Raw genomic sequence first — 70,473 nt, forward strand, 5'->3', positions numbered from 1 at the left:
ACACTCAGCAGCGAGCTTCAAGGAGCTTCAGTTGAGTAATAATTTTAAAAGAAAGATTATGTCAGTCGATCTTTTAGAAATGCATCTTCTCTTCTGCTACCGTTGTCCGGTCATTTTCATTGTCCTGGTTGCAGTCTCTGCTGTGTGGTCCGTCCCTGTCCGTGGGCTCCGTCCTGCCTCTGTTGGAGCGTCTGTCCGAGGAGACCTTGTGGGGCTTCAGCCTGCACCTCCTCTGCGCCACCAGAAGGGGGCAGTACGACAGCAGCATTGCGAAGCTGTTGGACCGATGTCCTCAGGCCATCATCGCCTACGCCAATCACCAGTTACAGGACAGAAACATGGTGTGTACCGAAGCCTACTGCCCTCACTCTGTATCATGGCTGTACGTTTAATTTATTTTAATTTGATAACCCCGTCTGACGGACATGTCTGATATTGACAGGCATTATGGTGGCAGAAGCTGCTCCCTGAGCTTTGTAACCGGATGCGAGCTGCTGCAGACAACAGCATCCTGCTGGCTGCTCTTAAAGGTGAATTCTTCTTCCAGGGAACTTTCTTTTTTGTTTACGTCCTCACTTTCGTTTGCTGTAATTTAGCCCAAAGGCATTGTTACGCAAGTCATTGTCGACTTGACACGACAGTTTGGCTCCTGTTAAACTGTTGACGATGTTACCGAGCAGGTTTGACAACAATCAGACCTTTATTATCTCTAAAGTCACGACATCTGTGTTTTACCAACACAGGGATTTTACAGGTTGTGAGATACTAATATTTTTTTTGTATTCTGTACTTTTAATTTGGCTACTTTTTAAGATAGATAAATATTAGCTAGATAGATGGATTATTTTCCCTCCTGAAGGTTAATCTTGACATTTCAGAAAAAAGTTTGAAGCAACATTTAGACAGCTGAATACATTCAACATGGAAAACCAAGAGTGTCCAGTAATCAAATAGTTACGATGAATATCATACAGCAGTAATGTTTCCTGGTTTGACTTCAAACAGAGACTTCTGTCATCTTTCTTTGTGCATCTCCACTATTTTAATCAAATTAAAGGCAAAATGCCCCCAAAAATATCCTCTATCTAAGCAAAAAGATGCATTATTCAGTAAACTGTATGCGAGTCAAAGCAAAATATAACAAATAGACAATACTATTCATATCCTCATTTTGCACACATTAGCCACCATCTGCTTTAAGTGGATTTATTACTTTTAATGACGTAGAACGATTAGACGAGTAGAAACTCTGGAAGTGTCAGGAAGTCATGTCATTGTGTTTAATGATCCGGATTTTCATGCAAACAGAGACGCTGGTCGTGGTTGCCATGGAGATGAGCCCCGCAGAGTTCCTGGAACTCATACCTGACGACGGCACGGCTTCTTACTTCCTGCCTCACCTGTTGACGTGTAGCCGTAGACACCTGCGGGCCTGACACACACACAAACAAACACACGCACGCACACACACGCACGCACGCACGCACACACACACACACACACACACACACACACACACACACACACACACACACACACACACACACACACACACACACACACACACACACACGTACACACACGTACGTCTTTGTCTGCTGTTGGCTGTTAATTTGCTGCACCGGAGCAGTTGAAGCTTCAGTGTTTCGGTCAGAGGACCCTCAAAAGGCTTCAGGATGATTTATCCATCCTGCAGTCTCTGTAATCTTTGCTTGACCTCAGACAATCATGTATTTTACCTACAGTATTAATTTCATTTTGTGACGTTTTAAAATGTGTTTATTTTGCTGTGACAGCTGCGGAGAATGATTTCTAAATATGGTTCATAGCTGCTGAATGGCTTCTTCAGTGTCCAGCTGTTGTGACAATAAGCTTTTATTTATTACTCTTAAAGTGCAGAACTTTACAGTTACAGAACATCGAGTGAGCTTTGAGCACTTTTGAGCTGAGTTTCATCGTCTTTATTACTACACTGAGTTTTTGAATAATCCTGTGCAAAGGTTTGTGGTGAATTTCACAGCTGTTAAATCAGAAAATAGCCTATTAGATCAAAAGAAAACAGAAACAAGTCGACCTGTTCTTCATGTTTCATTTATATTGTATTATAAAGTTTGCAACATTTTTTCAGCGAGATAAAGGCATTTTCTTCAAACTACAATCAGTCCAATAAGAACTGTTATTGTTTTACAGCTATTTTCCTCCTTGCATTATACAGTCTGAAAACCCTTTATCCCTTTGATCATGTGAAACTCTTGTACGTTTGAGTATTCGACTTCTTGTGAGTTTGAAGTTGCTGCAGTCAGAAGTTGCTGCTTGGCTTGATTGCCGTGCTGATTACAGATTGTTCAGTTTGTGGTTTTGATAAGTCGCCACAGTTTAACCACTGAAATGAAGCACGACATTAAACAAACAGTTTTGACTTTGTCCCAAAGAAAAACAAAACGCATGATTAGATGACGGATCACTGTGGTGTAGTAGCTGCTGTCTGGGCTCCTGTGCAAGTCTGCAGACTAAAGTTATTCGTCAATTGTTACATTTTAACCGTTATTTCACAGTTACTTTGAACACGATGGTCATGAAACATCTTTTATTTTAGCTTGCACACAGTATGTTGATCATTTTAAAAGTATCACTTTTCAAAAGCAAGTTAAAGTGCTTCACAAAAGGCAGTAAATCAACAATGCAAACAATTAAGGTTGCAAGGTTTTGGCAAACGCAGTAAAAGCACATTATTTAAGCAATTCTCTGAATTGTAACTAAAATAATGAGTTGTTTAAAAGCTTCAAAGTCCAGATTTCTTCATAACCTTTATGTTTTATATGTAATAGTCATTTATAAGATGTTTTGGGAGGCCAAAAAACTGGGATAGTTTGAGATAAGTGATGCAATCACCTGGTTAATGATGTAATGATGTGTGGAATGGTGTTGATTAATGGTCTCAACTGTGTCTCTTTCTTGTATCTGATCTTCTGTAAACTTCCTCAGACCACATGTTGACTCTAGTCTAAAGATACCACCAAACCAATTAGAGCTTTTTAACAGAAGTGTCGGCCAATGACGGCCTCCGAATCATCCAAAGAACCAATCGCAGCCTTGAGAGCACAGCTGTGAGCCAATCGGAGCTTTGGACTCTGATGGATCTCAGCTTGAGATAATGAGAGCTCAGCTGGTCAGATGGGCCACAGTCAACTCAGGAAAATCTGAAGGTTCAACTGGAAACCTTAAAGGCCTGAAAACAGTAAGGAGGGACAAGAAGGTTCTGATCGTGGAGATGCAAAGAAATCAGGAAAAATAAATGCAAAGAGTGCAGGAAAGATAAACTGAAGACAGAAACAGCAGAACAACAGTAAGTGAAGGGGAAACACAGGGGATCCAGATTTTCTGTTAAGTTGCAGCAGAAAAGATGAAGTTGGGTGAGAAGGTCGCGTTGCTGGACATCACAGAAAGCATCGAGATGGAGCTTATTACTTCAGAGGAGCCTCGAGAGGCGAAAACCAAGCAGAAGAAGGAAAAAGAACACAACTGTCAGCAGGTGGGTCTTCTTTCACACAACATGGAGGCGCACAGGATGAGTGAATTTAAAGGAAAGTGTTGATTATAAAAGGTCCATTTAATGTCTGTTTTGTCAAAAAAAAAACTTGACTGAAAAACAAAAAGTCTAAATATCTTGATTTCCATGTAAAACTCATGAACATATTGCAAATCTCAGGTCATGTAAAAAGAAGACTCCCCACTGGTTGTATGCAAAAATGCTGCTGATTCCATCACAATTAATCTAATTTAGTGGTCATGTGATGAGACAAAGCTTCAATTGTCCCCTCAGAGAAACTGATTTGTAACAGTAACTGTAAAGTCTTAACCACTACAAAACTTCAAATTGAGATCCAATAACACGAGTGCTGGTTTTCACAGTAAAGGATCAATTGACCCAAATCTCAAACATAATTTCATACATTATTGTAGTGGCATGCAACCACGCAGAGATGTCTTTTGCAAAGTTTTTGAGTTATCAGTTCTTTTGTGAAAAGGGACTTTATTTTTCTTGCTCTGAGCACCATGTGGGCTTTGTGGCCCAGCAGCAGAACCCTTACCGGCTAATAAAACCCCAGGAAATACAATCAGTGGACCTCAACCTGAGGTCACAAGACAATGAAGAGAACAAGATGGCAGAAAACACCTTTAAAAAAACAAAAAAACAAACTTCATCTTGAAAGCAGAAAGCAGGGGTTTTGATCCTTGATTGGTAGACATGCAACCAGTGATGAGAAGTCTCAGACTTTTGTTTTGAAGGAATCTTGAGTCAGAAAATCACTCGGGTGAAACTGAGTCATTAAACTATACAGAATCTTTATTAAAACTGTAAAAGAATTACAGTGACAGAAGCCATGAACTGAAATAATCATGCCCTGTCCACCTTCATGGAAAGTTTACAGTTGTTCATTGTTTATATAATAAAAACCTGTGCTGCTGGTATGTTTCCTTGTGCTCTTCGTGCAGCAGCGCACACTTCCTTTTTAGATAATCTGGTGCTTTCATGCACAATAAACCACCTCCTTTTCCTCCTCTTGAACCCAGAGACTCCGGGAGCATCTCCTCATCCCTGTCTGTGACTGTGAGGAGGATCCAGAGCTGCAGGTCCAGATCAGTCCCAGGCAGCAGATCAAGCCCAAAACAAAGTCTCCTGTTGAGGAGGGGAACAACCACCGTCCCACTGTCGCACGCATCAAAAAGAAAATAGAGGTAGAGCTTGAGGATTGGATTTCTTTTGGAATGTTTTTCCGCCACATTAACCCTCATTCCTTTCATTTATTTAGTCCCATCTTCTTTCCGTTTCCTTCCTGCAGGTGTTGCCTCTCATCAGAGTGACAGAGTTCGAGCTGGTGGAGATAAAGTCAAGTGATCCTTCCATCATGACTAAAGTATGTCTTCTTGGGTTTGGTTTTGTTATCATCTGATGGACAAATCACAATAAATCGCACATGCCGATATGGAGACTAAAATCCTGTATTTTCTGGTTGAATGATGATCGCTGTCACCGCTGAGACTTACAGCATCTTGATAATATAATGGCTTAAAATATGTTTAGTTGGTTAAAAGTACTTCAGTGCACAAATCCATCAATCAATACTGATCTGTTGCCCTATTTATTATGTGTAATCAATCAGCTCTATCAGTCCATATGTCCATTAAAGTGCTGATGTTATGCATATAAATATAGTATAAAGTGCACAGTGTCCGCTTTGATTTGTGAATGTGGGATACATTTGTCTGCTTTGGGCTTTTTTTTTTTCTCCTTACATTTATATAATTTTAGGTTTAACATAAAATAGATTAATCTACTGACTCTTCTATTAATTATTTTTTTGTTTAACCAATTACTACTACTATTAATGTCCAAAAATGCTAAATTGCCACACTCTTCATCAGATTAAGATCAAAATTTATGCTGGTTTAAGACAGACCAAAGAGGCAAATATTAATTTTGGGGAAGCAGGAATCTTCTCCTGTTTGATCTTTAAAAAAAAAAGAAAAAGTTATTCAATACTTAAAATAATTAATTTGGTATTTAAATTTTCTCAGATTAATTTTCTGTTCATTGACTAATGAATTAACTCATCATTTCCGTGGTAGAATGTTAGAATCAACGTTCTACTTCTGTATTTGATGCTAAAATATAAAACTTTTCCCAGATACTTTTCCTGCGAAACACCATAAATTGCTTCTCTGCCTGAAGTTAAAATCCTGTCTCGTATAAGAAATTGTGCCATTATTATCTAGCCTGTCCTTTCTACTTTGACTGAGTCCGTTTTCTGTGTCTGTGTTTTGTGGATCCACCTTGTTGCTGTACTACAGTGTGACGTTGCGCTGTGTTTCAGTTGTCCCCGAACATGATCAATCGTGTCCGATGGAGGAGACCGACTCCACAGAAGAAAGGACTGGTGGTTAAAGATGTGCTCTGTCTACCCAGAGGATACTACATGGCCCCGCTGGAGAGGTGAGACTCCCCGAAGGTGGAGAAATGTTCATGTAGTTCACCAAAGTCTTAATCCGAGACGTCTACTTGTTTCAGTGAGGTGGTTGTTGTTTACAGTATTTGAAGATTTTTGTCCAGAGAAAATGTTTGATATTGGTTGTGGATATTCATGGCTGCAGCCAAACGTTCTTGTGACTGGAACCCAAACACACACTCGTGCACACATTTAGCCTACGCTGCTGACTACTCGTCCATGAGCTGAAGGGCTTCTTGCTCAGAGGTTGAACTGTTGAGAAGAATATATCATAATGTCAGCGCAAGTTGTCCCAAATGACAAGGAGCAAAGTCATCAGACAAACAAATTCCCAGCATGCCTAATTCTTTTGTAACTTTTTAACAATAAAACCGCCTAATTAGATAGACCCAAGTGATTGGGTAAAAATATGAGTCGATTTATTTTTAATTAAACAATTACTTTTGTAACACTGAAATAAAAACAAAGATACAACAAATAGGCTGTGACCCAAAACCATAACAATGTATACATAGAAATCATATTCAGGTAGTAGTTTTGATTGTGTTGTTTAATGGTTAAGCTAAGTTGCAATGGTTTTGGCAATTTTTGTTCTTACATGGGCCCCTGACAGCTTCTGGGCCCCACCCTGTTTACATTTAAATAATGTTTACAGCAAAATATTTACACAATTGAATTTGTGACCATAGTCTCTGGTGACACGGCTCTAAACTGCTGATTTGTATTGACATCCCACAATCTAATAAAATATATCCCTGACATAAACATTCCTTTCTGTTTTTCCAGACAAGTCGTCCCACGAAGTAAAGAACGAGCAGTTCTGGTTGCCATGGGATTGACTGCTCGCATCACTGTTGACTATAGCTGGTCGGCCAATCAGATTGAGAATCGTCTGGTGATGCTCTTCGGTGGGAAGTTTGAAAAGCGGGCTGGACAAACATTTTCCTTTACATATCTACAGGTGCGTGTGGGGTATATTTTACATTTAGAATTAAATCAAGTTACTTTCAAAATAAATTGAACTTGTAAAATGTTAAATCTGTCTTAATGTTAATTCGTGATGGTCGTCCCAGTGTTTGCAGGGCTCCAGAGTGCTGTTTGTCCCAGACACTCCTGCACAGGGCTGGACTGGAGAGCAAGTGCTCAGGCTCTCTGGACATAGTGCTGTGTACATCCTCAGCGACTACGACTGCCCACAGGTACTCCAAAGCAGCTCTGTGTTCCTCGTTTAAGCATCTTATCAGGGTCAGCGGTGGAGGATTTTGTCTTTGCAAGAAATCAGCAAGCTAATTTTGACCCATTTTCACATTACATAAAACTGAACTCTTCCTCTGTTGCGTCATCACAAATTTAAGACATCAGTCAATTTAAAGAGTCTGATCCAGCTTTGTAACGGTTCCATGAGCTGGATTCACCCATATATTAGGAGAGAACGGGCCTCTGGGAACAAACATGTAAAAGGCCTCCACTTGTCCTACATGTATAGGAGCAAGACACTCGCACTGAAAGCAGCCATGTTTGGAGTTGTTTGGCATCTTTTGCTGTTGTTTTGTGTCTCGTTTGTTTGTTTGTTTGTTTTCATCTGTGGCCATGTATATCTTGTTGTTGCCTTGTGTCGATTTATTTTGCCTCTCTTTGTGATTGGCCTCTTCTTCCTGCATTCATGTATCTTTATAATAATTTTGCATCTCTTTGTCATTGTTTTTGATCTTTTTTTTCCTTTTTTTTTTTTTTAGCTCAATCCATCTGACCTCTTCTGCCCCTGCTGAACAGTGACGTGAACGTGGCTCTGGGTTTTGCACATTTTCAGGCAGAGGGAGACGGAGGAAACAACTGTGCAGAGGTGAAGACGTGGTTATGAAACTGAGGCCCAGCTTGGATACTTTACATCCTAAAGTTGACTCTCTGGAGCTCAAAGGTTTCTGCAGGATTTTAACAAAGTGACTGAGAAGAAAAACACCCTCCAATTTGGGATATAAGTGTCAGTCTGTTTAATAGTTTAAGCATTCAGACTCTAAATATTGTAATGTCTTTGCGTCCTAAGAACAATAATGTTTTTTAAGAAGAGTAGGAGGGAATGATACTTACCATGGCAACCTCATCTACAATGTTTTGGTGGTTGTAGATGACATGTGATGGATTGTGTTGACAGACTAAAAGTGATTGTACCTCTTAATAAGTTTGTTATCTATATATTTTTTAATATATTCATACTTATTCCAGCAAACCATAGATGGCATAAAGTCATGCACCACCAACATACATTTATTTTCAAACTGCCATTTTGACCACTGACAGAGAAAAGCTCATTATTTATTGGATTTCACATTCATGATCTGATTTATTAAAGACAGGATTTACACATTCACAAGCAAATTTGGGACTTGTTTTCATAATTTTTTGTATTTTGTAATGTTTTAAGGCAGGTCTTGACAGTTTATGTATAAATCTATGTCCTTTAAAATCAAATGCTGAATAAAGTTTCTTTTTAAAGGATTTATTAAAGAAGATCACAACAAATGGGTACTTCAAACAAGTATATATCTTTATTCATCTTTCAAAAGGCGACAATATATAATGAAATAACTGTCAATCTTTGTTATAAATCTAGTGTGAAATCTAATCCCTAAATCCCTCCTCCTGTGAAGTATGTTAATGAGGTGGACGAAATAATAGGAACACTTCAATAAAATGCAGTCCATTACATAACTACCATTCACTATGACCTCAGTAATAACTATAAAGTGCAATGATTACCTTTCTCACCATGTCAACAAAAACTGACCAGGTGTGAGCTTTATAAAAGTTTACTTAATGGCAAAGCTGCTGTATTGGATTGGATTAGATTGCATCAGTGTTCCTTATAAAGTGCTCGATGAGTCATCATCAGAACAATAAGAATTTCAGTACAACAATAATTAGAACAAAAAAAATTCTGAATCCGTAAAACTGGGAAGAAATAGACTGTTTCACTTCCATCACAAATTCTTTAGCCTACATTTAATGTCAAAATTGAGATATTTCTATGTATCTGCCACTTAGAAAAAAGAGTGAAACATTCTGTACAATGAAAGGGAGGCGTGAACAAGAAATATTCTTCATAGTTTCCTGGTTACGAGGCTTGTCAGTATGGTATCTGCTTCTCCAGTTACAAAGTGTAGTTACGAAACTTCTAACAAATCAGATTTCTTGGTTTAAGCTTCCTATTGTTTAGTGATACTCTACACTTGAGCCAACTCAACAAATCACACTCCTTTTTCTTTTTGATACAGTCAACACTGCGACTGCAAATATTTGATTTAATTTGACTCAATGATGAAAGACCTAAGAGGGCCTCAAACCAAAGCCTTTGTGTGTCACTCAAAAACCTTTTTTTCTTGCACCTGGTGATCAATCCAGATACGTCGAGTGGCTTGGTTGTAGATAAGATATGATGAAACGATAGAGATGAACTGCCGCGACACATTATGTTAAAACAACACCGCCAGCACAACCTTGAATAGCTGTCTTTATATATTGGCTTTCTGTCCATGAGAAGCTTCTATGGTCCAACTCTAACCTTTTGAATATTTGTCACAGAGACTGTGCGGCTTGTTCCATTCAGAAACTGGTGTCTGAAAATCTAAATGGAGAGAAAACACAAAAATTGATCTAAGTCTCTTTGCATTTTCATTGAAAGTTAGAGGAACAAAAATATTTTAAAGATTTTGTTTCACATACCTGTTGAACAAGCTCAAGGATAGTTCCATTGCTGACCACTCCAAAGGAAGTTATCTTCATCTGTAGACGTGCTAGTGACACCAAGCCTATAGTGGTTTGAAAGCATTACATTTGGAAATGAAAGGAGGGAAACAAATGAATGTGAAACTATTATTCTATGTTTACAATAACAACAATGGAAAGCGCTTGTTTTGGAAAGTCACTTAATATGGGTATGATTAAAAGTCAACTGACCAGTTGCAGCTGGGGTGCTTGGTGCTACAGCTGCAGCTGGGGTGGTCGGTGCTGAGGTTGATGGTGCTGCTATTGCAGCTCGTGTGGTCGGTATGGCAGTTGGTGGTACTACAGTTGCAACTGGGGTGGTGGGTACTTGAGTTGATGGTGCTGCAGTTGCAGCTGTGGTGGACGGTGCTCCAGTTGGTGCTACGGTGGTAGCTGGGGTTGTCGGTGCTGGGATTGATGGTGCTGCTGTTGCAGCTGGGGTGGTCGGTGTTGAGGTTGATGGTGTTGCTGTTGCAGCTTGTGGGGTCGGTACTCGAGTTGATGGTGCTGCAGTTGCAGTTCGGGCGGTCGGTGGTGCAGTTGATGGTGATACAGTTGCAGCTGGGGTGGTCAATGCTGCAGTTGATGGTATAACAGTTGCAGTTCTATTGGTAAGTGGTGTAGTTGATGGTGCTGCAGTTGCAGCTGGTGTAGTCGGTGCTGCAGTTGATGGTGCTGCAGTTACAGATGGGGTGGTCGGTGCTGCAGTTGATGGTGCCACAGTTGCAGCTGGGGTGGTTGGTGATGCAGTTGATGGTGCTACAGATGATGGTGCTGTATTTGATTGTGCTGTAGTTGATGGTGCTGCAGTTGCAGCTGGTGTAGTCGGTGCTGCAGTTGATGGTGCTGCAGTTACAGATGGGGTGGTCGGTGCTGCAGTTGATGGTGCCACAGTTGCAGCTGGGGTGGTTGGTGATGCAGTTGATGGTGCTACAGATGATGGTGCTGTATTTGATTGTGCTGTAGTTGATGGTGTGTCAGTTGGTTGTTCTGTAGTTGATTGTGTTGTAGTTGATGGTGCTGCAGTTGCTAGTTTGGCAGTAGATGGTGTTGCATTTGATTGTGCTGCAGTTGAAGGTGTTTCAGTTGATGGTTCTGCAGTTAATGGGGCTGTAGTTGATAGTAATTCAGTTGATTGTGCTGCAGTTGATTGTGCTACGCTTGATTTTGCTGCAGTGAATGGTGCTTCAGTTGATGGTGCTGTAGTTGATGGTGCTGTACTTGATGGTGCTGTAGCCGATGGTGGTTCAGTTGATGGTGGTGCAGTTGATTTTTCTTTGGTTGATTGTGCTGTAGCCAATGGTGCTTCAGTTGCTCTTTCTGTAGTTGATTGTGCTGTAGTTAATTGTGCTTCAGTTAATGATGCTGTCGTTGATTGTGCTGCAGTTGATGGTGCTGTAGTGGATTGTGCTGTAGTTGATGGTGCTGCAGATGATGGTGCTGTAGTTGATGGTGCTGTAGCCGATGGTGCTTCAGTTGATTGTGATGTAGTTGATGGTGCTGTAGTTGATGGTGGTGCAGTTGATTGTGCTTCAGTTGATGGTGCTGTAGTGGATTGTGCTGTAGTTGATTGTGCTGCAGTTGATGGTGATGTAGTTGATGGTGCTGTAGTTGATTGTGCTTCAGTTGATGGTGATGTAGTTGATTGTGCTGCATTTGATTGTGCTGAAATTGTTGGTGGTGCAGTTGATGGTGGTGCAGTTGATTTTTCTTTGGTTGATTGTGCTGTAGCCAATGGTGCTTCAGTTGATTGTGCTGTAGTTGATTGTGCTTCAGTTAATGATGCTGTCATTGATTGTGCTGCAGTTGATGGTGCTGCAGTGGATTGTGCTGTAGTTGATTGTGCTGCAGATGATGGTGCTGTAGTTGATGGTGCTGTAGCCGATGGTGCTTCAGTTGATTGTTCTGTAGTTGATTGTGCTGCAGTTGATGGTGCTTTAGTTGATGGTGGTGCAGTTGATTGTGCTGCAGTTAATTGTTCTTTAGTTGACTGTGCTGCAGTTGATGGTGCTGTAGTTGATGGTGGTGCAGTTGATTGTGCTGCAGTTAATGGTGCCGTAGTTGATGGTGATGCAGTTGATGGTGCTGTAGTTGATGGTGCTGTAGCCGATGGTGCTTCAGTTGATTGTGCTGTTGTTGATTGTGCTTCAGTTAATGATGCTTTAGTTGATGGTGTGGCAGTTGACTGTGCTGTAGTTGATGGTGCCGTTGTTGATGGTGATGCAGTTGATGGTGCTGTAGTTGATGGTGCTGTAGCCAATGGTGCTTCAGTTGATTGTGCTGTAGTTGATTGTGCTTCAGTTAATGATGCTGTCATTGATTGTGCTGCAGTTGATGGTGCTGCAGTGGATTGTGCTGTAGTTGATTGTGCTGCAGATGATGGTGCTGTAGTTGATGGTGCTGTAGCCGATGGTGCTTCAGTTGACTGTGCTGTAGCTGATGGTGCTGTAGTTGATGGTGGTGCAGTTGATTGTGCTGTGGTTGATGGTGGTGCAGTTGATTGTGCTGTAGTTGATTGTGCTTCAGTTGATGGTGCTGTAGTGGATTGTGCTGTAGTTGATTGTGCTGCAGATGATGGTGCTTCAGTTGATTGTGATGCAGTTGATGGTGCTGTAGTTGATGGTGGTGCAGTTGATTGTGCTGTAGTTGATGGTGGTGCAGTTGATTGTGCTGTAGTTGATTGTGCTTCAGTTGATGGTGCTGTAGTGGATTGTGCTGTAGTTGATTGTGCTGCAGATGATGGTGCTGTAGTTGATGGTGCTGTAGCCGATGGTGCTTCAGTTGATTGTGATGCAGTTGATGGTGCTGTAGTTGATGGTGGTGCAGGTGATTGTGCTGTAGTTGATTGTGCTTCAGTTGATGGTGCTGTAGTGGATTGTGCTGTAGTGGATTGTGCTTCAGTTGATGGTGCTTCAGTTGATTGTGCTGCAGATGATGGTGCTGTAGTTGATGGTGCTGTAGCCGATGGTGCTTCAGTTGATTGTGCTGTAGCTGATGGTGCTGTAGTTGATGGTGGTGCAGTTGATTGTGCTGTGGTTGATGGTGGTGCAGTTGATTGTGCTGTAGTTGATTGTGCTTCAGTTGATGGTGCTGTAGTGGATTGTGCTGTAGTTGATTGTGCTGCAGATGATGGTGCTTCAGTTGATTGTGATGCAGTTGATGGTGCTGTAGTTGATGGTGGTGCAGTTGATTGTGCTGTAGTTGATGGTGGTGCAGTTGATTGTGCTGTAGTTGATTGTGCTGCAGATGATGGTGCTGTAGTTGATGGTGCTGTAGCCGATGGTGCTTCAGTTGATTGTGATGCAGTTGATGGTGCTGTAGTTGATGGTGGTGCAGGTGATTGTGCTGTAGTTGATTGTGCTTCAGTTGATGGTGCTGTAGTGGATTGTGCTGTAGTGGATTGTGCTTCAGTTGATGGTGATGTAGTTGATTGTGCTGCATTTGATTGTGCTGAAATTGTTGGTGGTGCAGTTGATGGTGGTGCAGTTGATTTTTCTTTGGTTGATTGTGCTGTAGCCAATGGTCCTTCAGTTGATTGTTCTGTAGTTGATTGTGCTGCAGTTGATGGTGCTCTAGTTGATGGTGGTGCAGTTGATTGTGCTGCAGTTAATTGTTCTTTAGTTGACTGTGCTGCAGTTGATGGTGCTGTAGTTGATGGTGGTGCAGTTGATTGTGCTGCAGTTAATGGTGCCGTAGTTGATGGTGATGCAGTTGATGGTGCTGTAGTTGATGGTGCTGTAGCCGATGGTGCTTCAGTTGATTGTGCTGTTGTTGATTGTGCTTCAGTTAATGATGCTTTAGTTGATGGTGCGGCAGTTGACTGTGCTGTAGTTGATGGTGCCGTTGTTGATTGATCTTCAGTTGATTGTGCTGTAGTGGATTGTGCTGTAGTTGATTGTGCTGCAGTTGATGGTGATGTAGTTGATGGTGCTGTAGTTGATTGTGCTTCAGTTGATGGTGATGTAGTTGATTGTGCTGCATTTGATTGTGCTGAAATTGTTGGTGGTGCAGTTGATGGTGGTGCAGTTGATTTTTCTTTGGTTGATTGTGCTGTAGCCAATGGTGCTTCAGTTGATTGTTCTGTAGTTAATTGTGCTGCAGTTGATTGTGCTGTAGTTGATGGTGCTGTAGCCAATGGTGCTTCAGTTGATTGTGCTGTAGTTGATTGTGCTTCAGTTAATGATGCTGTCATTGATTGTGCTGCAGTTGATGGTGCTGCAGTGGATTGTGCTGTAGTTGATTGTGCTGCAGATGATGGTGCTGTAGTTGATGGTGCTGTAGCCGATGGTGCTTCAGTTGATTGTGCTGTAGCTGATGGTGCTGTAGTTGATGGTGGTGCAGTTGATTGTGCTGTGGTTGATGGTGGTGCAGTTGATTGTGCTGTAGTTGATTGTGCTTCAGTTGATGGTGCTGTAGTGGATTGTGCTGTAGTTGATTGTGCTGCAGATGATGGTGCTGTAGTTGATGGTGCTGTAGCCGATGGTGCTTCAGTTGATTGTGATGCAGTTGATGGTGCTGTAGTTGATGGTGGTGCAGTTGATTGTGCTGTAGTTGATGGTGGTGCAGTTGATTGTGCTGTAGTTGATGGTGCTGTAGTTGATGGTGCTGTAGCCGATGGTGCTTCAGTTGATTGTGTTGTTGTTGATTGTGCTTCAGTTAATGATGCTTTAGTTGATGGTGCGGCAGTTGACTGTGCTGTAGTTGATGGTGCCGTTGTTGATTGATCTTCAGTTGATTGTGCTGTTGTTGATGATGCTTCAGTTAATGGTGCTGTAGTTGATTGTGCTGCAGTTGATGGTGCTGTAGTTGATGGTGGTGCAGTTGATTGTGCTGCAGTTGGTTGTGCTGCAGTTGACTGTGCTGTAGTTGATTGTGCTGTAGTTGATGGTGCTGCAGTTGATGGTGCTGCAGTAGATGGTTTAGCAGTTGATCGTGCGTCAGTTGATTGTGCTGTAGTTGATGGTCTTTCAGTTGATTGTGCTTCAGTTGATGATGCTGATGTTGATTGTGCTGCATTTGACTGTGCTGTAGTTGATGGTGCCGTTGTTGATTGATCTTCAGTTGATGGTGCTGCAGTTGATGGTGCTGTAGTTGATGGTGGTCCAGTTGATTGTGCTGTAGTTGATTGTGCTTCAGTTGATGGTGCTAGAGTGGATTGTGCTGCAGATGATGGTTGTGCAGTTGATTTTTCTGCGGTTAATTGTGCTGCAGTTGATGGTGCTGTATTTGATGGTGCTGTAGCCGATGGTGCTTCAGTTGATGGTGCTGTAGTGGATGGTGCTGTAGTGGATGGTGCTGTAGTTGATTGTGCTGCAGTTGATGGTGCGGCAGTTGACTGTGCTGTAGTTGAGGGTGCCGTTGTTGATTGATCTTCAGTTGATTGTGCTGTTGTTGATGATGCTTTAGTTAATGGTGCTGTAGTTGATGGTGCTGTAGTTGATAGTGGTGCAGTTGATTGTGCATTAGTTGATTGTGCTTCAGTTGATGGTGCTTCAGTGGATTGTGCTACAGTTGATGGTTCTGCAGTTGATTGTGCTGCAGTTGACTGTGCTGTAGTTGTTTGTGCTGTAGTTGATGGTGCCATTGTTGATTGATCTTCAGTTGATTGTGCTGTTGTTGATGATGCTTCAGTTAATGGTGCTGTAGTTGATTGTGCTGCAGTTGATGGTGCTGTAGTTGATGGTGGTGCAGTTGATTGTGCTGCAGTTGATTGTGCTGCAGTTGACTGTGCTGTAGTTGATTGTGCTGTAGCCGATGGTGCTTCAGTTGATGGTGCTGTAGTGGATGGTGCTGTAGTGGATGGTGCTGTAGTTGATTGTGCTGCAGTTGATGGTGCGGCAGTTGACTGTGCTGTAGTTGAGGGTGCCGTTGTTGATTGATCTTCAGTTGATTGTGCTGTTGTTGATGATGCTTTAGTTAATGGTGCTGTAGTTGATGGTGCTGTAGTTGATAGTGGTGCAGTTGATTGTGCATTAGTTGATTGTGCTTCAGTTGATGGTGCTTCAGTGGATTGTGCTACAGTTGATGGTTCTGCAGTTGATTGTGCTGCAGTTGACTGTGCTGTAGTTGTTTGTGCTGTAGTTGATGGTGCTGCAGTTGATGGTGCTGCAGTAGATGGTTTAGCAGTTGACGGTGCGTCAGTTGATTGTGCTGTAGTTGATGGTGCTGTATTTGATTGTGCTTCAGTTGCTGGTGATGTAGTTGATTGTGCTGCATTTGATTGTGCTGAAATTGTTGGTTGTGCAGTTGATGGTGGTGCAGCTGATTTTTCTTTGGTTGAATGTGCTGTAGCCGATGGTGCTTCAGTTGAATGTGCTGTAGTTGATGTTGCTGCAGATGAAGGTGGTGCAGTTGATTTTTCTGCGTTTGATTGTGCTGCAGTTGATTGTGCTTCAGTTGATGGTGATGTAGTTGATTGTGCTGCATTTGATTGTGCTGCAATTGTTGGTGGTTCAGTTGATTTTTCTTTGGTTGATTGTGCTGTAGCCGATGGTGCTTCAGTTGATTGTGCTGTAGTTGATTGTGCTTCAGTTGATGGTGCTGCAGGTGATTGTGCTGTAGTTGATTGTGTTGCAGTTGATTGTGCCGCAGTTGATTGTTCTTTTGGTAATAGTGTTGCAGTTGATGGTGGTGCAGTTGATTTTTCTTTGGTTGATTGTGCTGTAGCCAATGGTGCTTCAGTTGATTGTGCTATAGTTGATGGTGCTTTACTTGATGGTGGTACAGTTGATTGTGCTGCAGTTAATGGTGCCGTAGTTGATGGTGATGCAGTTGATGGTGCTGTAGTTGATGGTTCTGTAGCCGATGGTGCTTCAGTTGATTGTGTTGTTGTTGATTGTGCTTCAGTTAATGATGCTTTAGTTGATGGTGCGGCAGTTGACTGTGCTGTAGTTGATTGTGCTGTAGTTAATGGTGCTGTAGTTGATTGTGCTGCAGTTGATGGTGCTGTAGTTGATGGTGGTGCAGTTGATTGTGCTGTAGTTGATTGTGCTTCAGTTGATGGTGCTGTAGTGGATTGTGCTGCAGTTGATGGTTCTGTAGTTGATTGTGCTGCAGTTGACTGTGCTGTATTTGATTGTGCTGTAGTTGATGGTGCTGCAGTTGATGGTGCTGCAGTAGATGGTTTAGCAGTTGATCGTGCGTCAGTTGATTGTGCTGTAGTTGATGGTCTTTCAGTTGATTGTGCTTCAGTTGATGATGCTGATGTTGATTGTGCTGCATTTGACTGTGCTGTAGTTGATGGTGCCGTTGTTGATTGATCTTCAGTTGATGGTGCTGCAGTTGATGGTGCTGTAGTTGATGGTGGTCCAGTTGATTGTGCCGTAGTTGATTGTGCTTCAGTTGATGGTGCTAGAGTGGATTGTGCTGCAGATGATGGTTGTGCAGTTGATTTTTCTGCGGTTAATTGTGCTGCAGTTGATGGTGCTGTATTTGATGGTGCTGTAGTGGATTGTGCTGTAGTTGATAGTGCTGCAGTTGATGGTGCGGCAGTTGACTGTGTTGTAGTTGAGGGTGCCGTTGTTGATTGATCTTCAGTTGATTGTGCTGTTGTTGATGATGCTTTAGTTAATGGTGCTGTAGTTGATGGTGGTGCAGTTGATTGTGCATTAGTTGATTGTGCTTCAGTTGATTGTGCTGTAGCCGATGGTGCTTCAGTTGATGGTGATGTAGTTGATTGTGCTGCATTTGACTGTGCTGTAGTTGATGGTGCCGTTGTTGATTGATCTTCAGTTGATGGTGCTGTAGTTAATTGTGCTTCAGTTGATGATGCTGTAGTTGATTGTGCTGCATTTGATGCTGCTGCAGTTGATGGTTCTGCAGTTGATTGTGTTGCAGTTGATGTTGCTGCAGTTGATTGTTCTGCAGTTGATTGTGCTGTACTTGATGTTGCTGCAGTTGTCGGTGCTTCAGTTGATGGTCGTACACTTGTTGGTCCTGCACTTGTCAGTCCTGCAGTTGATGGCGCTGCAGTGGATGGCGGTGCAGATGGTGGTTCTGCTGTTGTCGGTGCCTCAGTTGACGGTCCTGCAGTTGATGTTGCTGTCGTTGATGATATATTAAGCATCAACTAAGAGTTTATTAACAGGTAACTAAATGGTAAATAATAATTGTCTCTTGGTTTATATGACATGGTTTTTTGCATTCGTTGTTTAAAATTAAAGCTCTTTTGTGGAAAAGTAGTAGTTAATGATAACTTTTCAAAATGTAGGCAGTGGCCACTGATACTTTCAGCCTGTCAGTATTTAAGGTAATTCCCTTGTTTACAATCTCCAATGTCCTTTACAGAGGACCAATCAAGCATTAAACAGATTATTGATGGTTAACCAAAGCTAATGAATCACTTGTAGACAAATCAGTTCAATGAAGTACTTACTCATTTTACAACTGTATCTTCATCAAGTTTTAATAACCTGTCCGGTTTTCATGTACATGCTTATAATCAGTCAATATGTTTTTATTTGTGACAATAAATTAACTAATTTGCGTCTGATTTTCATGTAGAATAACTATGGAAACCCTGTGGAAATTAGTCGAATGTATTTCATCAGACAACTCAACGTTTTTTGTTTTTCTTCAAAGGAGACCTATACATACAGCATCATTTTGAAAAATGTCGTGTATAACAGAAGAAAGTACACTTTCTCAATAGTATTAAAGCTGCTCATTAAACACTCCTGTCTGTCTTCTCTTATCTAAATACCATAAAAGTACAAACATGAAAACCAGTACTGGTAATAAATATTTACTTTGTCCAGTGGATCCATGAAAAAATCCCAGCAAAAATATCCAACAAAGGAGTTTTCCTTCCATGATGAGAGATGTCACCTCTCAATACTCTCGTTCCAGATGGGTTTGTGTTTGTGATTGCAGTTTTTGCTTAGTTCAGGAAATACTCCACCCCTCTGCTATTCAGTGGGAGTGAACAGGCATCAGTGAAAGAGGATATTTTCATGTAACCTGAAAAACCAGGTGGAGATAATGACAAATAATGTCTAATCTTCGGCCACTCTACATCAGCTGATAACTGCCACTGATTTATAGAAGACATTCAAATGCTCCAAGTGGGTTTTGATTTTTGTGCAAATACAGTAAAGTTGTTTTTTAAAGAACTGTAAGGAATTTGTGGAAAAAATTAAGCAAAACAATGGATATAGATGAACTTCTATTTTGAAAATCAATATCAAGACAGGAAAGTTTGACTTAAACAGTGATTCATTAAATTGTGCCTTCATGTAAGTTCATGTTCAGAAGACATGTTATCAGTAATGCCTGACAGACAATTGATTTCCCTGATTCGGGGGGGAAATAGTCATACACTTGGTATGAGTCACTTACCATGGTTATAGTGGCTATAAATAAATACAAATTCAGATTGCCATAAAATGGTTCGTCAACAGGTTCACGTTCACCAGGCTTCTCCACAAAATACTCGTGTGGTTGCTTTTTTTCACAATTTTGCATCTCTTTGTGATTGACCTCTTCTTCCTGCATTCATGTATCTTTATAATAATTTTGCATCTCTTTGTCGTTGTTTTCGATTTATTATTTTTTTTTTATATATATATATTTTTCAGCGCAATCCATCTGACGTTTTCTGCCCCTGCTGAACAGTGACGTGAACGTGGCTCTGGGTTTTACACATTTTCAGGCAAAGGGAGACGGAGGAAACAACTGTGCAGAGGTGAAGACGTGATTATGAAACTGAGGCCCAGCTTGGATACTTTACATCCTAAAGTTGACTCTCTGGAGCTCAAAGGTTTCTACAGGATTCTAACAAAGTGACTGAGAAGAAAAACACCCTCCAATTTGGGATATAAGTGTCAGTCTGTTTAATAGTTTAAGCATTCAGACTCTAAATATTGTAATGTCTTTGTGTCCTAAGAACAATAATGTTTTTTAAGAAGAGTAGGAGGGAATGATACTTACCATGGCAACCTCATCTACAATGTTTTGGTGGTTGTAGATGACATGTGATGGATTGTGTTGACAAACTGTACAAACTAAAAGTGATTGTACCTCTTAAAATAAGTTTGTTATCTATATATTTTTTTATATATTAACATTTATTCCAGCAAACCATAGATGGCATAAAGTCATGCACCACCAACATACATTTATTTTCAAACTGCCATTTTGACCACTGACAGAGAAAAGCTCATTATTTATTGGATTTCACATTTATGATCTGATTTATTAAAGACATGATTTACACATTCACAAGCAAATTTGGGACTTGTTTTCATAATTTTTTGTATGTTGTAATAATGTTTTAAGGCAGGTCTTGACAGTTTATGTATAAATCTATGTCCTTTAAAATCAAATGCTGAATAAAGTTTCTTTTTAAAGGATTTATTAAAGAAGATCACAACAAATGGGTACTTCAAACAAGTATATATCTTTATTCATCTTTCAAAAGGCGACAATATATAATTAAATAACTGTCAATCTTTGTTATAAATCTAGTGTGAAATCTAATCCCTAAATCCCTCCTCCTGTGAAGTATGTTAATGAGGTGGACGAAATAATAGAAACACTTCAATGAAATGCAGTCCATTACATAACTACCATTCGCTATGACCTCAGTAATAACTATAAAGTGCAATGATTACCTTTCTCACTATGTCAACAAAAACTGACCAGGTGTGAGCTTTATAAAAGTTGACTTAATGGCAGAGCTGCTGTATTGGATTAGATTAGATTGCATCAGTGTTCCTTATAAAGCGCTCGATGAGTCATCATCAGAACAATAAATGAGAATTTCAGTTAAAAAATAATTAGAACAAAAGATTTCTAAATCCGTAAAACTGAGAAGAAATAGACTGTCACTTCCATCACAAATTCTTTAGCCTACATTTAATGTCAAAATTGATATGTTTCTATTTATCTGCCACTTAGGAAAGTCAATATCAGGACAGGAATGTTTGACTTAAACAGTGATTCATTAAAGTGTGCCTTCATGTAATAAAAACTTTTTGAAAGTTAACCTGCACACACAATGTCCTGGAGCAAAGTGCATTACATTCAGCTGGCTTTTCAATTAACTGGAAATACAAGCGGAAACAGCAAATTCACATCTTTAGAATAAACTCTCTCTGAGTTCAAATGAACTCCTTTTGCTTGTACATGTGAGACCATCGAATACACTCTCAAGGAGAGTGAAAGTAACTATTTTTTTGGAGTTGATTTTTAACACTTTTCAGGAGTTGAACCTGAACTCTTTGGGAGTTAAAACTCAACTCCCATGAAGAGTAAATTTTACTTTAATCTTGAGTTTGAATGTGAACTCTTTCACAGTGTTAACAGTAAACACTTAAAAGTGTGTATTGTTTGACATTCACAAAGTTAAAATTTCATCACACTATAAAGGTTTTAGGTAAAACTGACAACAAGACAACAACATATTCAACACTAATTTATATTTAACAATTATATGCAGTGTGATTATATGCAGTGTGATTGTATGCAGTGTGCAACAATTAACGATACATGAAATATTTGCGTAACAAGTAACACTAAAATTTATCAGGGTCGCTGTGATTGGTTTATATCTTAGGTTTCTACCTTGTACACGTATGGTTTTGAATTATAGCCCCATTTTATTTATCATTATGTCTTCATTGAAATATTAATAAACAGCATTTTTTAACAAAACTGAATATAATTTCTGCCCATCACTTAGATTTAATTTGGTTGCTTTATTCTCAAAAGTTACAAAGAAATAACTAAGGCATCCTGGGAAAAGCTAATACGGCAACAAAGCTGTGCAGTCAACACCGGGAGTCGTGTTGAATCGAGCTCCTCAACACTCAGCGAATGAACACCAGAATATTTCCCCACCAGAGAGTTACACTGAACAGAAGCTGGAGTCTAACTTAGAAAATAAACTCCCAAGATCAAACTCTTTGTTTAACTCCAGGATATTTCACTCCAGAAATTTGCTGTGTATAAGCATGATTGTTTCGTTCACAATGAAAAAAAGAGATTCGTGTTTCAGAAGACATTTTATCAGTAACGGCTGACAGACAATTGATTTCCCTGATTCGGGGGGAAAATAGTCATACACTTGTTATGAGTCACAGTTTTGAGTGAAACATTCTGTATAATGACAGGGAAGAGTGAACAACAAATATTCTTCATAGTTTCCTGGTTACGAGGCTTGTCAGTATGGTATCTGCTTCTCCGGTTAGAAAGTATAGTTACGAAACTTTTAACACATCAGATTTCTTGGTTTAAGATTCCTATTGTTCAGTGAAATTTTACACTTGAGCCAACTCAACAAATCACACTCCTTTTTCTTTTTGATACAGTCAATACTGCGACTGCAAATATTTGATTTAATTTGAATAAATGATGAAAGACCTAAGAGGGCCTCAAACCAAAGCCTTTGTGTGTCACTCAAAAACCTTTTTTTCTTGCACCTGGTGATCAATCCAGATACGTCTCGTGGCTTGGTTGTAGATTAAATATGATAAAACGATGCTGTCTTTATATATTGGCTTTCTGTCCATGAGAAGCTTCTATGGTCCAACTCCAACCCTTTGAATCTTTGTGACAGAGACTGTGTGGCTTATTCCATTCAGAAACTGCTCTCTGAAAATCTAAATGGAGAGAAAACACAGAAGTTTATCTTTGTCTCTTTGCATTATCATTGAAAGTTAGCTGAAAAAGTTTATTTATTCATATGTAATGTATTTAAATATTTTGTTTTTCATACCTGTTCAAGAAACCCAACGATTGTTCCATTGCTGACATCTCCAAAGGAAGTTATCCTCATCTGTAGATGTGCTAGTGACACCAAGCCTATAGTGGTTTGAAAGCATTACATTTGGAAATGAAAGGAGGGAAACAAATAAATGTGGAACTATTATTCTTTGTTTACAATAACAATAATGGAAAGTGCTTGTTTTGGAGAGTCACTTAATCTTGGTACGATTTAAAGTCAACTGACTTTTTTCAGCATGTCACACTGGGATAATACAGTACAATTATGACTTTTAATAAAAAAGAATATTCAGAATTGCGTACCTTCGGTTGTTGTGGCTGAGAGTGGGGACAGGGTAGTTGGTTGTGAAGTTGTAGTGGTTGATAATGGGGTGGTTAACACTGATGGTGGGGTTGTAGTGGATGTGAATGGGGGTGGCGTGGTTGGTGCTCCGGTTGTCGATGCTGCCGTTGTCGTTGCTGCAGTTGTCGTTGCTGCAGTTGTCGTCGTTGTGGGTGCTGCCGTTGTCGTTGCTGCCATTGTCGTTGCTTCCGTTGTCGTTGCTGCCGTTGTGGGTGCTGCCATTGTCGTCGTTGTGGGTGCTTCCGTTGTCGTTGCTGCCGTTGTCGTTGCTTCCGTTGTCGTCGTTGTGGGTGCTTCCGTTGTCGTTGCTGCCGTTGTCGTTGCTGCCGTTGTCGTCGTTGTGGGTGCTTCCGTTGTCGTTGCTGCCGTTGTCGTTGCTGCCGTTGTCGTCGTTGTGGGTGCTTCCGTTGTCGTTGCTGCCGTTGTTGTCGTTGTCGTTGCTGCAGTTGTCGTTGCTGCCGTTGTCGTTGTCGTCGTTGTGGGTGCTGCCGTTGTCGTCGTTGTGAGTGCTGCCGTTGTGGGTGCTGCCGTTGTCGTCGTTGTGGGTGCTGCCGTTGTCGTTGCTGCCGTTGTCGTTGCTTCCGTTGTCGTCGTTGTGGGTGCTTCCGTTGTCGTTGCTGCCGTTGTCGTTGCTGCCGTTGTCGTCGTTGTGGGTGCTTCCGTTGTCGTTGCTGCCGTTGTCGTTGCTGCCGTTGTCGTCGTTGTGGGTGCTTCCGTTGTCGTTGCTGCCGTTGTTGTCGTTGTCGTTGCTGCAGTTGTCGTTGCTGCCGTTGTCGTTGTCGTCGTTGTGGGTGCTGCCGTTGTCGTCGTTGTGAGTGCTGCCGTTGTGGGTGCTGCCGTTGTCGTCGTTGTGGGTGCTGCCGTTGTCGTCGTTGTGGGTGCTGCCGTTGTCGTTGCTGCCGTTGTCGTCGTTGTGGGTGCTGCCGTTGTCGTCGTTGTGGGTGCTGCCGTTGTCGTCGTTGTGAGTGCTGCCGTTGTCGTTGCTGCCGTTGTCGTCGTTGTGGGTGCTGCCGTTGTCGTTGCTGCCGTTGTCGTCGTTGTGGGTGCTGCCGTTGTCGTCGTTGTGGGTGCTGCCGTTGTCGTTGCTGCCGTTGTCGTCGTTGTGGGTGCTGCCGTTGTCGTCGTTGTGGGTGCTGCCGTTGTCGTTGCTGCTGTTGTCGTCGTTGTGGGTGCTGCCGTTGTCGTCGTTGTGGGTGCTTCCGTTGTCGTTGCTGCCGTTGTTGTCGTTGTCGTTGCTGCAGTTGTCGTTGCTGCCGTTGTCGTTGTCGTCGTTGTGGGTGCTGCCGTTGTCGTTGCTGCCGTTGTCGTCGTTGTGGGTGCTACAGTTGTCGGTGCTGCACTTGTCGGTGGTACACTTGTCGTTGCTGCAGTTGTCGTTGTCGTTGCTGCCGTTGTCGGTGCTACACTTGACGTTCCTGCACTTGTCGGTGGTACACTTGTCGTTGCTGCAGTTGCAGCTGGGGTGGTTGGTGATGCAGTTGATGGTGCTACAGATGATGGTGCTGTATTTGATTGTGCTGTAGTTGATGGTGTGTCAGTTGGTTGTTCTGTAGTTGATTGTGTTGTAGTTGATGGTGCTGCAGTTGCTAGTTTGGCAGTAGATGGTGTTGCATTTGATTGTGCTGCAGTTGAAGGTGTTTCAGTTGATGGTTCTGCAGTTAATGGGGCTGTAGTTGATAGTAATTCAGTTGATTGTGCTGCAGTTGATTGTGCTACGCTTGATTTTGCTGCAGTGAATGGTGCTTCAGTTGATGGTGCTGTAGTTGATGGTGCTGTACTTGATGGTGCTGTAGCCGATGGTGGTTCAGTTGATGGTGGTGCAGTTGATTTTTCTTTGGTTGATTGTGCTGTAGCCAATGGTGCTTCAGTTGCTCTTTCTGTAGTTGATTGTGCTGTAGTTAATTGTGCTTCAGTTAATGATGCTGTCGTTGATTGTGCTGCAGTTGATGGTGCTGTAGTGGATTGTGCTGTAGTTGATGGTGCTGCAGATGATGGTGCTGTAGTTGATGGTGCTGTAGCCGATGGTGCTTCAGTTGATTGTGATGTAGTTGATGGTGCTGTAGTTGATGGTGGTGCAGTTGATTGTGCTTCAGTTGATGGTGCTGTAGTGGATTGTGCTGTAGTTGATTGTGCTGCAGTTGATGGTGATGTAGTTGATGGTGCTGTAGTTGATTGTGCTTCAGTTGATGGTGATGTAGTTGATTGTGCTGCATTTGATTGTGCTGAAATTGTTGGTGGTGCAGTTGATGGTGGTGCAGTTGATTTTTCTTTGGTTGATTGTGCTGTAGCCAATGGTCCTTCAGTTGATTGTGCTGTAGTTGATTGTGCTTCAGTTAATGATGCTGTCATTGATTGTGCTGCAGTTGATGGTGCTGCAGTGGATTGTGCTGTAGTTGATTGTGCTGCAGATGATGGTGCTGTAGTTGATGGTGCTGTAGCCGATGGTGCTTCAGTTGATTGTTCTGTAGTTGATTGTGCTGCAGTTGATGGTGCTTTAGTTGATGGTGGTGCAGTTGATTGTGCTGCAGTTAATTGTTCTTTAGTTGACTGTGCTGCAGTTGATGGTGCTGTAGTTGATGGTGGTGCAGTTGATTGTGCTGCAGTTAATGGTGCCGTAGTTGATGGTGATGCAGTTGATGGTGCTGTAGTTGATGGTGCTGTAGCCGATGGTGCTTCAGTTGATTGTGCTGTTGTTGATTGTGCTTCAGTTAATGATGCTTTAGTTGATGGTGTGGCAGTTGACTGTGCTGTAGTTGATGGTGCCGTTGTTGATGGTGATGCAGTTGATGGTGCTGTAGTTGATGGTGCTGTAGCCAATGGTGCTTCAGTTGATTGTGCTGTAGTTGATTGTGCTTCAGTTAATGATGCTGTCATTGATTGTGCTGCAGTTGATGGTGCTGCAGTGGATTGTGCTGTAGTTGATTGTGCTGCAGATGATGGTGCTGTAGTTGATGGTGCTGTAGCCGATGGTGCTTCAGTTGACTGTGCTGTAGCTGATGGTGCTGTAGTTGATGGTGGTGCAGTTGATTGTGCTGTGGTTGATGGTGGTGCAGTTGATTGTGCTGTAGTTGATTGTGCTTCAGTTGATGGTGCTGTAGTGGATTGTGCTGTAGTTGATTGTGCTGCAGATGATGGTGCTTCAGTTGATTGTGATGCAGTTGATGGTGCTGTAGTTGATGGTGGTGCAGTTGATTGTGCTGTAGTTGATGGTGGTGCAGTTGATTGTGCTGTAGTTGATTGTGCTTCAGTTGATGGTGCTGTAGTGGATTGTGCTGTAGTTGATTGTGCTGCAGATGATGGTGCTGTAGTTGATGGTGCTGTAGCCGATGGTGCTTCAGTTGATTGTGATGCAGTTGATGGTGCTGTAGTTGATGGTGGTGCAGGTGATTGTGCTGTAGTTGATTGTGCTTCAGTTGATGGTGCTGTAGTGGATTGTGCTGTAGTGGATTGTGCTTCAGTTGATGGTGCTTCAGTTGATTGTGCTGCAGATGATGGTGCTGTAGTTGATGGTGCTGTAGCCGATGGTGCTTCAGTTGATTGTGCTGTAGCTGATGGTGCTGTAGTTGATGGTGGTGCAGTTGATTGTGCTGTGGTTGATGGTGGTGCAGTTGATTGTGCTGTAGTTGATTGTGCTTCAGTTGATGGTGCTGTAGTGGATTGTGCTGTAGTTGATTGTGCTGCAGATGATGGTGCTTCAGTTGATTGTGATGCAGTTGATGGTGCTGTAGTTGATGGTGGTGCAGTTGATTGTGCTGTAGTTGATGGTGGTGCAGTTGATTGTGCTGTAGTTGATTGTGCTGCAGATGATGGTGCTGTAGTTGATGGTGCTGTAGCCGATGGTGCTTCAGTTGATTGTGATGCAGTTGATGGTGCTGTAGTTGATGGTGGTGCAGGTGATTGTGCTGTAGTTGATTGTGCTTCAGTTGATGGTGCTGTAGTGGATTGTGCTGTAGTGGATTGTGCTTCAGTTGATGGTGATGTAGTTGATTGTGCTGCATTTGATTGTGCTGAAATTGTTGGTGGTGCAGTTGATGGTGGTGCAGTTGATTTTTCTTTGGTTGATTGTGCTGTAGCCAATGGTCCTTCAGTTGATTGTTCTGTAGTTGATTGTGCTGCAGTTGATGGTGCTCTAGTTGATGGTGGTGCAGTTGATTGTGCTGCAGTTAATTGTTCTTTAGTTGACTGTGCTGCAGTTGATGGTGCTGTAGTTGATGGTGGTGCAGTTGATTGTGCTGCAGTTAATGGTGCCGTAGTTGATGGTGATGCAGTTGATGGTGCTGTAGTTGATGGTGCTGTAGCCGATGGTGCTTCAGTTGATTGTGCTGTTGTTGATTGTGCTTCAGTTAATGATGCTTTAGTTGATGGTGCGGCAGTTGACTGTGCTGTAGTTGATGGTGCCGTTGTTGATTGATCTTCAGTTGATTGTGCTGTAGTGGATTGTGCTGTAGTTGATTGTGCTGCAGTTGATGGTGATGTAGTTGATGGTGCTGTAGTTGATTGTGCTTCAGTTGATGGTGATGTAGTTGATTGTGCTGCATTTGATTGTGCTGAAATTGTTGGTGGTGCAGTTGATGGTGGTGCAGTTGATTTTTCTTTGGTTGATTGTGCTGTAGCCAATGGTGCTTCAGTTGATTGTTCTGTAGTTAATTGTGCTGCAGTTGATTGTGCTGTAGTTGATGGTGCTGTAGCCAATGGTGCTTCAGTTGATTGTGCTGTAGTTGATTGTGCTTCAGTTAATGATGCTGTCATTGATTGTGCTGCAGTTGATGGTGCTGCAGTGGATTGTGCTGTAGTTGATTGTGCTGCAGATGATGGTGCTGTAGTTGATGGTGCTGTAGCCGATGGTGCTTCAGTTGATTGTGCTGTAGCTGATGGTGCTGTAGTTGATGGTGGTGCAGTTGATTGTGCTGTGGTTGATGGTGGTGCAGTTGATTGTGCTGTAGTTGATTGTGCTTCAGTTGATGGTGCTGTAGTGGATTGTGCTGTAGTTGATTGTGCTGCAGATGATGGTGCTGTAGTTGATGGTGCTGTAGCCGATGGTGCTTCAGTTGATTGTGATGCAGTTGATGGTGCTGTAGTTGATGGTGGTGCAGTTGATTGTGCTGTAGTTGATGGTGGTGCAGTTGATTGTGCTGTAGTTGATGGTGCTGTAGTTGATGGTGCTGTAGCCGATGGTGCTTCAGTTGATTGTGTTGTTGTTGATTGTGCTTCAGTTAATGATGCTTTAGTTGATGGTGCGGCAGTTGACTGTGCTGTAGTTGATGGTGCCGTTGTTGATTGATCTTCAGTTGATTGTGCTGTTGTTGATGATGCTTCAGTTAATGGTGCTGTAGTTGATTGTGCTGCAGTTGATGGTGCTGTAGTTGATGGTGGTGCAGTTGATTGTGCTGCAGTTGGTTGTGCTGCAGTTGACTGTGCTGTAGTTGATTGTGCTGTAGTTGATGGTGCTGCAGTTGATGGTGCTGCAGTAGATGGTTTAGCAGTTGATCGTGCGTCAGTTGATTGTGCTGTAGTTGATGGTCTTTCAGTTGATTGTGCTTCAGTTGATGATGCTGATGTTGATTGTGCTGCATTTGACTGTGCTGTAGTTGATGGTGCCGTTGTTGATTGATCTTCAGTTGATGGTGCTGCAGTTGATGGTGCTGTAGTTGATGGTGGTCCAGTTGATTGTGCTGTAGTTGATTGTGCTTCAGTTGATGGTGCTAGAGTGGATTGTGCTGCAGATGATGGTTGTGCAGTTGATTTTTCTGCGGTTAATTGTGCTGCAGTTGATGGTGCTGTATTTGATGGTGCTGTAGCCGATGGTGCTTCAGTTGATGGTGCTGTAGTGGATGGTGCTGTAGTGGATGGTGCTGTAGTTGATTGTGCTGCAGTTGATGGTGCGGCAGTTGACTGTGCTGTAGTTGAGGGTGCCGTTGTTGATTGATCTTCAGTTGATTGTGCTGTTGTTGATGATGCTTTAGTTAATGGTGCTGTAGTTGATGGTGCTGTAGTTGATAGTGGTGCAGTTGATTGTGCATTAGTTGATTGTGCTTCAGTTGATGGTGCTTCAGTGGATTGTGCTACAGTTGATGGTTCTGCAGTTGATTGTGCTGCAGTTGACTGTGCTGTAGTTGTTTGTGCTGTAGTTGATGGTGCCATTGTTGATTGATCTTCAGTTGATTGTGCTGTTGTTGATGATGCTTCAGTTAATGGTGCTGTAGTTGATTGTGCTGCAGTTGATGGTGCTGTAGTTGATGGTGGTGCAGTTGATTGTGCTGCAGTTGATTGTGCTGCAGTTGACTGTGCTGTAGTTGATTGTGCTGTAGCCGATGGTGCTTCAGTTGATGGTGCTGTAGTGGATGGTGCTGTAGTGGATGGTGCTGTAGTTGATTGTGCTGCAGTTGATGGTGCGGCAGTTGACTGTGCTGTAGTTGAGGGTGCCGTTGTTGATTGATCTTCAGTTGATTGTGCTGTTGTTGATGATGCTTTAGTTAATGGTGCTGTAGTTGATGGTGCTGTAGTTGATAGTGGTGCAGTTGATTGTGCATTAGTTGATTGTGCTTCAGTTGATGGTGCTTCAGTGGATTGTGCTACAGTTGATGGTTCTGCAGTTGATTGTGCTGCAGTTGACTGTGCTGTAGTTGTTTGTGCTGTAGTTGATGGTGCTGCAGTTGATGGTGCTGCAGTAGATGGTTTAGCAGTTGACGGTGCGTCAGTTGATTGTGCTGTAGTTGATGGTGCTGTATTTGATTGTGCTTCAGTTGCTGGTGATGTAGTTGATTGTGCTGCATTTGATTGTGCTGAAATTGTTGGTTGTGCAGTTGATGGTGGTGCAGCTGATTTTTCTTTGGTTGAATGTGCTGTAGCCGATGGTGCTTCAGTTGAATGTGCTGTAGTTGATGTTGCTGCAGATGAAGGTGGTGCAGTTGATTTTTCTGCGTTTGATTGTGCTGCAGTTGATTGTGCTTCAGTTGATGGTGATGTAGTTGATTGTGCTGCATTTGATTGTGCTGCAATTGTTGGTGGTTCAGTTGATTTTTCTTTGGTTGATTGTGCTGTAGCCGATGGTGCTTCAGTTGATTGTGCTGTAGTTGATTGTGCTTCAGTTGATGGTGCTGCAGGTGATTGTGCTGTAGTTGATTGTGTTGCAGTTGATTGTGCCGCAGTTGATTGTTCTTTTGGTAATAGTGTTGCAGTTGATGGTGGTGCAGTTGATTTTTCTTTGGTTGATTGTGCTGTAGCCAATGGTGCTTCAGTTGATTGTGCTATAGTTGATGGTGCTTTACTTGATGGTGGTACAGTTGATTGTGCTGCAGTTAATGGTGCCGTAGTTGATGGTGATGCAGTTGATGGTGCTGTAGTTGATGGTTCTGTAGCCGATGGTGCTTCAGTTGATTGTGTTGTTGTTGATTGTGCTTCAGTTAATGATGCTTTAGTTGATGGTGCGGCAGTTGACTGTGCTGTAGTTGATTGTGCTGTAGTTAATGGTGCTGTAGTTGATTGTGCTGCAGTTGATGGTGCTGTAGTTGATGGTGGTGCAGTTGATTGTGCTGTAGTTGATTGTGCTTCAGTTGATGGTGCTGTAGTGGATTGTGCTGCAGTTGATGGTTCTGTAGTTGATTGTGCTGCAGTTGACTGTGCTGTATTTGATTGTGCTGTAGTTGATGGTGCTGCAGTTGATGGTGCTGCAGTAGATGGTTTAGCAGTTGATCGTGCGTCAGTTGATTGTGCTGTAGTTGATGGTCTTTCAGTTGATTGTGCTTCAGTTGATGATGCTGATGTTGATTGTGCTGCATTTGACTGTGCTGTAGTTGATGGTGCCGTTGTTGATTGATCTTCAGTTGATGGTGCTGCAGTTGATGGTGCTGTAGTTGATGGTGGTCCAGTTGATTGTGCCGTAGTTGATTGTGCTTCAGTTGATGGTGCTAGAGTGGATTGTGCTGCAGATGATGGTTGTGCAGTTGATTTTTCTGCGGTTAATTGTGCTGCAGTTGATGGTGCTGTATTTGATGGTGCTGTAGTGGATTGTGCTGTAGTTGATAGTGCTGCAGTTGATGGTGCGGCAGTTGACTGTGTTGTAGTTGAGGGTGCCGTTGTTGATTGATCTTCAGTTGATTGTGCTGTTGTTGATGATGCTTTAGTTAATGGTGCTGTAGTTGATGGTGGTGCAGTTGATTGTGCATTAGTTGATTGTGCTTCAGTTGATTGTGCTGTAGCCGATGGTGCTTCAGTTGATGGTGATGTAGTTGATTGTGCTGCATTTGACTGTGCTGTAGTTGATGGTGCCGTTGTTGATTGATCTTCAGTTGATGGTGCTGTAGTTAATTGTGCTTCAGTTGATGATGCTGTAGTTGATTGTGCTGCATTTGATGCTGCTGCAGTTGATGGTTCTGCAGTTGATTGTGTTGCAGTTGATGTTGCTGCAGTTGATTGTTCTGCAGTTGATTGTGCTGTACTTGATGTTGCTGCAGTTGTCGGTGCTTCAGTTGATGGTCGTACACTTGTTGGTCCTGCACTTGTCAGTCCTGCAGTTGATGGCGCTGCAGTGGATGGCGGTGCAGATGGTGGTTCTGCTGTTGTCGGTGCCTCAGTTGACGGTCCTGCAGTTGATGTTGCTGTCGTTGATGATATATTAAGCATCAACTAAGAGTTTATTAACAGGTAACTAAATGGTAAATAATAATTGTCTCTTGGTTTATATGACATGGTTTTTTGCATTCGTTGTTTAAAATTAAAGCTCTTTTGTGGAAAAGTAGTAGTTAATGATAACTTTTCAAAATGTAGGCAGTGGCCACTGATACTTTCAGCCTGTCAGTATTTAAGGTAATTCCCTTGTTTACAATCTCCAATGTCCTTTACAGAGGACCAATCAAGCATTAAACAGATTATTGATGGTTAACCAAAGCTAATGAATCACTTGTAGACAAATCAGTTCAATGAAGTACTTACTCATTTTACAACTGTATCTTCATCAAGTTTTAATAACCTGTCCGGTTTTCATGTACATGCTTATAATCAGTCAATATGTTTTTATTTGTGACAATAAATTAACTAATTTGCGTCTGATTTTCATGTAGAATAACTATGGAAACCCTGTGGAAATTAGTCGAATGTATTTCATCAGACAACTCAACGTTTTTTGTTTTTCTTCAAAGGAGACCTATACATACAGCATCATTTTGAAAAATGTCGTGTATAACAGAAGAAAGTACACTTTCTCAATAGTATTAAAGCTGCTCATTAAACACTCCTGTCTGTCTTCTCTTATCTAAATACCATAAAAGTACAAACATGAAAACCAGTACTGGTAATAAATATTTACTTTGTCCAGTGGATCCATGAAAAAATCCCAGCAAAAATATCCAACAAAGGAGTTTTCCTTCCATGATGAGAGATGTCACCTCTCAATACTCTCGTTCCAGATGGGTTTGTGTTTGTGATTGCAGTTTTTGCTTAGTTCAGGAAATACTCCACCCCTCTGCTATTCAGTGGGAGTGAACAGGCATCAGTGAAAGAGGATATTTTCATGTAACCTGAAAAACCAGGTGGAGATAATGACAAATAATGTCTAATCTTCGGCCACTCTACATCAGCTGATAACTGCCACTGATTTATAGAAGACATTCAAATGCTCCAAGTGGGTTTTGATTTTTGTGCAAATACAGTAAAGTTGTTTTTTAAAGAACTGTAAGGAATTTGTGGAAAAAATTAAGCAAAACAATGGATATAGATGAACTTCTATTTTGAAAATCAATATCAAGACAGGAAAGTTTGACTTAAACAGTGATTCATTAAATTGTGCCTTCATGTAAGTTCATGTTCAGAAGACATGTTATCAGTAATGCCTGACAGACAATTGATTTCCCTGATTCGGGGGGGAAATAGTCATACACTTGGTATGAGTCACTTACCATGGTTATAGTGGCTATAAATAAATACAAATTCAGATTGCCATAAAATGGTTCGTCAACAGGTTCACGTTCACCAGGCTTCTCCACAAAATACTCGTGTGGTTGCTTTTTTTCACAATTTTGCATCTCTTTGTGATTGACCTCTTCTTCCTGCATTCATGTATCTTTATAATAATTTTGCATCTCTTTGTCGTTGTTTTCGATTTATTATTTTTTTTTTATATATATATATTTTTCAGCGCAATCCATCTGACGTTTTCTGCCCCTGCTGAACAGTGACGTGAACGTGGCTCTGGGTTTTACACATTTTCAGGCAAAGGGAGACGGAGGAAACAACTGTGCAGAGGTGAAGACGTGATTATGAAACTGAGGCCCAGCTTGGATACTTTACATCCTAAAGTTGACTCTCTGGAGCTCAAAGGTTTCTACAGGATTCTAACAAAGTGACTGAGAAGAAAAACACCCTCCAATTTGGGATATAAGTGTCAGTCTGTTTAATAGTTTAAGCATTCAGACTCTAAATATTGTAATGTCTTTGTGTCCTAAGAACAATAATGTTTTTTAAGAAGAGTAGGAGGGAATGATACTTACCATGGCAACCTCATCTACAATGTTTTGGTGGTTGTAGATGACATGTGATGGATTGTGTTGACAAACTGTACAAACTAAAAGTGATTGTACCTCTTAAAATAAGTTTGTTATCTATATATTTTTTTATATATTAACATTTATTCCAGCAAACCATAGATGGCATAAAGTCATGCACCACCAACATACATTTATTTTCAAACTGCCATTTTGACCACTGACAGAGAAAAGCTCATTATTTATTGGATTTCACATTTATGATCTGATTTATTAAAGACATGATTTACACATTCACAAGCAAATTTGGGACTTGTTTTCATAATTTTTTGTATGTTGTAATAATGTTTTAAGGCAGGTCTTGACAGTTTATGTATAAATCTATGTCCTTTAAAATCAAATGCTGAATAAAGTTTCTTTTTAAAGGATTTATTAAAGAAGATCACAACAAATGGGTACTTCAAACAAGTATATATCTTTATTCATCTTTCAAAAGGCGACAATATATAATTAAATAACTGTCAATCTTTGTTATAAATCTAGTGTGAAATCTAATCCCTAAATCCCTCCTCCTGTGAAGTATGTTAATGAGGTGGACGAAATAATAGAAACACTTCAATGAAATGCAGTCCATTACATAACTACCATTCGCTATGACCTCAGTAATAACTATAAAGTGCAATGATTACCTTTCTCACTATGTCAACAAAAACTGACCAGGTGTGAGCTTTATAAAAGTTGACTTAATGGCAGAGCTGCTGTATTGGATTAGATTAGATTGCATCAGTGTTCCTTATAAAGCGCTCGATGAGTCATCATCAGAACAATAAATGAGAATTTCAGTTAAAAAATAATTAGAACAAAAGATTTCTAAATCCGTAAAACTGAGAAGAAATAGACTGTCACTTCCATCACAAATTCTTTAGCCTACATTTAATGTCAAAATTGATATGTTTCTATTTATCTGCCACTTAGGAAAGTCAATATCAGGACAGGAATGTTTGACTTAAACAGTGATTCATTAAAGTGTGCCTTCATGTAATAAAAACTTTTTGAAAGTTAACCTGCACACACAATGTCCTGGAGCAAAGTGCATTACATTCAGCTGGCTTTTCAATTAACTGGAAATACAAGCGGAAACAGCAAATTCACATCTTTAGAATAAACTCTCTCTGAGTTCAAATGAACTCCTTTTGCTTGTACATGTGAGACCATCGAATACACTCTCAAGGAGAGTGAAAGTAACTATTTTTTTGGAGTTGATTTTTAACACTTTTCAGGAGTTGAACCTGAACTCTTTGGGAGTTAAAACTCAACTCCCATGAAGAGTAAATTTTACTTTAATCTTGAGTTTGAATGTGAACTCTTTCACAGTGTTAACAGTAAACACTTAAAAGTGTGTATTGTTTGACATTCACAAAGTTAAAATTTCATCACACTATAAAGGTTTTAGGTAAAACTGACAACAAGACAACAACATATTCAACACTAATTTATATTTAACAATTATATGCAGTGTGATTATATGCAGTGTGATTGTATGCAGTGTGCAACAATTAACGATACATGAAATATTTGCGTAACAAGTAACACTAAAATTTATCAGGGTCGCTGTGATTGGTTTATATCTTAGGTTTCTACCTTGTACACGTATGGTTTTGAATTATAGCCCCATTTTATTTATCATTATGTCTTCATTGAAATATTAATAAACAGCATTTTTTAACAAAACTGAATATAATTTCTGCCCATCACTTAGATTTAATTTGGTTGCTTTATTCTCAAAAGTTACAAAGAAATAACTAAGGCATCCTGGGAAAAGCTAATACGGCAACAAAGCTGTGCAGTCAACACCGGGAGTCGTGTTGAATCGAGCTCCTCAACACTCAGTGAATGAACACCAGAATATTTCCCCACCAGAGAGTTACACTGAACAGAAGCTGGAGTCTAACTTAGAAAATAAACTCCCAAGATCAAACTCTTTGTTTAACTCCAGGATATTTCACTCCAGAAATTTGCTGTGTATAAGCATGATTGTTTCGTTCACAATGAAAAAAAGAGATTCGTGTTTCAGAAGACATTTTATCAGTAACGGCTGACAGACAATTGATTTCCCTGATTCGGGGGGAAAATAGTCATACACTTGTTATGAGTCACAGTTTTGAGTGAAACATTCTGTATAATGACAGGGAAGAGTGAACAACAAATATTCTTCATAGTTTCCTGGTTACGAGGCTTGTCAGTATGGTATCTGCTTCTCCGGTTAGAAAGTATAGTTACGAAACTTTTAACACATCAGATTTCTTGGTTTAAGATTCCTATTGTTCAGTGAAATTTTACACTTGAGCCAACTCAACAAATCACACTCCTTTTTCTTTTTGATACAGTCAATACTGCGACTGCAAATATTTGATTTAATTTGAATAAATGATGAAAGACCTAAGAGGGCCTCAAACCAAAGCCTTTGTGTGTCACTCAAAAACCTTTTTTTCTTGCACCTGGTGATCAATCCAGATACGTCTCGTGGCTTGGTTGTAGATTAAATATGATAAAACGATGCTGTCTTTATATATTGGCTTTCTGTCCATGAGAAGCTTCTATGGTCCAACTCCAACCCTTTGAATCTTTGTGACAGAGACTGTGTGGCTTATTCCATTCAGAAACTGCTCTCTGAAAATCTAAATGGAGAGAAAACACAGAAGTTTATCTTTGTCTCTTTGCATTATCATTGAAAGTTAGCTGAAAAAGTTTATTTATTCATATGTAATGTATTTAAATATTTTGTTTTTCATACCTGTTCAAGAAACCCAACGATTGTTCCATTGCTGACATCTCCAAAGGAAGTTATCCTCATCTGTAGATGTGCTAGTGACACCAAGCCTATAGTGGTTTGAAAGCATTACATTTGGAAATGAAAGGAGGGAAACAAATAAATGTGGAACTATTATTCTTTGTTTACAATAACAATAATGGAAAGTGCTTGTTTTGGAGAGTCACTTAATCTTGGTACGATTTAAAGTCAACTGACTTTTTTCAGCATGTCACACTGGGATAATACAGTACAATTATGACTTTTAATAAAAAAGAATATTCAGAATTGCGTACCTTCGGTTGTTGTGGCTGAGAGTGGGGACAGGGTAGTTGGTTGTGAAGTTGTAGTGGTTGATAATGGGGTGGTTAACACTGATGGTGGGGTTGTAGTGGATGTGAATGGGGGTGGCGTGGTTGGTGCTCCGGTTGTCGATGCTGCCGTTGTCGTTGCTGCAGTTGTCGTTGCTGCAGTTGTCGTCGTTGTGGGTGCTGCCGTTGTCGTTGCTGCCATTGTCGTTGCTTCCGTTGTCGTTGCTGCCGTTGTGGGTGCTGCCATTGTCGTCGTTGTGGGTGCTTCCGTTGTCGTTGCTGCCGTTGTCGTTGCTTCCGTTGTCGTCGTTGTGGGTGCTTCCGTTGTCGTTGCTGCCGTTGTCGTTGCTGCCGTTGTCGTCGTTGTGGGTGCTTCCGTTGTCGTTGCTGCCGTTGTCGTTGCTGCCGTTGTCGTCGTTGTGGGTGCTTCCGTTGTCGTTGCTGCCGTTGTTGTCGTTGTCGTTGCTGCAGTTGTCGTTGCTGCCGTTGTCGTTGTCGTCGTTGTGGGTGCTGCCGTTGTCGTCGTTGTGAGTGCTGCCGTTGTGGGTGCTGCCGTTGTCGTCGTTGTGGGTGCTGCCGTTGTCGTTGCTGCCGTTGTCGTTGCTTCCGTTGTCGTCGTTGTGGGTGCTTCCGTTGTCGTTGCTGCCGTTGTCGTTGCTGCCGTTGTCGTCGTTGTGGGTGCTTCCGTTGTCGTTGCTGCCGTTGTCGTTGCTGCCGTTGTCGTCGTTGTGGGTGCTTCCGTTGTCGTTGCTGCCGTTGTTGTCGTTGTCGTTGCTGCAGTTGTCGTTGCTGCCGTTGTCGTTGTCGTCGTTGTGGGTGCTGCCGTTGTCGTCGTTGTGAGTGCTGCCGTTGTGGGTGCTGCCGTTGTCGTCGTTGTGGGTGCTGCCGTTGTCGTCGTTGTGGGTGCTGCCGTTGTCGTTGCTGCCGTTGTCGTCGTTGTGGGTGCTGCCGTTGTCGTCGTTGTGAGTGCTGCCGTTGTGGGTGCTGCCGTTGTCGTCGTTGTGGGTGCTGCCGTTGTCGTCGTTGTGAGTGCTGCCGTTGTGGGTGCTGCCGTTGTCGTCGTTGTGGGTGCTGCCGTTGTCGTCGTTGTGGGTGCTGCCGTTGTCGTTGCTGCCGTTGTCGTCGTTGTGGGTGCTGCCGTTGTCGTCGTTGTGGGTGCTGCCGTTGTCGTCGTTGTGAGTGCTGCCGTTGTGGGTGCTGCCGTTGTCGTCGTTGTGGGTGCTGCCGTTGTCGTCGTTGTGAGTGCTGCCGTTGTGGGTGCTGCCGTTGTCGTCGTTGTGGGTGCTGCCGTTGTCGTCGTTGTGGGTGCTGCCGTTGTCGTTGCTGCCGTTGTCGTCGTTGTGGGTGCTGCCGTTGTCGTCGTTGTGGGTGCTGCCGTTGTCGTCGTTGTGAGTGCTGCCGTTGTGGGTGCTGCCGTTGTCGTCGTTGTGGGTGCTGCCGTTGTCGTCGTTGTGGGTGCTGCCGTTGTCGTTGCTGCCGTTGTCGTCGTTGTGGGTGCTGCCGTTGTCGTCGTTGTGGGTGCTGCCGTTGTCGTTGCTGCCGTTGTCGTCGTTGTGGGTGCTGCCGTTGTCGTCGTTGTGGGTGCTGCCGTTGTCGTTGCTGCCGTTGTCGTCGTTGTGGGTGCTGCCGTTGTCGTCGTTGTGGGTGCTGCCGTTGTCGTTGCTGCTGTTGTCGTCGTTGTGGGTGCTGCCGTTGTCGTCGTTGTGGGTGCTTCCGTTGTCGTTGCTGCCGTTGTTGTCGTTGTCGTTGCTGCAGTTGTCGTTGCTGCCGTTGTCGTTGTCGTCGTTGTGGGTGCTGCCGTTGTCGTTGCTGCCGTTGTCGTCGTTGTGGGTGCTACAGTTGTCGGTGCTGCACTTGTCGGTGGTACACTTGTCGTTGCTGCAGTTGTCGTTGTCGTTGCTGCCGTTGTCGGTGCTACACTTGACGTTCCTGCACTTGTCGGTGGTACACTTGTCGTTGCTGCAGTTGTCGTTGTCGTTGCTGCCGTTGTGGGTGCTACAGTTGTCGGTGCTGCCGTTGTCGGTGATACACTTGACGTTCCTGCACTTGTCGGTGCTACAGTTGTCGGTGGTACACTTGTCGTTGCTGCAGTTGACGGTGATGCAAGTTGAAGGTTAATAATCATAAAATACCAGTTATTTTATTCAATAATAAGCATTAAGTGACTTTTGATAACTAATTTAGTAACAACTTTTTATAATTGTCTTTTGTTAACAAAAGCTCTTTGGGGTTTTGTTTTAATAATTGTCAGACGATATTACATTTACTATGTCTGAATTTAGCGGAAAAGTAGTAGTTGATGATAACTTTTCAAAATGTAGGCAGTGGCCACTGATACTTTCTGCCTGCCAGCATTTATGGTAATAACCTTGTTTATGATTCTCCAATGTCCTTTACAGAGGACCAATCAAGCATTAAACAGACTCTTTAGGGTTAACCAAAACTTATGAATCACTTGTAGACAAACCAGTTCAATGAAGTACTTACTCATTTTACAACTGTATCTTCATCAAGTTTTAATAACCTGTCCGATTTTCATATTCATGCTTATAATCAGTCAATATTTTGTAATGTCTAATAATAAATAAACAAATTTTTGGCAAATTTTCATGTGGAATAATTTTAGAATTGAGTTTGAAGTTACTCTAATTTATTTGATCAGACAATTAAACGTTTTTTTTTTTTCTTCAAAGGAGACCTATACATACAGCATCATTTTGAAAAGGGTCAAATGTATAACAGAATAAAGTCCACTTCCTCATTAGTATTAAATCTGCTCATTAAATACTCCTGTCGGTCTCCTCTTATCAAAATACCAAAAAAGTACAAACATGAAAACCATCACTTGTAATAAATATTTACTTTGTCCAGTGGATCCATGAAGAAATCCCAGCAAAAATATCCAACAAATGAGTTTTCCTTCCATGATGAGAGATGTCACCTCTCAATACACTCGATCTAGATAGGTTTGTGTTTGTGGTTGCACTTTTTATTTAGTTTGGGAAATACTCCACCCCTCGGCTATTCAGTGGGAGTGATAGAAAGAAAGAGCCTACCTTCATATAACCTGAAAAACCAGGTAGAGATAATAACAGATAATGTGTAATCCTTGGCCACTCTGCATCAGCTCATAACTACCACTGATTTATAGAAGACACGCAAATGCGCCAAGTGGGTTTTGAGTTTTGAGCAAATACAGTAACGTTTTTTATTTCATAATTACAGGTGACTGTTGTTGTTTTTTTAAGAAATGTAAGGAATTTGTGGAACTTTCTCAGGGTATAGGTGTCGATTGGATGCATGCTATGTAGAAACAACAATTTTGAACTTAAATCAATCATGTAGATCAATCCCTGCTGCATTTACTTGGAAAATGTATTTGCTGGAGTGGCCCTGTTTGGGGTAAATCTGAAAGCCTCAAGCTGGAATTCCAATCCTAAAACCTGAATTTTTTTTCAGCACAACTGGTTCAAATGGGGGTTTGCTAGCAAGCTCAACAACGCAGAAAAATATTGTTATCCGACTTAAAAACATTAAACTGGATTGCTTTGTCTGTTCCTGAAATATTGAAATATTTTGTAGGTTTGCAAATAAATAACTTAGATTTGTTTTTCGAAAGACACAAGACAGGGATCTCTAAATTACAGCTAACGACTGCGGTTTGTCTGACTCATACAATAACATGACCGCGGTGTAAAAACTGAGGATGGACAGAGACTTGTTGAGACAGTCTGACACATCACGGAGAAGCACTTTTCAACAAGCTGAAATGTGAACAAAGGGAGAACCCAAACTTCCGAGGCGTGATGTCGGACCAGTGCAAGGCCACGTATGAAAGGCATGTCAACAGGTTCACGTTCACCAGGCTTCTCAGGCGTGGTTACATTTTTCAAAATTTTGCATCTCTGTGCGGTTGTTTTCGATCTGGTTTTTTTTGTATATATTTTTCAGCCCAATCCATCTGACCTCTTCTGCCCCTGCTGAACAGTGACGTGAACGTGGCTCTGGGTTTTTACACATTTTCAGGCAGAGGGAGACGGAGGAAACAACTGTGCAGAGGTGAAGACGTGGTTATGAAACTGAGGTCCACCTTGAATACTTTCCATCCTAAAGTTGACTCTCTGGAGCTCAAAGGTTTCTGCAGGATTTTAACAAACTGACTGAGAATCTTTTCTTTTATAATTACAGCTAACTGTTTTGTTTTTTGAAAGAAACGTAAGGAATTTGTGGAAAAAAATGAAGCAAAACAATGGATATATATGAACTTTCTCAGGGTGTAGGTGTTGATGGGATGCATGCTGTGTAGAAACAGTTCGTTATTTCATTGCATTTTGAATTTAAATCAGTAACGTAGATCAATCTCTGCTGTATTTGCTGCTGTATCAAATATATTTACAAGAGTGGCCCCGTTTGAGGTAAAACTGAAAGCCTCAAGCTAGAAGTCAAATCCTGAAACCTGAATTTTTGCAGCACACATATGTTAAACAGGGAAAGTACAGCTACATCAACATTATGAGTTTTCTCCAATGAAAAAACAAAACATTGCATGTAAATAGCTAAACCTGCTGGAAACCTTCATTGAAACTGTCAAACAGATTTTGTGTTTACGTGGTGCATTTCCTCTTCTCCTCTGCCCCCTCTGATTTTTGTCAGTTCAAACTCAGGTGTTTACTATTATTACTTTATTTTTACTATTATCGTATAAATTACAGCAATACTATGGGGATTCTAATCTCAACTCTCGGCAGATTAGTTATAAAAGACTGTCCCGTGTCTACCTCCCTTCCAAAGCGGAGATATATTTATGAACTGTGTAAATAGTGCACAACACTCCTTACATTTTATACAGAAATCTTACTGCGCCTCAATCATGTTGCACTCAGTTTATTTACCTGTGCTGGAGCCCTTTTCTGAATGATTTATATAAAACAATACAAATTGTTTTTGCTGATGGTGTGTGTTGTCTCTGTGTTTCTAATTTTGCTGATAGTCACTGAGATCCAACATCAACTTCTTGTGAATAGTTGGCTTGCAAAAGCTGTATGTAGAACTATTACTGTTTTATCTTTTAGTTTTTGTGAAAAACTTTATACTTTTGCCTCTTAATCCCTAAGAATTTATTAGGTTCATAAATAATAACCTTTGATGAGGGGTTTTGAGTTGATTATTTTAAAGGCTCATTAATAAAACAAAGGCAGCAAACTAACTGATTATTTAAAATAGATCATATTTAATAATTGATTTATCGTGGCCACTATGGTTCCTACATGGAACTTGTTTCTCCCGACATTTTCCGTGTAACACACTGTTGCGCATGCTCACACGTCTATGGTTCCTGCTTGTGCTCGGAAATTTGAACAGTTGAGTTTAATCTGATGCAGCTAAACTCGATTCAATTCAAACCACAATTGTGGTTTTTTTTGTTTTGTTTTCTTCTCCTTCAGGGAAACGGGGATCTTTTAAAGTGAAAATTGTGAGTTTTTGAGAAGATAAACAGCAGAAACCTCACGTGCCGAAGCGTTAGCATTTGTGTTTGCTAGCGAGCTAAACAACGTTGTTATCTTAAAAACAACAAACTAAATCGCGTTTTCTGTTCCCGAAACATTAAAATATTCCGTGTGTTTAAAAAAAAAAAAATAAGCTAACTTTTGTTCCCCCCCCCCCCCCTCCCAAAAAAAAAAAAATGACGACTCTTAAGACAGGACTCTGAATATTTTTAACTCGTACAATAATGTAACCGTGGTGTAAACAACAACAACAACAACCCGAGGATGGACAGAGACTTGTTGAGACAGTGTCTGACGTATCACGGAGAAACGCTGTTCAACAAGCTGAAATGTGAACAAACGGAGAACCCGGACTTCCGAGCCGTGGTGTCGGACCTGTGCAAGGCCACGTATGAGAGGTAAGTCCATGTGTTTGAAACAACCAGGCCAAGTCGAAGTGATTCACCTGAAACCATTCAAAAATAATAATAAAAAAAAGGACAGTTAAATACAATTAAGTGATTAAAACACTTGTGCAAACAACAACAAAGTTATAGTGCAGTTTAAGACCTCAAATCTGGTTCAGTGAAAGGCAGCAAACAGGAAAAAAAAAAAAAAGAAGTCTTCAGTCTTTGATTTAAAGGAGCTGAAAGTTGCAGCAGGACCTGCAGCTTTTCACAAATGTACTTTGGCCTTGAAAGCATCCGGTGTTTTGTAGACCGACAGCATTAAAGTCGATTCTCGGTTCGAGAGGACGCCGGTGGAAAGACCTCAGAACTGGAGGGATGTGATCCAGCTCCTTCGTCTGACTTGACTTTTTACTTTTTAAACGCACCGTTACAGCGTTTGAGTCTGCTGACGATAAATAAACCCACAGTCGTAGTTTTTCCAGTCCTCTAATCCTCGATATATTCTTCACGTGATAGTCGGCTGATTTTTTTTTTTTGTAATTGTCTTAGTGTGGCTGTTCAGATTGAAGTCTCCTTAGTTTGTGGTTTTTAACATCAGCGATTGAAGCTGAGCGCCGACTTTCGATCGTTCTTCCTCAGTTGATTTGTTCAATGCGTTTACCTTAACCCTTGTATGGGATTATAATCCCCTGGCGGTATAGTTGTGTAAATGTGTGTGTCGTCTGCAGGTTCACCAGAGACTCACCAGGCTTCTCCACAAAATACTCGTGTGTGGTGACTCTTTTCGTATTTGTTTGACCTGAAGGTTTGACCGGTGATGGGAAGGCTACTTCAGAAATTTAATAGGTTACCAAAAAAGCTTGATACCCTGTTAAAAATGTAATGCAAATTATTTGAATTACTTTATAGATACAGTTGAAACCAGAAGTTTACATACACTGTGCAAAAAGACACATAACACTTTTTTTCTCACTGTCTGAAGTTAAATCAGACTAAACATCTCCTGTTTCAGGTCCGTTAGGATTACCAAAATTATTTAACTTTTGCTAAATGTCACAATAATGAGAAAGAGAATTTTATATTACTTTCTTTGAGGTCAAAAGTTTACATACACCAAAAGTACTATGTCTTTAAACAACGTGGGCAAGCCCAGATGATGATGTCATGGCTTTTGAAGCTCCTGATAGGTTAACTGACAACATGTGAGTTAATTGAAGGCACACCTGGGGATGTATTTTAAGGCCACACCTCAAACACTCTGCTTCCTTGTTTGAAATCATGGGAAAGTCAAAAGAAATCAGCCAAGAAATCAGGGAGAGAATCGTGGAGCTCCACAAGTCTGGTTCATCCTTGGGTGCAATTTCCAGATGCTTGAAGGTGCCACGTTCATCTGTGCAAACAATTATACGCAAGTATAAACATGGGAATGTCCAGCCATCACACCGCTCAGGAAGGAGACGGGCTCTGTGTCCCAGAGATTAACGTGTTTTAGTCCGACATGTGCAAATCAACCCCAGAACAAAAGCTAAAGACCTTGTGAAGATGATGGCTGAAGCTGGTAAGAAAGTGTCATTATCCACAGTAAAACGAGTCCTGCACCGACATGGGCTGAAAGGCTACTCAGCAAGAAGGAAGCCATTACTCCTAAAGAAACATAAAAAAAAGCCAGATTACAGTTTGTAAAAAGACACCAAGACAAAGACCTTAACTTCTGGAGACATGTCCTGTGGTCTGATGAAACTAAAGTGGAGCTGTTTGGCCATAATGACCACCGTTACATTTGGAGGAAAAAGGGGGAAGCTTGTAGACCTGAAAACACCATCCCAACTGTGAAGCATGGAGGTGGCAGCATCATGTTGTGGGGCTGTTTTGCTGCAGCAGGAACTGGAGCGCTTCATAAAATAGACGACATCATGAAGAAAGAACATTACCTGGAAATATTAAGGCAACATCTCAGGACATCAGCCAGGGAGCTAAAACTTGGGCGCAAATGGGTCTTCCAAATGGACAATGACCCGAAGCATACTGCCAAAATAGTTAAAAAGTGGCTTGAGGACAACAAAGTCAATGTCTTGGAGTGGCCGTCACAAAGCCCTGACCTGAATCCCATCGAAAATGTGTGGGCAGATCTGAAAAGGCGTGTGCGAGCGAGGCGGCCAACAAACCTGACTCAGTTCCACCAGTTCTGTCGGGAGGAATGGGCCAGAATTCCTGCAGAGTACTGTAAGAAGCTTGTGGAAGGACACCCAAAACGTTTGACCCAAGTCATGCAGTTCAAAGGCAATGCTACTAAATACTAAGGAACTGTATGTAAACTTTTGACCTTGAAGAAAGTAATGAAAAATTCTCTAAAATATTCTCTTTCTCATTATTGTGACATTTAGCAAAAGTTAAATAATGTTGGTAATCCTAACGGACCTGAAACAGGAGAGGTTTAGTCTGATTTAACTTCAGACAGTGAGAAAAAAAGTGTTATGTGTCTTTTTGCACAGTGTATGTAAACTTCTGGTTTCAACTGTATAAGTAATGTAACTACCGTTTTAAACTGGGCATTAAAGCAGAACATGTAAACTAATTCAAAGTTCTTCAATGTAACTTGAATCAAGTTTGAATGTTTTGATTTTAAAAGCACAACCCGCCAGAACAAACAAAAAAAACAGCTGACTGCAGCGAAGGAAAAATGATCCCATAACTTCAAACCAAGTCTACGTTCAGGTCGATGATTTTAAATGCTTTTTAAATATCTCTTTGTTTTATTCAACGATGACGGCTGTGTCGTAGTTGCTTAAAGTAATGCAGATTGATTTTAATTTATTTGGTAAGACGAGAGGTGTGAATTCAAACAATCAAAACAACACCATTTTTACGGCAGTGGGAATCATCCCTCCTTTTTCACGGGTTGTTTCAGCTGTGTGGCTGCAGAACAAAGATGTCGGCCTGTCACGCAGTTGATTTAATCTCTGATGAAGATCCATGAAAAAAAAAGTTGAGTAATAATCTCAGTGCTATCACGAGTGCAGCATTTCAACCGTTTCCATTTAATTTCCCTTTGCGTCCGTCTCACGGAAATCCTTCGTGCAACACTTTGTTTGCCCAGATTTTTATCCAGTAAAGAATGTTTGTGTGTTTTTTTTTTTTTCCCGTGTAGCAGCGGTGAAGAGCAGAACAACCCGCTGGTGGAGCAGTTCATCGCCAGGAAGGCCGACATCCTCTTCTGTCCAGCATGGAAGACCGCCACGCCTCAAGAAGAGGAGCACGAGGAGGAAGAGGATGCTGCAGGTGTGTGTTGGTTCGACCACATTAAGCCATCTTCGTACGCAGTGAAACATCTGATCTACAGGAAAGCTGCTAAATTACTCCTTCTTAGCCTCTTTTAACCTCTTTAAAAACTTTACTGGAAAAGGATGCAGAGCTCTCAGAACTCCACCAGAACTCGGTCTGAGCTGACATTTATTTTTTTACGATCAATATTAATCGGAGTATTTTGCAAAGTAATCGTTTTTTTTTTTTTTTTTTTTTTTCTTAATGTGAGAACAGAATGAAACATACCTGAATGACATTTTCAAACATCCTGTTTAGTCACCCGAAGATACACAGAAAAAGACGAAAGCAGCAAAGTTTATTGTTTTTCTTAAAAAAAAAAAAAAAAAAAAAAAAAGATTACTGAATAATAATGATCAAATAATTGATATTAATTAACTGATCATCGATTAATTGATGTAATTGATGAAGTTCTGTGTTCTGTTTCTGTGTCAGATGAAACAATGAGGGTGATTGTGGATCACAACCCTTAACCACCATAACACCTTATTGATCCCCGTGGGGGAAATTCAGTCATCAAGCAGTGGATCAGAGTAATCTTTAACTATGACTTTAATAATGAACATATAATGGATTTTTCACACTTCGGGCAGTTTCGCCCCAAAACATTCAGATCTTTTGGAAGAGATATGTTATTGCAGAACTGTTGTATTGGAGGACATTGTATTGTGCAGGAAGACCTAGTAAATTGGCCACTGAGTGCATATACATAGGTCACTTCTACAAAAATAAAACAACCTTATAGATAATATGACACAAAATAAATCTAAAATGGATGTGCGGTATATGTGTAAGAATAAAATATGAAGAAGAAGTCTTGTCTGATGCAGCTTTCTCTGCCTGTGCTCTTCCAGAGCCCTGTGCCATCATGCCGCCGGCGGAGTTGTTCATGGAGGTGTCGTACGAGGAGAGAAGATCCATGATGTACCGGGACTTGGAGAGAGGAGACATTGTGCTGGGGAGGATCAACAACATCCGAGAGTACGGCTTCTTTCTCACGCTGCTCTGCACGTCGGGAGGTCTGAAGAGGGACATCGAGGACCTGGAGTTGTCGGTGGGTCGACGAGTCAAATCAGTCAAATGCAAATAATCTCTGGAGGAAGTTCACCAATCAACCGATACCTTTAAACTGCTGCATGAAACATACAAATACACATCCATGACTTTGTTTCACTCTCAATGAATAAGAAGCAGTTGAAAAATCATTGCTGACTTTGCACTGTTGTTGTGCAGGAATGTATTTAAATCCATTTCTGTCTGCCTTCAGGCTCTGTGTCACATCAGAGAAATTCCCTCCTCTGGCAGCCACGATGATCCCCTGTCCTACTACCAGATCGGGGATTTAATCAGAGGTGAGTGTCTTAAACAACTAGCAGCTTAATCTCTACACAAAAAAGATAAAGTTGACTTGTAATCATTGTTGTGATGATTTAATGCGGGTTTTTTTTGGGTGTCACACCTTTTTTTTCACCAGTACGATTTTGGTGGAACCTAATAATGGGCTTATTAGGCACTTCACACAGTTTATTAATTTTACCAATAGCACCTTGCTGGATGATGCTGCATTGCAGGAAACTTTAAGCCAAATGTGAAGAAAAGTGTTGGCTGTGTTTCTTTCACTCAGTGCTGTTGTATGTCTGAACACTTCCTTAATCCTGAGAGTCGGGGCTTTAATTACTATTTTTGTTTTAATCCCACTTGATTTTGTGGCACAATTTTGTCGTTTATGTTGATATTTATCATCACAACAGAGGTTTAACTGCCTTGGAAGTTCCACTGTAAGATGCCCTTATGGTTTGTCGAGAATCGTTTTACCTGTGAAACACTGGACTCAAACCAACATTCCAAAACTTAGACTTATTCAGTTTACTACAAGATAAAGTAGAGAAGAGGAATGAGGAACCAGGAACTTCTGTTTAAGAAATGAATTGTATGTTTAATCTACTATCAAGACACTTGTTTTAAATCAGCTAAGTCACTGATCAATGTGGATAATTTTCAGAAAGTCTGTTAACTAAAGTGCCATCAGGTTGTTGAGACCAACATGACTCACTCCTCTGTCAGGCCTCATATCTCACAGAAAAACAAGTAAAATCTTCTCCTAAGCTGTGTTTTATTTTATTTTTTTCTTTGTAGCTGGACTGAAAGACATCGACCGCTACCAGGAGAAAATCACCGTGTCCCTCCATCAGACCTCTGTGTCTGCCAGCATGGCGCACATCAAACTGGGCGTGATTACCCGGGAGGAGCTGCCCGTACACTACAGGTGACAACACGACAAGGAAGGAGCATCCAGCTACGTTTACTGACCGCTGAAGGAAAAGATCACTATCAAATTTGTTTGTTTCAGCCTGACTGAGACTGGACATTCACCGACCCCGCTGTCGATAACGAGTCAAGCTGATGGTCTTTTTTTTTTTTTTGGTGGCAAATGGCCTCATTGATGTATTAATTCAGCTCAGAAAATAAACCCCTCGAATGCAGCAAATTGTGGCAAGAATTGCTGTAACTGAAGTCATTATGATGAAGTGTTTAGATCCACTTAAGTTTTCACTTCTGCCCACCTCTCGTTTAGTCGTAGCGTCCGTGCAGCGAGCGACTCCAGCCAGACGTACGAGCGCATACTGATGAGTTGCCACGGTTACCACAACCCCTCCGTGGTGGACTACCTGCTGGAGAAGGTGGGCGTCAGCGACACCCACCCACCGTCGATGATGCGAGGACTGCAGAGGTAAACGCGTCGCAGCTGGAATATTTTGTCAGAGTTTCATATTATTTCAGTGAGTCCGGTTGCCTTTAGATAACCGAGATTAACCATGACCTGGAAGTTTGACTGTGTTGTTAGCGACAATGTTTGGTTTCTCTAATGCGGTTGAAAATAAAAACCCAGGGAAAAAAAGCTCTTTTTAAGATGACGACAACTCGGGTAGCTTATAGAGCTTCTTAAGAGCTCCTTCAGCTTCATTTATTTAAAGATACTTTAACTAGTGTCAAGGCATGTAGCACAATGTGCCTACAGCTGGAAGTGGAGAGCCTGGCAAGCAAAAAAAAATAAAAATAAAATGACATGAATGACTCCATTATTCATCTTTGAGTCACTGTTTATTAAACTTCTACTTTGTATGCAGTATTAAGTACTTGTGAATGTATCTTGACATGAGTTCACTCTTCAAACTGAATCCTGCTAAAAGGGACCGTACAAGTTTTTGCTTTCGATCTGGCAAATAATAGAAGCCTTTCGAAAGAGTTCTTTCATGTGCTTCTTTGTCTCCACAGTAAACTTTTCCAAGAGGAGGATTTTGCTTCTGCCATCAGGAAGAAGCAGTCTGCATCCTGGGCCTTAAAGTGGTAATTTTAAACTATTCAACTTTGACCACAGGAAATGGATTCTTCTTGTCGGTGTCTAATTGTGTCACTTTTATGAGCTGTCTTAACTTTCCTCCTGCGGTTCCCGCTGACTCGACACGAAATGTAAACCGGACCCCTGTTTTGCGTGTGCTTCCAGCGTGCGTGCGGGTGTGGACCACTTCAAACACGGTCGTCACGTGGAAGCCATGAACGAATACAACAAAGCCTTGGAAATCGACAAAAATAACGTGGAAGCGCTGGTGGCACGTGGAGCTCTGTGAGTTGACTTTCAGGTTACCTTTGATGTCATAAGAGCTCTGCAACTTTGGTTTGGTGCTATAATTTAGAATTTGTGAATTGTGCACCAAGTACTTGGGAGTTGTAAAAGCTGTCTAGATGGTGCGCTTTTATTTTGGTGGATGTTAAAAATGTTTCAGTCCTCTTTAGAGGGTTGAATACGGTTCATTGGCTTCATGTAAATTTGAACATAAGTAGAAACTGTCAAAGAAAACAATCATTTCATTTGTCAGAACATGGTATGAGGAACAGTATTTTGGACACCACAGCTGTTCTTGTTATAATTTCATTGTCTGTGTTGCAATATTCTTTGGCTGTTTCTGCTCCTTATGACGGCAAACCTGTTTTGTATTTGAAACATGTTGAAGCTCTGTTACGATAACAGAAAAGGGACTCAAACAACACTGAAACTTGCAGCAATGTGTTGCAAACATGTTAAGATTTTCTTGTATATATTTACATAATTGTGTGTTTCGCACATTTAAGCAAGAACGTTATCAGCCCATCTGTACGCAGTCATTACTTATGTCTTAAAAATCCAGTTGGTCGTAACCAGAGAAACACGTTTCAGCAGTTTGAGAGAAATCCTAAAAATGAAATGAAATCTTCTCAGAACAAACCTGAGAATGAGTTGTTGTTGTTGTTTTTTGCTCTGACTTTGTGTTCGTTCATTGTTTGCTCTCAGGTATGCGAACAAAGGCAGCATCATGAAGGCGATAACCGACTTCGAACTGGCTCTGGAGAGCTGTCCCGACCACCGCAACGCCAAGAAGTACCTCTGCCAGACACTCGTGGAGAGAGGAAAACAGTGAGCGCTTTTAAACCTCCTTTTTTGTTTCATGTGAGCGATCTGCAGCGCTGCTTTAACTGAAACAGAGTTGTTGTTGTTTTTTTTTTTTTTACTCAAATTCTACGTCCCGTTCTATTTAATGACAAATCTCACTCTTTGACCGTACAACAAACCTGCTTCGTAAATATAGAAATATCGGTGATGTTGGACCGGAAAGTCACGCAGATACGCAGGAAAATCATTTCCGGCAATAATTTTCTTGAGCTCGTCAGGCTGTGCAACCAGCTCCACCAGTTTTGTTTTGCTTCCCGTTAAGTTCATTGTCAAAGATTCCAAACAATCTTTGTGAGGAGGAATGTTATTTTTCGTTTCCTGAAACAAAAACCCGGCAAACGCGAGTTCATCGCAGCTTTGTTAGTCTCGTCTCAGAAGACGTGTCTTTATGAATGTGGATCTTACGTGGACACGTATGTGATGTATGTATTTATCTGTGTATCCCAAAGTCCTCATTATACTGCGGCTTGTCTGGTTTGCTCCAGTAGTAAAAAGGAGGTCACCTGACTGTTGGGAGTAGACGCATTGTAATTGATTTATTTTTATCGAGTCAAATTGTTTACATCGGTTGTTTTGTGTGTCTTAAGACTTGAAGAACAGGAGAAACTGGTAACAGCGGAGGGACTGTACAGAAAAGCTCTGTCCCTGGATGACGCCAACCCGGAGGCGCAGGAGGCTCTGCACAAGATCACGGACACGATACAGGTGCGTGGCCACAACACACACACACACACACACACACACACACACACACACACACACACACACACACACACACACACACAATGCACTGTGTCTATTTAAGGCTTAAAGCCACATCAAAGCTACGTATGTCATTTGTAAAAACAGCATCTGACTCCATTTCCCCCCCTCCCCCCTTTTTGTTTTGGTTGGTTTAAGTTGTCATGTATGAAGAACAGATGCTTCTCCTTCTTCTGTGAATATGAATTTTGTTTGTAATACTGATGAAGCGTTTTGATGTGTGTGTGTCTGCGACCCTGGGACTGTGCCCTTTGACCCCTCCGACTGCCATGGCCTTGTCACCTGCCTCGTGGGGGCGAAACAAAAAACAAAAAAAAACTGCACAACGACTCCTCCTCCTCTGGACGCCGGTGTGTGTGTGTGTGTGTCGTGGCCGTGGTCCAAATACGGTAACGTTGAAACCTTCTCTGTCTCATTGGGGAAAAAATAAATAAAAAATGCTGTTTGAATTCTCATCCATCTGCTCTTGGATCATATGATTGTAAAAAAAAAAAAAAAAAAACGCTCTGTGGTCGTGATGCTCTCATCTCCTCCCTCAAACTTCTAACTCCTTCTTTTCCTCCCCATACTTTCTTTTACGCTGGTCCAAACCACTGTTTTGGCGTCCCTGGTGTATGTTTTGGGTCATTGGTGTTTGGTTTTGAATATGTTTTTTTGTGGGCCTTTGCCTGCCTTCCTGCCGTCGTCATGCGTTTCCTCGCTTTGCCCGGCGACCGTAAAGAAATCCATTCGCATGCGAGAAGAAGCGCTGGCCAAGGAGCAGGTCAAACCTAAGAGCGGCCCGACCAGCGCCGAGAAATTACGTAAGATCATAAAAGAGGAGAAGAGGTAAGCTGGCTGATGTTTTAAAGGTGTGGCAGGTAAACCTGCTGCCGGTAAACACGCGATCATCTCATAATTAAAACAAATAAATCATGCGATTAAAAAGAAAAAGATCATCGATTTTTTTTATTTTTTTTTTATTTTATTTTTTAGGATGAAGAAAAAACGGAAGAGATCAGCCTCTTCTTCTTCCTCATCCTCCGCTTCCTCCAGGAACTCCTCCTCTTCCTCTTCGTTGTCTTCCTCCTCCCGCAGGAGGTCCAAGAAGAAGAAAAAGAAGCAGAGGAGGTCGGAGCGCGCGAGTAAACGCCATCGCAGGATCTCGTCGAGGGACAGCCGGAGGAGCGACGAGGGTAAGAGCGAGAGAGACAGGAAGGAGAAAGAGGAGGACGAGGTGGAGTGGTATCCCGCACCTCCCAACACCTCCGCCACTTTTCTCAACCAGAAGGGAGGCCCGGGGTTCGGGGCGATGGAGGAGCTGGAGGTGGTAGAGGGGAAGGACGCAGAAGATAAAAGGATCTGTCAGCTGTACTCTCTGTCAGCGGCTTCAGAGGAGGAAGAGTCCGACGACTCGCGTAGAGAAAGGAGGAGGAGAGGAAGGAACAGCCTGAGCAGAAGCCCGGAGAGGAGGAGCAGGAGTAGAGAGAGCAGGGACAGACGAGACAGCGAGTCAAAGAGGAGAAGCAGCTTCGATGATAATCGGAGGCGGAAACTCTCCTGCTCGTCGGCGGAGATCGAGTTTTCCCGCAAGTCTAGTTTCCGATCAGAATGTTCAGGACACTCCGGCTGTGCCTCCAAACACTCGGAGAACAGGACGGCACACGACTCCTCGACGAGGAACTCCCTCGACGGCGGTAGGTATGAGAACAGAGGGAGGCAGGAAGTCCGTGAGGCAGAAGAGGTAAAGAGAGGGAAGGAAATGAGAAAAGGGAGAGCGGAGGAAGAGAGCAGCAGCTCGGACCGCGGACACGGGGAAACCTCGGAGAGCGCCGGGAATCATAACGAACACGGCGGCACGAGGCCTAAAAAAGACCTCCCGACTAACCTGCTGGATATTTTTAACCAGATTGCCCAGTTTGAGAAAGAAAAAGGAACGAAGGCGAAAAAATAACTCCAGAACAAAAGCTCATATTATCCAGATATAAAAAAAAAAAATTAAAAAAAAAGATCAAATGGATGTTTGCTCCATGAAATCCTTCTCTGCACCTAATAGATGGCCAAATGTGTCGCTGAATCAATGTCCTCAGCTGCTGTAAGTTACTGCAAGTGTTGGAGAAAATGAATTCTTTTGCTTTGAGATGTCTTATTCTTTAGGGTAGATTTAAGGCCTGCTAGCAGCTGCTGTGATTTTTGGATAATGGCTCCTCAAAATGGAATAAAATGTGATTTCAAACTTTTCAAATTGTTATTTGAGCTGGTGGAGTAAAACATTTTTCAGTAATTGAATCTTCTTACAGAATACATTTACAAATTTTCCAATTGAATTGAATATTATTATGTACAATCTCTCTGATTTACAGGGTAATAAGTGAACATTTTGACGAGTTATTATTGCATCATTTGGCTCCACAGGCTTTAAAATATCTTGAATTGTGATGTTGAGACTTTTTATCGTGAAAGACGATAACTGCCTTATGTTTGCTGCCGTGTGCCATGTCGTGCGTGCTCTCTGTGATTTGTTGAAACCTCACCCCAAACGACCTTGACTGTCAGTGCTACGGCACTCTTCAGGGCTCTACGTCGTCCAGATGCTCCAGCTGTTTTCCAACACACTTTGTCCCGTAGAGAGACAAACTCGGTTAAATCAATAAAGCCTTTCAAATGTCAAAACCCCGGTGAAGTCCTCGTGCTTTTCCAGTTGTCGTGCCACACGTGTTTCAGATTTCATTCGAATTTTTACTCCCCTTTATGTTTCTTATATCAAAAACTAAATTCTAATGACGTATTACTGTCGCTGGTGGTGAATACGGGAGGCTGTAGATGGAAAAACTACTTCAAGCAGAGCAGCACCGACTTGTAACCAAACTCCAAAGTGTGTTTTTGGGGCTGTGTGAATTACTCTCGAGAGGGTTTCCACAAACTTAATTCGTTTTTATCCAAATAAAGACCAAAGCCAACCTGGAGAGACCACGAGTTAACGAGTGTCGGGAGGACAGCCTACGCATCCAAGGTCAAAATGATTGTACCGTACATAAAAGTCAACATTTTTAACGTGACGGTATCAAAGCGCTTTTTCCCCCAAAAAAAACTCGGTTAAAACCGGGCGGTGGAAATATTCAGCTGTGGGGGTTGTTTCAAGTGAGTTGCACAGGATCCTACCAGAGAGAGAAATAGCGCTGCAGTTTGCCAAGTCATGCTGTTTCTTCTGGCTCGGTAATATGTGTGGAAGTGGATTCATTTTCCAGCAGGGTATTGATCCGCAACACGCGTGGAAGCTGCTGCGTACCGGCCCGTTTGAAGTCCGAGGAGGGGAGGGGGGGAAGGAGGGAGGTGAGGGGGGGGAATTGGGAAGGGAGGAAACATACTGCAACATCACAAGACACCGATTTGGGATATTCGTTCAACCAAACGAATTCAAAAGATCGTGTGCGTAAGAGGACGTGAGCACAAATTAGAAATCAAAAATGTTGAGAATAAACTGGATTCAGCTGACTTCCATCAACGTGCCTTCGCATCATTGTTGTCAAACCAGCCCAGCGTCGGGGCAAATACCCCCCCCCCCCCCCGTCGGTCCGCCGCGCAGGACACCACGTCGGCGTCACGCTTTGCCTCACCGCAGCGTGAAAAGGACACGCGTGTTCCGTCGGGGTCGAAAAAGGTGGACGCGGGAGGTTTGGTGGTGCATCATTCGACGCGTTTCAACGCGGTGTTCAAACTGAGGCCGCAAAACTGCATCGGCCCGCCGCACATCTCCGGCCTCGTCGCTTGACAAATTAAAGCCGAAGTGGCCTTATGGCTTATTGGCGCTTTAAGCTACTTGGTGTCACATATTTGATTTAATAACTGGACACATACACACACACACACACATCATCAGTGGTTGTGCGACCAGCCGTGCGTCCCCCCCCCTCCCCCCCCTCCCCCACCCCTGTACCAAAGTAGCTTACTTCAGGCTTAGCTGCCAACCCCTCGCCTTCCTCCTCCATCATTACTGGTCCCATCATCAGTGATGCGGTGGAGAGGCCGGGCGTCCCAGTCTATCTTGTTAGGGCAGATTAAGCACTAATATACAGGCAGAGAAGAAGCGTCTTCATCTAATGCTGCCGTACACACAGACTCCTGATCCCGTCCGTCCCGTCTCAGACGCCCGACATCTTAATCTTTATAAAATACCGACTGCAGGAGATCTCGCTAAGTGCTCACTCTGTGGGTCATTAGTCCCGCAAAGAATCACTGGAGAGGAGTTTTCGGTCCTCGCCAAGACGCATCACTGAGCACACGGATTATTCCGTCCTAAAAATTTGCGATAAATGGATAAGTGTGATTTTGCTCTGCACTTTCAATTAGAATGGTCAAACAGTGGATAGAGGAGAAAATAGAGAGCACTAAAAAAAAAAACATGTCCTCTCATAATGGTAATAATATGGAATGAATTGAACTGCACACCTTTTTCCGAACAGAAAAACAAGACATTTTTTTAATCCAGATTTATACCATGAAGAAAATATATAAAATATACTGCCCACAAATTCATATTAGGAAACCAAAATCACCTAATTTCGTTCCTCTACCTTTTTGCAGCACAAAAGCGAATGTAGGCACATGACCACTAAAGTTATCCAAATGTCTCCACAAATTGTTAAATTTGATCTGTTTTTACCAGCAGAGCTGTTCCTCAAATCTATTTCAGGTGTTTCAGGTACATTTGGCATTCTTCAGTCTCACAAAACCCCTTTTAACATTTTTTTTACCCCCACAGTCACGAAACATAAACGTAACGAAATCATTTGTATTTCCAGAGATGATATTAAATGTATAACGTCAGATAAATGCATGCTCTTAAGTATCTATTGGCTTTTAAAAACGGTTACATGCATCAGAAGTCTTAGATAATACATCACCCTTGATGTACAGAATGTTTCAGAGTTTTATATAAAAACCCATCCATGGTTTATGAGTTTAACCCTCTCTTCCTCCTGGAAAATCCCCCTCCTCACTTTACAGATGCACCGACGCTGCAGTTCCGCAGGTTTCCACTGGAGGGCACTGGAACATCATGTTTGTGGACGGCAGCGGCGGGTTTTATTTGAGAAGGCCAGCAGGAACACAGCAGGCCAGTGTACTTTCCATCCATACTGCCCGAGCTGAAGTTTATAGAGAATTATATTTGAAGTAGGGTGAACTGGGTTTTTCTCGATGGATGCCAGTGAGCCTAAAACGAACTGATGCACCTTATAAACAATATTTCAGTGGTTTTAATAGATGTTGCGTCACACGCAGAGACACAGCTGCAAAATCTGGCTCCTCTAAATGCATTTCATTAAAATCCGTAATAAAAAAAATTATATATCTAACATTAATATAACAGCTATAGTTTTGAGATCTATGTTCTTAGACTGTTGTCCATCTCTAAGCTGCCAAATCATTAAAAAAATTTCTTTCCGTACGACGTGGCGGCTCAAACGGTACCTGTTACGGTGTCTTTTGATGACACAAAAAAATGCAAAAGGGAGGAATAATAGTGTGAATTAAAAGTTTTAAAGCACTATACATTCAGTTTGATATCATATAAGACTAAGAAAAGCAGAAATTATGTCAATCTTTGAGAAGCTAGAGCACAGCAAAATATATTTGCTTGAACTTATTTATAATGCTAACAGTGTCAAATGGTGAAACGCAACAAAAGCAGAGCAACCATAGTTTAAAAAACACTCCTACATATACAGTAAATTGATCTGGTGGTGGGTAAACTACTAGATCAACCACTGCTTGCACTGAAATATCATAATAATGTGTTGTCAGGTCTTTTTCTAGGAAAAATCTGAATGCTTTTCTGCAGAGAGACCCTGCCATATGTTGCCTCTGTTTCCATCACTCAGCCCATAGGTAACATTCAGGGACGCGCCATAAACACATGTGTCTTCCAGGCACCCGGAGACACCCAGCCACTGTCCTTTTTCTGCAAACCTGAAGGACTTTATTTCTCTGGGAGGTTATGTCCTGACCCTGCACTGTTGCAATAAGCTGAGGGTGAAAAAGAGAGAGAAAAGAAAGAACGACGGAGGGAGGGAGGGAGGGAGGCAGAGAGGTGAGACCGCTGGAGGGAGAAGAATAAGAAGACCTTTAGTCCTTGAAGGTGCGGGTCTGTCTGCTAGTTCGGGAGGTCAGCGGCAGCAGCTGTCCTGCTTGACCGACTCTGATGAAGCTGCAGATTCTCGCCTCCATGAACCATCCCACTCCATTCTCCTCCTCCCCCTCCTCCTCCGGCTCTGCTCCCACCTGGACTCCTTTTCACAAAGAGAGGGGATTCCTCCTCTTAGGCCTCTTTCTTCAGCACTGAGGCAATCAGACTGTTGAACACGCAGAGGGAGATGAGACATTTTAAATTAGTGTTAGGAGAGGGGGAGAGAGAGAGAAGGGGAAAATGACATTTTTCATTTTCTACAATAAAAGGTACTACATTGAATTCTCAGAGCATGACAATACAGAGGAGTAAGTAATGGAATAGGAGCAGACGTGGCGTCTGTGTGTTAGTGGATAATGAGGAATTTAAAGATGTATGGTCCTCTGCTGCCATTCAATCAGACTCTCACCCTGTCGCTGTCACTGGCCCTCGTCTCAGCGCTGTCACAATACTCCGCGGGGACTCAAACTTCTTCTGCGGGAAGACACGTTCTTAAAATAATTTCTGTAGTCATGCAGAACTGGTCTCGAGGGGGTTTTTGGTTGTCAGCTAATCAGGCAAAGTGCACCCTTTTACGACCCCGCCAACCTACTCAACCACAGTGTTTATCCAGACAGAGTGAGCCCCCTTACCAGCAAGGGCGCCCAAAGACCACATATCTGTTGGTATAATGGCCCTAATATGACATTTTATTTGTCTGGAAAATACACTGTTAGCCTTAATGTTGCTTTTAGTGTGCTTATTGTGTTAATCAGCCCCACAAGCATTTAGCTAATCAGGTGTAAAGTGTTTGGAGGAAGTCAATTCCAGATGAGTCAAAGTCAGAAAATTACTGGTTTGGCGAAGGTTTAGCGACCTCAAGTGGCCGAAGTAATTATGACGGGAGCAAATTACGGAATTAAATGAGTGTAAAAAGTATGCGTGGGGACATGATCAGGGCTGGTTGGATGGATTTTCACTCAGGAAGTTGTTATTTGTGTCTTATGTGAAAACAAAAGTCAACATTGAGTTATTTGAAATTGCGAACGTACATTACGTCGCGTATCGTAATTTACACCACATACATAATACACGTATATTAACTCAGACCCTCTTTTCGTACACCTAACCAAGTCATTTCAGAGCCTGAACCAAACTGCGACTGTTTCGCAACGTTAGCCACGTGTTTTTATCGTACGATGCCTTCCTATGGCAACTTATATTTGATTGTATGGCCCACAGTGCTTCACATGGTTAAAAACGGTTTGAAAGGCCATTACAGAAACAAGTTAACCAACCACCATGAAGGGAGACTAGTTTAGACGCGAGGTGTCGTAGTATTTAATCAAATCCGGCATGCAATTAAAAGGGTCTAATTAGGTTTGACAAAGTTGTGAACGTCTTACAATTTAAAAGCTGAAACTCTGTTTTTTGGGGGGTTTTGACTTCTCTTGTGTTCATTTAAATGTGATTATTTTTAAGTGGCTCTTAACAAATACCAAAGAGAGAAGATACAAAATTTGATTACACGACCTTTTCCTTCTCACAATAACTTAACTGCATAATTGGTCGCCGTAGGTGCCAAATCTGAAACAGTTTTAACGGTCTTTTTCAGACATGCAAACAATAATAGAAGACTAAACATAAACATCACTCACTCAGTTCATATTGTCAGTTGTTTGAACAATTTATTTTCATCGAATAACAGTTGAACAATATTATGAATAATTTGCCAAAGAATTCCACTCGTGGAACGTCACATATGGGAATGTGCATTTTTTTTTGTAACGTACTATAAAATGTTCATACTGTAGCATTTATACTCAGTATCACCAATTGGACGAGCTGGGGAGGAGCAAAACGTGGATCTGACTGGGAACCTGAGGATTCAATACCCAGCTACCCATAGTGGAAACCTGACTGCACCCCAGGTATGTCAATCAAAGCAGACTCACCCTAAAACATACCTCCCTTTGAGGCCTAATATCAAATTAATGATATAATTATTTTCAGAAGTACCAGCAGAACACTAATCACAAGCAATTGATTTAGCTAATGACACAATAATGACTCGTGCAAAAAAATGTCATGACTTTGTATTTCATTAGTGAAGTTGATGCTTTTTGAATGGGAGTCTAATGGAGACAGTTTTTCTGGAACAAGCCCCTAGTGGCCCTCTGTGGTTTTGCACTTTAAGGAACTTCGAAATTCACTTCAATTTTCAGACCTGGAGTCAAGTCCATATTTACTTACAGTCTGTCGTTGGTTCATTCTCGTTGAATCTACCTTATGTATAATATAATTCTTATTGCTCTTCTCGGTAATGCGAATAATGGATTTATAGTGGATATGAATATGTGTTGTCCCACACATCCATAAAGTAACAAAAACACGGTAAAGATTTCCAACAAATACACATAGTTGCTTTGTTCAGGATTGCAATAGTTTATATATTAATGTAAGAGTTGACTCAATATGTGGGGTTTCCATGTGAGCTTTATTCTGGCAACACACCAATATTTGATTTTTGCTGTTTTGTGTTTTTTGGACACCCTTTCAATATTTTCTCTATTAGTAGAAGTTGTGACATTATATCTCTTTCCATTATTAAAAAGCCTAAATTTAGTTTTTAAAACAAGAATTGTTTTTCACTAATTTGCACCAGCTGTGTTGCAGTAAACCGGCTGCCAGCTGCTGCAGAATAAAACACGGATCCTTACGTGGCAGTGCACGCACTAAATATGCATTGACATACATTATTCATTCTGAAACAATGTGCCACCCGCGTCAAACGCTGAAGTGTGTCAACACAATAATATGTCTTCGGGGTTTGTCTCCTGTGTTCACACGCTGTAATGATAATAACCATAGTATTTGTAAACTATAGGATATCATTGAGAAACATTATATAGTGACACAATGACAAAGCGCCACCGTAATTTGAGCAGTAAATCTGTCAAGAACGGGAGGGCCCCATTTTCACAGGGCAGAAATATTCTTTACTGTTACAACTGTAAACACTGTTTTGACATAATTGCTGCCCTGAGAGTGCGAGAAGTGTAGAGGGAACCTCTTTTCATTAAAGTCTTAACGTCTCCCAGGGGCCGTTTTCCTCCCAGCGAGCAGTCATTAGAAAGCACACACACAGCGGGAGGCGCCGAGACAAAATGCAAACAAGTCAGTGTATCCTGTGACTTCTTCCTCACAGCCTAATGTCCCTTTTTATTTCTTCCATTTCATTTCAGAAGAGGCGTTTTTGCATTTTTTTTTTTGCTTTGGACATACTGACTTTTTTTTTTTTTTTAATATATATATATATATAAAATGCGCAAAGCTTTAAAACATTGTTCTTGCCACCCAGTTGTGACAGCTCTATTGTCAGCAGGTGAACACTCTTCTGTCTTTCCTAACAGCCCATGCAGTTTTTAATTTCACACAATGTCAGGATGTCACCTTCGAGTGTTCAATTCAGTTCCAATTCAGTTTATTTTTTTTCACCTAATGAGTTCCAGTTTGTATGTTGTTTTCTTTTTCTCTCTCTCTCTCTCTCTCTCGCTCATTATTGAATCAGAGCGACAAGGAGGCAAGGGTTCAGGTTAGAGAGAGGCTGCACAGCCAGCCATCAGAACATCCTTCAGCTTGTGTGGATAAAAAGGATGAATGTTCGGGAAGTGTTCAAGGCCAAAGTGAGAGATGAGAGGAATCTGTTGATTTGCTAATGGAGCAGAGGTGGCAGAGAACATACGGCAGCCTCTGAACAAAAACACTCCTGCTCTGACCTCTTTTTTTTTCTTTTTTTTTTTAAACACCTGGCCTCCCTCCCGTCTTTCCCAATTCTCATTTTTCCCTCTCGTTTTGTCCGCGCATACATTTTAGTCACCACTTACGACTTATATTTTCCCAGGTCTTCTGCATTCAGTTGTTACATCCTCAGCTCCTCTGAAGATGCAGGGACAAGCACATTGTACACCCAAAGGAAATTTCCTCCCAACAACAAAATTACATTCAGATACAAAACAGGCTGAAGTGTACAAAACGCACGGTGGAACACACACATGCATTCACCCGCCGGTGTACAAGAGCATATTAGCATACACATGCACGCAGATAGACACTCAAGCTTGCACAAATTCCATTACACTGCAACCCCCCCCTCACCCCCACCCCCCACCCCCCCAAAAAAAAGAAAAGAAGAAGGATTTGGGTTAATTTTGTAAATACGGGGTCAGAGCTGCCACAAGAGCTGAGAGGAGGTGAGGTGTGTCTGCACAAGCTTCAATGTCTGTGTGTGTTTGCATGCGTGCGTGTATGTGTGTGAGGAAGAAACGCTGACTGTGTGAAGCTGAGAGTCCTGGCAGCAGCAGCAGCAGCAGCAGCAGCAGTCTAAACCCAGCCACACTCTCCAGAGATAGCGCTTCTTTCTCATTTGCTCTGGCCCTATTTTAATAATAGCTGTGCATAAGTAATTTCTAAAAGGCCAGGCAGGCACATGGGCGCGGGTGTGGGGGGGGGGTGGGGGGGAAATTAAACTCATTTTATCTGTGAGCAGGTGGATTCCTATTTATCATTAACATGCATAGAATTTGCACAATGTTATTTCTTGCTGCTGCTACTGATGGCATGTCATCCAAATAATGTCAGAGGAGGGTCTGCCTCTTTTTTTTTTCTTTTTTTTTGCTTATGCTGGAGTGAAATTCATAGATAAAGGTACTAGGGTTTTTTTTTCTTGCAATTTTCTGCAAACGGAAACTAATTCTGGGAAGCTTCTTATTACAGTGCAGGCTCATTTGGTTTGCATTAAAAAGAGGGACAGGAGCGACATTAGGATTTCTGCCAGATTTCCAGGAGATGCTTCAACATTCGCTCTTATATCATTAGTAACGCCCCCTCCCCCCCCTCCTCTTCTTACAGAAGCCCTTTTCCTCTTTTAACTGGCATTAAACAATCTCAACTCATTATTGGCCCAATAATAAAACTGGAATATATTTGACTTCCTGATTTAGATCCTATCAAAATATTGGAATGTAAATGTCTAATTCTGAACGCATGATATGGAGGTTAATAATTGCTGGATATTCTCTGTGTTATTTTAGCATAATTCAACAGCGGGATTATTTGTCATTTATTTAAACCAGGGATTGTGCTTTTTAATTTGTTTTGGATTGTTAATCTTTTTTGTTACAGCACGTTGGAAGCTGTTTCTAGTTTATGTAAATGTAACCCACTAACTATGGTATTAGTCTTAATGTTGCATTTTTAAAGTACATGTACACTTTTTTCTTATTTATAAGGGCTGGAAATAATGATTATTTTCATATCTCAAATAACGGATTGATCATTTGGTTCAGAAAACTGCGAAAAATGTCCATTATGTTTTTTTTTTTTTCCAAAGTTGAAGGTGACACCTTCAAATACACTATTATTGTCCAGTCAACAGTCAAAAACCCCAAAACATTTAGTTTACCATGATATAAAACAAACCAAGACTGCATATCCTCACTATTGAGATGCTGTAACCATAGAATTTAATTTTGAAAAGACTCAACCAATTTATTAATCAAGAAAATAACAGTCCAATTCACTTCTACGTTGCTTTTCTGGTTCTGAAATTGTATTAATTGTCTAACTATGCGCATTGTGGACTTAATTCTTAAATCAAAACCCAAAGAAGCAATCAAACCAGGGATCAAACCACATCGAGCCGAGCTTCACTTCTTCTTTCGCTTCCTGTCACCCCTGCATCCACATCCATGTTGTTGTCATGTTGTGGAACAACATCACACGCCGGTACTTTGCAGAAGGGGATCATGGGAGATGCGTCTGCGGGCGGGATTAGGCTCCCTGTGACCAGTCATTCACACCAGTGTTTACTGCGATGAGGAGAGAGATGATGATGTGTGTCTCTGTCTCCTTTTCTCTCCCCTGACAAATAACAGCATGGCAGCTCATGGCAGCTCTGCAGCTCCTGACAGGCAGCCAAGCAGCCAAGCAGGCAGGCAGTCAGCCATTGTTTTGTAATGTGTTTCACTCTGCCAGCGCTGATCCTTGCTAAGGTACTTACCACGCCATTGTTGTCTAAGTATGCTATTTTCTGGCTGGGCACCTCCACTATAGAATAGGGTGCTTTTTCCCCCCTTTCTTCTTTCTTTTTTTTTTTTTTTTTTTTTTTTTTCAAAAGAGAGGTTTGTTACAGTCACCGTCATACTAATCCTGGTGTGTGATATGTATATGTGTCAACACGGAGAAAGAGAGAGGGAGAGAGGGGAGTCTTAACCCCAGAGAGGAATGGTGTGAATGGCAGAGAGGCAGATAGACAGACAAGTCCCATTCAGTCCTTACTGTCCTCCGTGACACCAAATTACTGTTTATCAAAATAAGACGAGCAGAATAATAAGGATACTTTAGGAGTGTATCGTCTAATGCGTCTCCAGTGTGTAGAGGCCTCGTGGTATTTCCACAGAAACATTCACCCAGCAGTCAGATTAACAGAGCAGGTCAGAAGAGGACTTTGAGCTGCAGCGATGGTTGATTATTAATTTATATGAACATGACATAAAGTGAGACTCTTTTGCACTTTAATACGTATAAAATGAGGCAAAAGAACAGTACAACTGTTTTATTATCAAAATTATAGTTTGACATTTTAAGAAATAGGTTTATATGCCTTCTTTTGCACAGAGGTGAGAATATTAAATTGACTCTCACGTCTGCACAGTGACTATGAAGTTAGCTTAGCGCACTTAGCACAAAAACGAGACAAATGGGAACAAATAGCCCGTTCAAAGGTAACAAACTGTCGTTTAATTTACTGTAAAGACACAACCACGGTATCAAACTTATAATTTAATTCTGAACAGGATTCCAGATGAGTGTTGAACGACTCTTTCACACCTCACAACGTCTCCAGCTCATTACAAACTCATGCCAAAACTTGTTCAAACCCACAAAACTTTATTTTAAATTCCTCCGGAGATCCCAACGTTTCCAAGAAGTTACGACAAATTTAGGGGAATTGTTTGAAAAATGAAGCGCGAGACATAATCTAACTTAATCACACAGGTTCATTGATGAGCAGGAACGAGCCACAATAGTTATGATGATAGGCTGATTTTCTATAGTTTTGTTTTCATTTCAATGTTAAATTATTTTTTCAGTAAGTTTGAAATCTCGAATCAGGATCCTAATTCAGTTTTAGAGACCTCTATGTATATAAATCCCTTTATTTCAGTTTAAATTTTTTGGTCTAAACAAAGCTACAAGGAGGAATATATACATTAAATACTAGATTAAGCCATATAATCAACTCACCATTATGCAGTTTATGTATAACTATATATATATATATATATAACTATATAGAATGTAAACGCCTCAAAAGACACAAATTCCCAGAGACAATACTGAGGACATGTCCTCAGTCTCCATAAAGGTTGTGTTTTGCTGCGTATTTAACTGCAGCATTTCTCTCTCTTGTGCGATAAATCTCCGCACAATCTCCATTTTAATTAATCGCCGCTCTGAGACCTTTTATTTCCCCGTTTCCGGTTAAGTGTGCATATTTCACTCAGCCAGTCTGATGGCGGAACAGAAAATCTGTGGGAGCATTAATAAGCCTAATATAGAAACATATTTGAACCCTGGTCCTCCACTAAGTAGATTATAAACATTTATTATTGCATGTTATCATAATATCCTGCACAGCATATTGCGAAACTTCTGTGGGCCAGTTTTTCTCCCGGTGCAGTGGAAGATCATAGTTAATTCAGCAGCGTTATGGTAATGTAGAGGTCCCTATCGAGGCCGGCATCACACATACTAACAAGCTTAGGATAAGCCCAGCCTGGAATGGTATGAGGTTTGAATTTCTGGAACCAGCGCGGTCTCTGCAGCCAAATCTCACTTCAGCAGAAACCAGTGGGGTGATTCCTCTGCTTAAAAAATTAGTGCTAGTGCATATATTTTTTTTGCAAGGAAAGGAGGTTTGATACCTTGCGAGGGAAAAAAATGCACTGTATGTAAAAAAAATAAAAAATATTTTAAGGATGGCAAAAATCGTCTTGAGAGGGCTAATCAGCTGGCAACTCTGAAAAGCCTGTAAGGTGCATTAAGAGATTTATACACAGCGCAGGGGTAAAGCCTCACAACATTGTTGACTCATTTAAAGATGCCAACATCTCAACTTTGTGCACTGTTAACAAATGCACTCATGTTAAGTTGGTGTACTCTGCACTTCTCCTGTCTCTGTAAATCGCAGTGTATCTGCCATAAGCATGTTATGCCCCAGGGCTCATCAGCACCATGTGATCCCAAGGCAGAGCTGCCACTATGAGACAACATGCTAAATCCTGTTTGCGAGACTTGACTGCTCTCAGCTCTTAGACTAATCTAACCACCCTCAACCTCCAACACGGGAGAGGAGCGTCTGTCGATCCGAGCGGAGAGGAGAGGGGAAAAAAAAAAAGGGAAGCAGATGAAACCTATTTTTTCCCCCATCAGTTTAAGAGAACGGGGCGGTTTGCAAATGAAAATTGTAAAGTGAGTCTGTATCGGCTTCGAGTTCGATAAAAGCTTCACGTTGACAGTAACTCAGGTGTGTTTTACAGAAAACTGACTAAACATAAAAGCAAAAATGTACGTACAGAAAACGAATGAAGTGATGATGAAGCTGATTCTGACTAACTTCAGTTCTAGACTGTGTTTTCTTCCAATATTTCAAGTGTGAGAATCTGCACCTGCCACATCCTTTCAATGCCTCTTTTAATTTTACTGCACCAACACAGAGAGTATTTTAGCTCCGTCCTGCAGCCACATTTTGCTTTCACTACCCCTGCTAGGATGCAAAAGAACAACATCTTTGTCAAAGTGCTTTCTCCATCATACAAGTTTGGAATCTACACTCAAAAACACAAGCGCAACACTTTTATTTTTACTCCCATTTTTCATAAGTTGAAGATTATTGAAGAAGATCTAAGACTTCTTTTATCCACACAAACGTTTTATGTCTTTCAAATTTTGTTCACCAATTTTTTTTTATCTCAAAACTTGTAACGTCTGTGCCATTGTGTGATAAAACTACACATTTTCGAGTGCCCTTTTATTGTGACACCTGTGCAATAATCATGCTGTTTAATCGCCATCTCGATGCGCCGCACCAGTCAGGTGGATGGATTATCTTGGCAAAGGTGAACTGACACGGATTTGAACAAATGTGTGAACATTTGAAAGACAGAAACCTTTCGTGTGCACAGAAGACGTCTTGAATCTTTTACTTCAGCTCATGAAAAATGGAAGGGAAAACAAAAGTTTTGCGTTTATATTTTTGAGTATATTCATGATTGCATTTCAAAATGACATCGTTATCATCCATTCTATCAAACAAGAACTAATTATGACTTAAAGAAGTGGTCATTTCCAAGCTTTAATGAACAGCTATGAGGAAAATTGTACTAATGTGAGAATCGGAAGTGGTCAAATAAGCATTATACTAAAGACTAGATATCGATTCCACTCTGCAGTTTAAACCACGTAAGACAAAATTACTTTCTACTTCACTAGTTCACTTTTTAGGTTTTCTGCCTTCCACAAAGTTTGTTTATTTTTAAATTACCAAACATCAGCTTTTTAGCGATTTAACATGACGGCCACTTGGCATGGCATTTAATCACTGGCGGACAAATATGAGGAGGATGAAGAAGAACGGAGGCAGATATAAAGTTAGTATTTGTCTCACTTTTATTCTCCCTCACTGTTTCAGAAACTGTCTATCTGTTTTTTTCTTTTTTTTTAACCCTCACTGTCTGTCTGTCCTTTCTTCCTCTCTAAATGATAATTCAGGACATCACAGATTTGGCACTTGTAGCAGGTCTCGCAGAAAAATTAATTAATGCAAACTCCAAGTGCTATCAAAATTATACATTTGGAGCGCACGCAGATACAGAGAAAGAGAGAGAGAGAGAGATGTGAGGACGTTCTGGTCTCATTAAGAGAGCAGGCAGAGTGGAATTAGTCTGAATATAATGACAGGCCACACTATCTCATGTAAAAACAGCCCTGTTTTCCTCTCATTCATTGGCACTAGTAATTAGTTTTGGCCCTAAAACTGTCACCCTTTACTCTGGAAAAGGCAGATGTGATTTGAGGTGCAATTTAATCTTGCTTTAATGAAGAACTAATGGACGCATTGCAAATTACTTTTTCTCCCCCCCCCCCCCCCCCCCCCCCCCCCCCTCCACCCACCCCTCCAACCCTCTGTGTGATTGAACAGGGGCTTGGGAAAAAGAAAAAAAAAAAATCTATTTCCTGCTTTTGAAAAGATCAAGAGTATCTTTGATAATGGTGAGAGCGTCACCGGCAGCTTCATTGCATCGAGCCAACAAGCTCTTTTAGCCGAATCACAATTCAGTGGAGAGGAGGCCACAATTAGTGACAAAGCAGGGAGAGCGCTGCGGGGCCCGGGGCGAGCAGAAAGCCTCTCGGTGCTCCAGGCTCCTTGTTTGAAACGGGCCCTGGAGGTGTCACACAGGAACAATGAGGCCTGATAAATTACCCCTCCAAAAAAAAAAAATGTACTACTAATTTTCAATTACACCTATAATGCATTCCCGCTTGCAGAGAGAAATTGGACGTGTGGAGGAGAACAAACAGTCATAGGCTCAATACTCCTCTCTGTGTTTGTGACACTGGAGCTTTTCTAAGGACCTCTGATGTCCAGAGTGTATGAGCAACAAATTACATGGTGTTTAATGTGGCAGCTCGCCACAGAAAAGACAAACATAGAGAGAAGGGACAGAATATTGGTGACAAATAATATCTCATCATTATATTTGATTTTTCTTCTTTTTTTTTTTTTTTTTTTTTACGTCGGAGGATAATGACGAGCAAAAAGACAAAATTGCATTCTTATCTAATTTAGCCCAATTTTTTTTTTTTTTAATTTGATGTTGTTGGAAAAAGGAACATTTGTGCAAGCTTTTATCAGAAGAGAGTCTGAAGTGTGTGTGTGTGGGAGAACTGCCTGTCTGCAGCTCTCTGAACCACTTAAGGGACGCTGTGTTTCAAACTGGCATCGCTAACGGATGATGTTGTAGAGAATATATCAAGGCCAAATAATAGTCCTTGAAATGGGTGAAAGGGGATGTGAGAACTGAGGAGGGTCAGACATGTGGAACATGTGTATCTGTCTTCTTGTGTGTGTGTGTGCATGTATTTGACTACAGCCGGAGCAAAGCAGAAAGCCTAATGGGAGTGGGCTTAACTCCTGCACACAGCCTCGCTGCTACATATCTGATTACTGGGACCAGTAATTTTCTTTCCTTAAATAAGGAAGAAATTGGATAGGATGAATGAAATTTGGCTGTCATATTGCAATGATGGTGCAGCAGGGAGATTATGTGTTTCACATAATCGTTCATCATTTCCCAACCAGTGTTCGGGCTTAGCATAATGGAATTGGTAAACTGGTTTAAATCAGGACGTGAGGACCGACTATCAGGCAGACTGTGAGGGTCTGTGGAAATGTCTTCAGACCGAGCAGAGTGTTTTCACCACGGAGCTGCACACAGTGCAAACACGGCAGGAACACGCCGTCTTCATCCCCTCTGCCCCATCACAGTGTCAAAACGCATCAAAAGATACTTCACTGCATCCGTAAAGATGCGCCTTTTTTTAAAAAAAATTTTATCTCTTGCTGTGTAATAACTTCTATTTATATGTGCGGTTTCATACACCTGTTTTTATGCTTTTATTTTCTTGATTTAAGCAGTATATTTGTTTAATTTTTCATTTCACTCAGTGTAAGTACTGAGTCTTATTCTGAAAATGTGATTACACATCAACAATTTAATGGCTATCTAAAGCCACAATATAAAATGTTGTACAATACAACATACAAAAAATACCAGTTTGGTAGGATATGACAAAATATGATGGCTACTTTTATTATATTTCAACAAAGCACCAATGTAATGTTTTGAAAATCTACATATATATTTATTTACTTCTCATCTTTTATCTGTATTGAATTGTATTTGGACACAGTTGAATTTTACCGTCAGGTTCATTTATTTAAGTTTCTTCTGTTTTCTTGCATGTGTAACTCTATCGCTCTTTAAAGGATCATTGTGGAAGTAAGAAAAGTCTAAAAGGCTGATATATGTGTAAATATCATACTGAATCCTTTTTTGTAAATGTTTGGAATTTATATTAATAATGTTATTAATTGATAACGTAGCAAAAATTGTTGTATGACAATTAATACCATCACTGTCCGTTGTCCTACAGTACCTGTTGAACTGTTTAACGACACCGAGTACATTTTTGCAAACACACCGTGAGTAATTTTATATTTGCACACTATGATTCAGGAAAATGTGGCTAATAGAAGGCAAATATGTATGTGTCTGTTCTTCAGCTGATCATGATCGAACATAAAGACACGCTTACTGCTGTGATAGTTGTCAAACCCCCTATAATCTGTGTATTTGAACTGAAACTCCTCTGATTTATTTTGGAGTACAAACCTTTTCCAGGTGTTTTATATGAATTTTGATGCTGGAAGCTGAACCTTTTATTTGGAAACTTCCACATCAATCAATTTTAAGCCATTTCCATTATTTTCTTATGACCGAGCAAAAGTCAAAGGGACATTTCCAAATTGATGACATTGATTGATTTTGTACCTCAGTCCAACTTGAACAGTAATCAAACAGAGGAAAGAAACACGTCAAGAAATTTCCTGTAATGAATTGAATGGATGTATGTCTTGATTTTACACCGACGCACCCTGATGAGGTTCATTTCAGCATGCAGCTCTGGCGTGTATCTCTGGCTCAGTCTCACGGTGGTGCCAGTTCAGAAGAAATATCTGCTTGTGCTGGAGCATCACTCCCCAGGCGGTAGCTGTTGGCCACTAGGTGTCACAGTGGCTGTTTGTAAAAGAGGAGCCAGCTGCCTGCTCTCTGACTGCCACACTCAGGGCAGAGTCTGGTGTGTGTTTGTCTCCCAAATGTAAACAAGAGTGTGTGAATGCAATCAGTATAACTAGCTAAATAAACACATTTGAAGAAACACACATATCATACGCTTGCTGTATTGTTTCAGTGAAAGCAGGATGAAGTTATGTTTGATTCAAGAGCCGTTGTAGCTGGAGGGAAATCGCCTGCACCGGATGTACAGTAAAGGTGTTTTCTGTACTTTTAGTTTAAAAAAAAAAAGTGATATTTTGAAATGTTTTTTACATCACAGCTTTGTCACAACGCCGCATTATTCACACTTTGCGTGATGAGTGAATTTCTGTTCAAATGTAGTGTGAAATGAGTCATCGGACGTATAAATGTTATGTACCCTTCAGCAAAACGGACTCATTTTGATGCCATTCGTGGGGAAAATGCCGTACTGTATATGTCATTACACCTTAACATGCACACTG

General features: G+C 41.4%; 4 protein-coding genes across 9 annotated transcripts in view; 3 read left to right on the plus strand and 1 right to left on the minus strand.

Moving 5' to 3' along the window:
• The window catches only part of hps3 (HPS3 biogenesis of lysosomal organelles complex 2 subunit 1), a 14,068-nt gene extending 12,518 nt beyond the window's left edge, over positions 1 to 1,550 (plus strand). For all 3 annotated transcript variants that reach the window (XM_069153011.1, XM_069153013.1, XM_069153012.1), the window contains 3 exons: positions 135 to 341; positions 443 to 530; positions 1,309 to 1,550. In XM_069153011.1, the coding sequence (XP_069009112.1) occupies positions 135 to 341; positions 443 to 530; positions 1,309 to 1,436 (423 nt within the window). In that variant the 3' untranslated portion in view covers positions 1,437 to 1,550. The remainder of the gene's footprint in view (positions 1 to 134; positions 342 to 442; positions 531 to 1,308) is intronic.
• Positions 1,551 to 2,306: 756 nt separating this feature from the next.
• On the plus strand, positions 2,307 to 7,869 carry LOC138200646 (uncharacterized). Its single transcript, XM_069153526.1, has 7 exons — positions 2,307 to 3,532; positions 4,576 to 4,740; positions 4,845 to 4,919; positions 5,877 to 5,995; positions 6,795 to 6,969; positions 7,082 to 7,207; positions 7,819 to 7,869. Exons 1-7 carry the CDS (start codon positions 3,404 to 3,406, stop codon positions 7,867 to 7,869), a joined length of 840 nt encoding a protein of 279 aa, XP_069009627.1. The 5' UTR covers positions 2,307 to 3,403.
• A 26,558-nt stretch (positions 7,870 to 34,427) lies between these two features.
• On the minus strand, positions 34,428 to 41,306 carry LOC138200647 (insoluble matrix shell protein 4-like). The gene is made up of 7 exons (XM_069153527.1): positions 41,293 to 41,306; positions 39,297 to 39,392; positions 37,975 to 38,519; positions 37,897 to 37,907; positions 37,834 to 37,844; positions 37,210 to 37,781; positions 34,428 to 34,435 (listed from the first exon to the last, which is right to left on the minus strand). The coding sequence occupies exons 1-7, from the start codon at positions 41,304 to 41,306 to the stop codon at positions 34,428 to 34,430; spliced, it is 1,257 nt and encodes a 418-aa protein (XP_069009628.1).
• Positions 41,307 to 41,741: 435 nt separating this feature from the next.
• On the plus strand, positions 41,742 to 53,554 carry ttc14 (tetratricopeptide repeat domain 14). 4 transcript variants are annotated; one of them, XM_069153017.1, is made up of 13 exons: positions 41,742 to 42,339; positions 45,479 to 45,609; positions 46,506 to 46,705; positions 46,919 to 47,003; positions 47,788 to 47,917; positions 48,227 to 48,382; positions 48,928 to 48,999; positions 49,157 to 49,276; positions 49,982 to 50,104; positions 50,728 to 50,845; positions 51,624 to 51,730; positions 51,878 to 52,077; positions 52,170 to 52,338. In XM_069153017.1, the coding sequence occupies exons 1-13, from the start codon at positions 42,206 to 42,208 to the stop codon at positions 52,235 to 52,237; spliced, it is 1,644 nt and encodes a 547-aa protein (XP_069009118.1). In that variant the 5' UTR covers positions 41,742 to 42,205; the 3' UTR covers positions 52,238 to 52,338. The 4 variants fall into 4 exon arrangements, 3 of the variants coding, with proteins under 3 accessions (XP_069009118.1, XP_069009116.1, XP_069009117.1); XM_069153015.1 differs by having other exon boundaries at positions 51,878 to 53,554; XM_069153016.1 differs by having other exon boundaries at positions 45,482 to 45,609; positions 51,878 to 53,554.
• Positions 53,555 to 70,473: the final 16,919 nt, after the last annotated feature.

The sequence above is a fragment of the Embiotoca jacksoni genome, unplaced genomic scaffold (genome assembly GCF_022577435.1).
Source record: "Embiotoca jacksoni isolate LCO1_2020_lvr unplaced genomic scaffold, fEmbJac1.0.p SCAF_19, whole genome shotgun sequence".
NCBI lineage: Eukaryota > Metazoa > Chordata > Actinopteri > Embiotocidae > Embiotoca > Embiotoca jacksoni.

What these genes read in the sequence shown, in the direction of transcription:
- LOC138200646 (XM_069153526.1), top strand. Translation starts at nt 3,404, where the DNA reads ATGAAGTTGGGTGAGAAGGTCGCGTTGCTGGACATCACAGAAAGCATC. An exon ending in TACATGGCCCCGCTGGAGAG is followed by an intron (nt 5,996 to 6,794) that starts GTGAGACTCCCC and finishes CTGTTTTTCCAG; the next exon opens with ACAAGTCGTCCCACGAAGTA. An exon ending in TTTCCTTTACATATCTACAG is followed by an intron (nt 6,970 to 7,081) that starts GTGCGTGTGGGG and finishes TGGTCGTCCCAG; the next exon opens with TGTTTGCAGGGCTCCAGAGT.
- LOC138200647 (XM_069153527.1), bottom strand. An exon ending in TCATGGATCCACTGGACAAA is followed by an intron (nt 38,520 to 39,296) that starts GTAAATATTTAT and finishes CGTCAACTGCAG; the next exon opens with CAACGACAAGTGTACCACCG.
- ttc14 (XM_069153015.1), top strand. Translation starts at nt 42,206, where the DNA reads ATGGACAGAGACTTGTTGAGACAGTGTCTGACGTATCACGGAGAAACG. An exon ending in GATCGGGGATTTAATCAGAG is followed by an intron (nt 47,004 to 47,787) that starts GTGAGTGTCTTA and finishes TTTTCTTTGTAG; the next exon opens with CTGGACTGAAAGACATCGAC. An exon ending in ATCATAAAAGAGGAGAAGAG is followed by an intron (nt 51,731 to 51,877) that starts GTAAGCTGGCTG and finishes TTTATTTTTTAG; the next exon opens with GATGAAGAAAAAACGGAAGA.